We start from the raw sequence: 72089 nt of genomic DNA on the forward strand, positions 1-72089 counted from the left end.
ACTACTGCTTGAGCCACATCCCCAGGCCTGAACTTTACAAGGTTAACTGGACCCAGTTTTTTAAAATTTAATATCCTTATATAAAATGGTGAAATATTTCCATATGATTTAACACATTATCTCTAGATTAAATCATCTCTATATTACTTATAATATTACCATGTAAATGCTATGTAAAATGTTATATTTTATTATTTAGGGAGAGATGATAAGAAACCTTTTTCATGTTCAGTACAGTTGTAATTTTTTTCAAATATTTTCAAACCACAGTTGCTTGAATCAATGTATGACAAACCCATGAATATCATGGCTGGGTTGTAAATAGTTAAATGCCCCTCTATAGGATTGAATCTGATTCCTTCTAATATTATCTCATTACAGCATCATTTAGGTTAATTTTCAAGAGACTAGCATGTTGATGTGTCATAGAAAGATTTTACCATATAACTCATAGTATCCCAATAAAAATTTAACATAGCTGGGCACAGTGGAACATGCCTGTAGTCCCCAGCAGCTCAGGAGCTGAGGCAGGAAGATTGAGAGTTCAAAGCCAGCCTCAGAAAAAGTGATGCACTAAGCAACTCAGTGAAACCCTGTCTCTAAATAAAATACAAAATAGGGCTGGGGATGTGGCTCAGTGTCCCTGAGGTCAATTCTCAGTGCAAAAAAAAAAAAATTAACAACTTTTCTGTTGTATTGATTCTTTTTTGTTATACATAATATTAGGATACATATTAATATAGTCACAAAAGCTTGAAATATAATTTGCTCTAAGTCAGTCCCCAGCATTTTCCTCCTTCTCCCTTATACTTCTCCGTCCTCCTCTTTCTCTACTTTCTGAAATTTATTTATAGTTTCTTTTTCTTTTTCTTTTTTTTTTCTAACTTAGTGTCTTGTGGATATACTTGATTTTGAGATTCACAGTGGTATATTCATGTATATACAAAACTTCAGTCAGATTCATTTCACTGTTCTCCATCTCATCTCTCCTCTCCCCCAATACCCTTTGTCTAAGAGTTTGAGCATCTTTTAAATAGTTAATAGTCACTTGTACATCTTTTTCCATTTTTATGCAGAGCTGTTGGTTTTTTATTTTCTATTTTAGTGGCTCTTTATGTGCTAATATAACAATGCTTTTTTATATTTTTCATTAAAAATGAGGAAATTGTTTCTCAGAATGCTAATGTGGCAATGAACTCAAATGAAATCCATTAGTCTTGTGCTATGATGTAAACTCAGGCCTCCAGTCCTGAGATCCAACATTCTTTATATTACAGCAGAGGAATTTGATGTAGTTTCATCAAATAAATGTATTTTACTATATAAGTATAAGCTAAGAATAATGTAAATATTCAAATATTTCTTTTAAATAAAGAACTATTTAAACATGGTTAACATCTAAATTGTATTGTTATTATTCTGATTTTTGCATGGATATTAAAGATTTTATGATTGTTTAATATTATTCGTATAGTTAGAATTTGTAAGCCAGACTTTTTTCACTTTATTTTTCCCCTTAATTCGTAATAATCTAAGTGAAAATTACAAACTTTAAGTGTTAAACATTAACTCTATTAGTTACTGTATAAATTTGTATTCAAGTAGGGTGATACAGGCTTTATCTTCATCTGTTGAATGAACTGAGAGAGAAAGTTTGCAGCCTTGCAAGTCAAATACTAAATTCTTATCTAAATATCTAAATTCTTATGTCTTATCTTTGCTGTTGTCCAAGTGAAGATTATTTCTTATATCTTCCCTGCCTCACCATATCCACACCCTGCATATGAAGCACAAAAGAGCTATCACACATTCTGTAATCCATCTTCAACTCTGGACAAATTAAGCTGAATGTTTTAATAACTCCCACAGCAATTTAACCATTTATTCCCTAAGTAGCAGCTGGTCTTTTTCATGCCATTTATGTAATTCACTAAATCAATTCATATAAACACAGACATTATAAATGAAAAGGTTCTAAAGACTTTGATCCTCCTTTCCCAGATATTAGGCATAGGATTTATCTAAGTTCACTTTGAAGCTGTTATTACTGCTCTCAGGAATTAGTTGAGCATCAACACACTACAATTTGTGGAAAGGATACTACAATCAGCTACATCAACCCATCTAATTTACATATGAAGAATCAGAGGCACTGTTTGACTCACTAGGTTATCCAATTGCAGAATTTTAGGAAATTTGAATCCACTTTTTCTGAGTTCCAGGACATTGCTATTGCTATATCTGCTACACCAACTTATATAAGAGTTATGCTGAGACATCTATTTTAATAACAGGTAGGTGGTGCAGAAGACATCTGAAATATTCTGTAATGGGCAAGGCTAGAACAAATGCCCAGCTAAAGAGAGCATATCTAATTTCCAAACAAGAAGGTAGTTGCATGTATAAATATGTTGTCTTGGAATATTTTGTATAGAATGTATACTTTGAGTTTTGAAACGACAAAAGGAAAAGAAAAGCTTGCTTTAGTGGCAAGATGAGAGGGCTTTTTTTCATGAATTTTAGGTACGTATCATTTCAACTGGACAATTTGTAAAGTCTTCTCAGGTCTCAGAAAGTCTCTCTCATCAGTATAGCTGCACCCTTTGAAATATTTATGTTACATAACTTCTAGGTTCAGCATTACCATTTTCTGTCTCTATATAAATCTGTCTCATATTTGCTTCTTGAAAATTTTACAAACAGGAAGAATTTTCTGTTTCAAATTGTGTTTTGAAAGTCAATCAATTCCAGTAGTTAAAAAATATCTGGCTTCAGATGGTGTGATATTTACCACATTTTCTATTTAAATATGCTTGGAAATGTATAGTTCCTTCAGGTTTTAACCAGCACACATTCATCAGCCTGGATTAGAAAGTGCATGGAATTGGTGGCATAGAACCAAGGTTGTTCTTAATATCTACATAACTGAAATAAAAATCTAAGAATTAGAGGCTATTTCTTTTTTTATTTTGGACAAACTCCATTATAAAATTGAAATCAACTGTGTTTCTCTGTAGCCATTTTATCTCCCCCACCTTCTATTCCTTTTTCCTAGACAGTACAGGAGACCAGAGTCCACAAAGCTTTTCTACAGCATTTCCACTAAAGAGCAATCATGATTCTCAAGATTCCTCATACCATGATGTTGTGAGAAAAGTCATCACTCCCTTCTATTTTACCTATTAAAACCTGTTGGCAGTAAGTTGTGAAATTTTTTTCTTTGTTTAATGTTGTTTGGTTTGGTACTGGGAATTGAGCCCAGGGGTGTTTAACAACTAAGCCACATCCCCAGCCCTTTTTTTATTTTGTACTTTGAGACAGGGTCTCACTAAGTTGCTTAGGGCCCTGCTAAGTTACTGAGGCTGGCTTTGAACTTGTGATCTTCCTGTCTTAGCCTCTGAAGCCACTGGGATTACAGGTGTGAGCCACCAAGCCAGGAACTAGCTGTGAAATTTTAAAGTATTTCACAAACTAAGAAGAAAATATTTGAATACTTTTATTTTTGTTTCTTTTATGAATATTTGCATTTTTTCTTATAAAACAAATTTTTAGGTTATAAGAACAGATCTTTAATTGAATCTTTTAAAATATCTATAAAGGCCTTTGGGGAAAATATTCAACCACTGTGATTTGGGAAAAGGCACAAGAGAGAACTATCTGGAGCCAGTAAACTATTCTATGTAAAAATTCTCACTTGGAGTTTCAATGCTGTATTTTTTTCATAGTTCTCTTCCCATTTTGAAATGACAGAATTCTTCCAGAAATCAGAATGAATATGGCCTGGAGCAATCAGTCCATGGTGACAGAATTCATTCTTCGAGGTTTGTCTGGGTCTTCAGAGCTCCAGATGTTCTACTTCCTGTTTTTCTCTGTGGTCTATGCAGCCACTGTGCTGGGGAACCTCCTCATTGTGCTGACAATTGTATTAGAGCCCCGTCTTCACTCCCCCATGTACTTTCTGCTGGGCAATCTCTCCTTCATTGACATGTCCCTGGCCTCATTTGCCACCCCCAAAATGATTGCAGACTTCCTCAGTGAGCACAAAGTCATCTCTTTTGAAGGCTGCATAACGCAGATATTCTTTCTACACCTCTTAGGAGGTGCTGAGATTGTCCTGCTGATATCCATGTCCTTTGATAGGTACGTGGCTATATGTAAGCCTCTGCATTACTTGGTCATCATGAGCCGGAGAATGTGCATTGGGCTTGTGATACTTTCCTGGATTGTGGGCATCTTCCATGCTCTGAGTCAGTTAGCGTTTACTGTGAATCTGCCCTTCTGTGGACCCAATGAAGTAGACAGCTTCTTTTGTGACCTCCCTTTGGTAATCAAACTTGCCTGCGTAGACACATACATTCTGGGGGTGTTCATGATCTCTACCAGCGGCATGATTGCCCTGGTGTGCTTCATCCTGTTGGTGATCTCCTACACCATTATTCTGGTCACCGTTCGGCAGCGTTCCTCTGGCGGGTCCTCTAAAGCCCTGTCCACTTGCAGTGCCCACTTTACTGTTGTAACCCTTTTCTTTGGCCCATGCATTTTCATCTATGTGTGGCCTTTCACAAATTTCCCAATAGACAAAGTACTCTCAGTGTTTTATACTATATTCACTCCCCTCTTGAATCCAGTGATCTATACTCTTAGAAATAAAGATGTCAAGCAGTCCATGAGGAAACTAAGCAGCCATGTCTTCAAGTCTAGGAAAACTGATCAGATCCCTTAATTTTCTTCATATAAAAATTAAAGACTGTTCAGCTCTTATCCCTCTCAACATAAAGACACCATTGCAAGAAATCAAGTAGTTGGTGAGAGAACTGATTTAGTCATCAATCTCATCAGTCACTGAGTTCTCGTCTTCTTAATTGCCCACAAGCAGTACCCTGTGAACCAAAGGAGCAACAGGATTTCCCCATTGCGGGCAAAGTGCTGATGAATGGTTTTTAATGCAAAAGTCAGAAAGAAGTGGAGGGTTCTTGATAAGTAAAAGTATTTGCTATTTAATATTGTTTATAAAACATTTTTGAAGAATAAGAATGTGCCTTATAAATCTTCAGTTCCTACATCACCTAGAGTAGGCTCCATAGTTTTGAAACAGTATAGTAAACTCCAATAAAATTCTTATCGTTCATGTGTGTCTCTGTGTGTGTACGTGTGTGTGTGTGAGAGAGAGAGAGAGAGAGAGAGAGTGAGAGAGAGAGAGAGAGAAGATCCTAGAGTCATGTACAACAAATCCTATCCACAGTCCTATTCTATAAAAGTTGAAACTACACCTAAAGAAAACAGTGACTTTTCCAAGTCATGCTATTTAGAGGCAGCATCTGGTTTGTTCACTTACAAATATGAATACTTGTTTACTTTCTAAATAGTAATGAATTATTTTGGTACTTTCATGCTTACTATATCATTTTTGTATTCAAAACCACATTGTAAATAGTGAGGTCCTGAAGAATCTGAGCCATTTCCTTCCTGGCTAACTATAGTATTTAACTTACAGACCCCCATGAGAGAGTGGTCCTTCCACATTTTTTTTTAATGTGGGTAATAATTGGAGTTTTTAGAAAACAGAAATCATCTGGTCAAATCTATTAATTTTATAGAGAGCAATTTATAAATTGAGAGCAGGGAATATTACATTCCCAAATTGATACAGTTTTGATGACAGTTTAACCTAGAAAGTACCTTCGTTTACTTTTTTTCTTGTCCTCTTTCTATTGAACTAGAGTCAGTTTATCTTCATAAAACTGAACTACTATAACTACTAATAATTATCCAATTGCCTGGTACTGTCAGTTTTTGCATATTGTGTTGTGTAATATCGCCCTATTCTGAGTACATGTAAAGAGTCTGGAATATATAGGTTACTGGTAAATTTTAAGGAGACAAATAGATGAATCACTCAATAGATTAATACATGAGCAGATGGAATCTGAAATATATGAATGGGTGGATGCATGCTTGGCAATATAAGCAGGTAGGTAGGTAAATGGATAGAGCTATATTTACCTATATAAAGAAATTAATACACACCTTGCTACATTGACTCAAGAGTTTCTGTGTCTATATATTGAAAGTGTACCAACTACTATAAATTGCAAATGCATAATCTGTTTAAATTGATGAAAAAAGTTTTAGGATTTGGGAAAGTTAAAAATGTATACTTTTGTGTTTATTTCTTTTGCTAAAGTAGATCCAGTTCAATTTACGAATGTGTTTAATGATCACTGGTGAGATAAACTATTGGATTAATGTTAATTAAAATAAATAAATATTTTTATTCATCTGACTCTGAATATCATAAATCTGTTCTCCCACCTTCTCAATTCTGTTAGCAGGACTAAATTTCTAAGGTGGGTTGTTCATATTTCATTTTGATTAGTCATATATGGCTAGCTGATGAGGATAAAAATGCTATATATTATTTTCAAGATCAGGCTGGGAAATTTATGCACCTTTAGCATATTAATATACATGTTGCTAGAATTATAGCAAAATAAATGCCATGGTTAAATGAGAATATGCACATATTCTAAAAAGACCGTCAGTTCCAGAGTTAGGAAGCATTCAACATCAGAAGTTAAGCCCAAAGACTAGGTCTAGGCAGATGACACGAGCACCAAGCTAAGAAACTTTGAGTGACAAAGTATCCCAGTCCCTTTGGGAATCCTTCTATTAATGGAGTTCTTTCTCTTCCTGCCTCATGTTCTGTACTGAGAGCCAATCACCTTAGCATACTCTTGAATCGCTCATTTTCACTGCCATAGAAGCAGCCTAACACTGAGTGCCAACAATTCATTGTATAAGATGAACCTAACAGTTTACTAGAATACTGAACCTAATTTCATGGTGCCTTAATTTCATCTCCAAGATTTACTGACCTAATCAAAACTGGCTATAATGAGGTTATATAGAGTTATTTCTTTCTTTCTTCAATTCTTCTTCTTTTAATTAATTAGATTTTTCTCTTCTACATTTGCTTTTCCTGAATGTAACTATTTCACAAGATGATCTCTCATATGGTCTAATAAATGAAATCAGAAGTAAATGTAGAGGGATGTAAAAATGCCTAATTTTTTCAGAACATTTAATGTACACACATGCAAAACAACATCAAGATTTGTTTCCTTGGAAAGCTGGGAATGGAACCACCATTTGACCCAGCTATTCCCCTTCTTGGACTATTCCCTAAAGATCTTAAAAGAGCGTATTATAGGGATACTGCTACAACGATGTTCATAGCAGCACAATTCACAATAGCTAGACTGTGGAACCAACTTAGATGCCCTTCAATAGATGAATGGATTAAAAAAATGTGGCATTTATACACAATGGAGTACTACTCAGCACTAAAAAATGACAAAATCATGGAATTTGCAGGGAAATGGATGGCACTAGAGCAGATTATGCTAAGTGAAGCTAGCCAATCCCTAAAATACAAATGCCAAATGTCATCTTTGATATAAGGAGAGCAACTAAGAACTGAGCAGGGAGGAAGAGCATGAGAAGAAGATCACCATTAAACAAGGACGAGAGGGGAGAGGGAAAGGGAGAGAGAAGGGAAATTGCATGGTAAAGGAAGGAGACCCTCAGGGTTATACAAAATTACATATAAGAGGAAATGAGGGGAAAAGGGAAAAAAACAAGAGAGAGAAATGAATTACAGTAGATGGGGTAGAGAGAGAAGATGGGAGGGGAGGGGAGGGGAGGGGGGATAGTAGAGGATAGGAAAGGCAGCAGAATACAACATACACTAGTATGGCAATATGTAAAAAAGTGGATGTGTAATCGATGTGAATCTGCAATTTGTATACGGGGTAAAAATGGGAGTTCATAATCCGCGTGAATCAAATGTATGAAATATGATATGTCAAGAGCTTTGTAATGTTTTGAACAACTAATAATAATAATAATAATAAAAGATTTGTTTCACAGTGGATGAACTTCAAGGACTGAATTATCAACACCAAACTAGATCACTGGTCATCAAAGTACTTTTATTCCTATTTCTTTCCCTACAGCAAATCAATTGTACCTGCTTAAAGAACTAGTTTTCCAAAAAAGCCAAAAGTCAAATGTTTTGTCTCCTTTGTAGAAGCTAATTCACAATAAGGGGGAGGATTTTTAAAAAAAGACTATACAACAATGACACAGCCACATCAATGTTTATAGCAGCTCAACTCACAATTGCTAAACTATGGAACCAACCTAGATGTCCTTCAACAGATTAATGGATAAAGAAAATGTGTGTGTGTGTGTGTATATATATATATATATATATATATATATATATATATACATACACACACACACAATGGAATATTACTCAGCCTTAAAGAAGAATGAAATTATGGCATTTGTTGGTAAATGAATGGAGCTGGAGAATATCATGTTAAGCAAAATAAGTCAATCCCCAAAAAACCAATGTTTTCTCTGATATGCAAATGTAAATAATTCATAATAAGGGGGGCACCTAAGTAAGAATAGAGTTACCTTAGATTAGGCAGAGGTGGGTGAAGGGTGGGGAGGAAGTATAGGGACAGGAAGATTAGTAGAATGAATCAGACATTATTATCATATATATATATATATATATATATGACTACATGACCAGTGGGATTCTACATCATGTGCAACCAGAAGAATGAGAAATTATACTTCATTTGTGTATGATATAAAAAAGTGCATTCTACTGTCATGTGTAAATAATTAGAACAAATAAAAAAGACTAGAATTTCAGTAAAGAAAGGGGAATGAAGGGAAGGAAGGGATGATGGGAAAAGAAAAGACGGTGAAATAAATTGGACATAACTTTCCTATGTTCCCGTATGAATACACTACAGTGAATCTTACCATAGTGGACATCCATGAGAAATTAATTTTTAAAAATAACTATGTGTAAATGGCAGAAAGTTGGTATAGTGAAGGAAGAAGGAGGTGTGGGGAGGGAAGGGGAAGAGGATGCATTGGGGATTGAATTAGAACAAGGTATATTCCATCCTTTTATAATTATGTCAAAAAGGATTCTACTGTCATTTATAACTAAAAAGAACGAATGGGGGGGGACTATTTTCCCGTGCTCATCTCAAAGCTTAAAGGACAATCAACAAAGTGATATTCCACCTGAGATGTAGCTGGGGATTTGTGAAATTCATATATATATATATATATGGAAACTTGGTAAAGAATTTGTTCGACATGCCACTTTCTTTCTGGTCAGTTACTATTCCACTTTTCTTTGAGAAAAATCTACTTAAAATATAATTTTATAATATTTGTTTCAACAATTTTCAGTGGTTTTAGAATTAAGAAAGTATGGTTTGATTTGATCACTTTTTCAAAGTTTGATCTAAGCACTATCTTCTAAAGGAAGCTTCTTCAGTTTTTTATGGAATCTTCTTTACTTCTTTCAGAGATTAAAAACCATTCTTAACTGTTGAGAGCCACAGCCTAGTCGGAATGGCCCCTGGCATTTTGCCAGAAGTAATGGTTGAGAGTCGAGCCATTAAGATGGTGCTGGCTTGATTCAATTGTATATTAGACCTTTACACCAGTAATAGGGAGGCTCTTGCTGTCTTGGGCGCCCGCTACTTTGGAGTTCCCGTTGAGTTCTCTCGGGGTTCCGAGAGTGAATGCGTGTGCAGCCAGTGGAGGGAGTTCCTGTTGGTGTGTGGTGTGTTCCTGGAGGAGCCGCATGTTTGGCTTTCGGGAGAGTTCCCAGGGAGTGTTCGTGGAGTGCTGTTGGAGTTCAGGCAATAAAGTTTCCTGTTTGAAGATACAAGTGCTTTGTGGCGGCTCAGTGATTTGTGCCCAGCCAGACTGGGGCACTTAACTCTGTGTCTTTTTTTCTAACAATTGCTAAACACTTGGAAGGCAGACTTGGGCCCTGCTTTTTTCTTTCTCTCTCTCTTTCTTTCTTTCTTTCTCTCTCTTTCTTTCTTTCGTCATTTGTTACTGTTGTACATTTGTTTGTTAATTTGTTTTTAGTGTCTGCCATATTACTTGACTTAGAATACAATTAAAAGTAGTGACTTGTTACACTCTTTGAAGTAATTATCTTTTTCTAAATACAAGTCTTTTAAAATATTCTCCTTATCACTATATCACTATATTTCTAGAAGCTTGCTCTTCCTATTTAAACTTCACTAGATTCTCACCACACTGTTATGTTTATTAGCTTCCTTTTATCATATTATAATCAGCCAACCCCTTTTCTGAGTTCCAAAACTAACATGCAGATAATTCTGGCACCTCATTTAATCTTCCAAATTTATATACTGGAATTTTTTTTATAGTTGGTGTGATCATAGGAGAATTTTGGAGAAATTATATCAAGGTTAATCCTGAGGAATAGGTAGGATATGGATTTGGTGAGCAGCTGGGGTAGAACACTATTGTTAATCTAAGCAAGATAAAATAACTTGATGAAAAGGCCCCTACAGAGGTGAAGCTGGCACACTGAAGGGAAAGAAAACTTGTATTGGGGGGGGGGCAGGGAAGAATGTAAAATAGGGCTGAGAAGGTAAGGTAATCAGAATCCAACCATACATTGTTATAATTTGCTGTTGTATATTTTCCAACACTAGTACCATTGTTTCTGTGATCCAGGGAGTGATATCTGTCACATTATAAACTTTTGGTAACTAATACTTGAGAATGAATAAAATAAAACCCTTGTCAATAGTGGATGGAGAATATCATCAACGCAGAATACTTTGCCTTTGGAGAAACAAATGCTGAGCAATGCATTTCTCATTAGTAAAGGATGTGTAAACCTCTTCTGTAATCCTTCCTGTTCCTTTCCAGCTACTCCATCACCTTAATGCATGAAACTCCATTACCTGTCACCTCATCCCCCAAAATGAAATGCAGCCATCTGCCATGCACAACAGCAGGTGTATATAAAACAATAAGGTCATTTCAGAGTATGGGAAGAAAAGAGATTCTGGAAACAGCTTCAAAGTACAAGGTGATCAGGAGAGAAAAGAATACAGATTGAAGGAAGACCTGCTTCTGGAAACCACTGGGCTAAAGCCACAAGTCAGCTCTTCACGTAGCTCAATGCTCAGCACATTGGTTAAAAAGCAAATTCAAAGTTATACAGGAAAGAAGTTATATAGAAAGAAGACAAGAAGTGCATGGGCTCTCTCTCGTCCAGCGAGAAGGTCCACGGAACAGGGGAGAGGAGAGTGTGGCTGCAGGGTTCACTAATTAAGACCTCCGGAGACCAAGCAGGAAGCAGGTCTGATTTTATTGCACAGTTACCATGTATATATATTCAGGCAGTAGCTAAGCAGATTACAGGAAGCCCCCAATGCAATGTCTGCTAACTGTTCTTGCAGCAGCCAATCGAGGAGTGGGATGTGGAGTGGGACGTGGAGTGGGCCGTGGAGCCGGCCATAGAGTTGGCCAAGGGGGAAGCACAGGGACTGCAACACATGGCCTCATGCCCAGGGCTGTGCCTACAGGGTAAGTGGCCTGCTCATGCGATTAGCACAGGGGAGTGGCCTGCTACTCAGACACCTTTAATATATGCCATGTATGCAATACTCCATGCACTTATCCCCACAAAGAAGAGCACCCTCCTACCCATCATAGAGAAAAAAGAGACAAAGCTTTATCATCAAATAACCTGAGAAGTCTGTGTAATGTTCTCACATTAGGAACTGTGTAAAAGTTGCTTCTAATCTGTCCTCGTTTCCTCAATGTTTCACCATTACCAATACAGCATACCTACTTTCTTTATGGTAGTAGCATCCAAAGCTCTGACACTTCCTGTGAGCAGAGTCTCTACTTCCTCTACTGCTAAGTTAATATCTTGTGTAGAAGTAGTAAACCAGATGCAGCTCTGGAATTTACTGGGCATTTTCTCATTCTCTGCCTTTTCCTCTGTCATTACCCCCTGGCATATATTGCCTCAGCATGGCATTTCCTTCCCAGATTCAGCACTGCCTCTGAGAAGTTTCCTCTGACTTTTCCAGGAATATTTAAACATGTTTGTTTGTTTGTTTTCCTAGGTCTGTATCTCACCACATACAAACTTACATCCTAGCAGTGCTATGAGATTATTACCTTTCTTCTTAAAAGTTTATGACCTCTTTAAAGATACAGATGGTGTATTATTATTTTGGTTTCTCTAGGATAGTGTATAGTTCCTGATATGTAAAAATGTCTAAAAGTAATTTATTAAATTATCTTTATTGAAAGAAGACTAAAATGCCACCCACTTGACAAAAGCAGAAAATCCTGCAATGCTACATCCTCTGTTCTATTAGTTTTGAACTGCTTCATGAAGAAGCAAACCCTGTCCTCCTCCAGTTAGAAGTAGCCTTGGAAGAGCTGCATAGCTCTGCAACATGTGATGAAATGCCAGTGACTAAAAGCAGAAATTTAATTAGTGGGAATTCGATTAAAGTAAGAAAATCAGAGAGAAACACTTAAAAATAACAGGATATAATAGATTTTTACATATCAGCCTAGCTAATGTCTCATATAGGAATAATTTTAGGAATATTAATGTTCCCATGTGATTGAAAAAATGTTACATTTATTGAGAGTGTGTCATAAAAGGTTGGGGGCAAGAGAAGATCATGGCAAAGTCAGATTTAGAGATGAAAGAAAAGTTATAGGTATAATGGTAGGAAAGGCATATTATACATTTTATATTCATTATTAAGAATGATGACTAGGGTTTGGGTTGTACCTCAATGGGAGAGCGTTTGCCTAGCATGTGTGAGGCACTGGGTTCGAATCTCAGAACTACATATAAATAAATAAAAATTTAACCAAAAAAGATGAATATATATGTATATAATTATACATATATGTATATAATTTTACGAATATTAATGTCCCCATGTGATTGAACAAATGCTACATTTATTGTGTGTGTGTGTGTGTGTGTGTATATATATATATATATATATATATATATATATATATATGTACACACATACTGTAGGAATCTCAAACTACATGAACTTAAGTGTCCTGTTATCAAACTAAACAGGAAGATGAGATCTTTCTAGCTGCAATGTAAATGCTCAATAAATCTGTATGCACTTAACCGAAAATGCAGGAGTTCTTAGTCATGTGTGCATATGTCTGTCTGTGTGGTGCACGTACATCATAAACCCGGTGGAAGTCTAAACTCTTTCCCAAGCATAATATCATGATCACACAAGATAAAATATATAGAAGCACAAAGCAAATCAATTATATCATCAAAATATTTTTAAATTGTGATATAGTGATGTATGTGCTTTATGAACTCATTGAATAAGATATAGTGACAATTTTAAAATAATTTTTAAATAGTGATTATCATTAACAATATTTTGATATTTCTGTAAAACTATCTATGACATTATTCTATTATCATACAATCACTTATATTCATAATGCTTTCTGTATTCATACTTTTAAAGTATGTTATATTTCAATTAGAGATTATTATAGGATAAATTTTCAATTTTTCCCTCTGAGTTCACAGACATCTTGAATTCCATTAATAGACATCTTGAAAGTCTGACCCACAGGTTAAGAACCCAACCCGAGCTCCAGTACTCCTCACACTCCCATTTATTTTTTTATTTAAATTTTGTTTAATTAATACACATAAACATAAAACTTCACAGAGTCATGGGGTACCATGTGATATTGTGACACACATATATGTGTCATTTCTTTAAATGAAAACATTCAAATCTTTTCTTCTGGCTTTTTTAAATTCACAGTACATTGTTATTACCTACGATTTCCTATTAGCACTCAAGAACTTCTACTCCCATCTAACTATAGCTTAGTATCCATTAACCAGCTTTCATCTTCTCCTGCTCCCGGTACTCTGTTACCTGGAGAAGGAATTACAGGTGGGGAATCACGAGAAGCTCTTGAGGAAGGCCAATGATCAAGTTGGTGCAGAAGTATTGACTAGAGTGGTGGGCTGTGTGCTATTCTGTGACAGTGTAATAGTACACTGTGTAGAAAAAATTTAAGGTAAAAATGTACTTTTGCCTCACTCCCAATTTCTAGCCATTTATCATCTTTATTTTTAAATCGTAAGCCCTGCTCCTGAAATGTCAACCTTTAGTCTACTTTATTTTTTGAACCTGGTCTACACAGATGGCAGCAGAAATGGAGACATACATGATGTCAATATATATTTTAGGTAGGAGGACTCTTCATGGATTGTATGGGATAGAGAATGATAGAAAAGATGCAATCAAATTTTGAAGGTATTAATAGCTTTGTATAAGAATTACATGTATCATTCCACTATCTCCGTGTTCCCATTTTTTTTCTCTCTTCTTCTCTGCAGTCTTTTCTTCTCCTTGTACTTCGGATTTACCTTCCTCTAATGACAATGACTATATGGTGAATCACCTGCAGTGCAGCCTGAGGAAGAGTTCAGGGTAGTGTCGGACAGAGAGCTACCCTCAGAGGCTAGGAAATGTCACACAGTGAGGAATGGCTAAGCACATGTGTTCTATCAGTGCAGAATTCATCTGTATTTTTGTTGTTTCTGCAGTACTAGGGATTAAAACCATGGGTGCTCCACCACTAAAAAACTTCCCCAGCCTATTGTTTTGTTTTGTTGTGGGGACAGAGCCTCACCAAGTTGCCCAGGCTGGCCTTGAAGTTTTGATCCGGACTTCTGCCTCATCAATGCAGAAATCTTTACTAGGTTCAGAGAGTGGACTGAATGAAGGCAGCTCAGGGCTTAACTGATCCCCAGGAATGGGCTCTACTTCTAGAAATTTGCAGGTGGAGATTAGATAGATTTTCATTCTCCACCTACAGAGATTTATCAGCCAGAAAAAATATCTGACTTAATTCTATGGCTTTATAATTTTGATGTTAATAATTTCCTGAATAGTGCGTTCTACCAGGTCTCCAAACAATTCTTTTTTAAAAACTTTTATTAGTGCTTTATAGTCATACACACTAGCAGGGTCCATTTTGACATATTTATAAATGCATATAACAAATTTTTCTCCATTCCAATCCACAGTATTTTCCTCTTCCCTTCCCCTAACCCTTTACCCCTTTTTGTATTATATTCATCTTCCATTTATTTATCATTTTTTAAAACTGATACATTATAGTTATACATAAAAGTGGAACTTACTGAGTATGTATTCATGCATCCACAGAGCATAATTTAGTCAATTTCATTCAGCAGTTTCTTCCCTTTCCCATCCTTCCTCCCTTTCCCCATCTGTCCCCTTCCTTGTTATCTAAGAAGTTCAAGTATTTCCATTACTGCTTTTCAAGTGGGTAAAAGACAAAGACATAAATAATACTTCAGAACTTCTAACCTAGTTTATTCTAAAATATTATTGTGATAAAACAAAATACAGACCTATCAAACATCGTATATTTACTACTTGGCCTTTCATGCAATCTTGTAATATATTTCAATTTAAATAAGAAATCCCCCAAATATAATACTTCTTTTGAAAAAATACAGGCGTACAAAAGACAAGATTAACTACAGAAATGAATCAAAGACTAATAAATTGACACATTATTTTCTGACACAAATTCATGCCATTTAAGTTCAAGTAAGCATTTAACTTTCCATCCCAGTACCTGTAATTTTATGTCTATTTAATATACAATATTATTAGTGTTTACTAAACCTTTCATGAGTATTGAGCATTGCTAAATTTTACACATATTTTGTTCATATTCTCTCATGTTCAAAGTGGATTCAAATCTCAAACTCAACCCGCTGAATGAAGATTGTTCAACGCTATTCAAAAGAATTCATCCACGATATTGATTGTTTCCTTTGCTGAGAAGGAACTTTTCAGTTTGAATCCATCCCATTTATTGATTCTTGAATTCACTTCATGTGCTTTAGGAATCTTATTCAGGAAGTCAGTTCCTGTGCTGATATGTTGAAGTTATCAACAAATATATGAAAAAAAGTTCAACATTTCTAACAATTAAAGAAATTTAAATTAAAACTACACTGAGATTCCATCTTGCTCCAGTCCGAATGGCAATTATCAAGAACACAAGTAACAATAAATGTTGGCAAGAAGGTGGAGAAAGGGAACATTCATACATTGTTGGTAGGACAGCAAACTGGTGCAACCCTTCTGAAAAGAAGTATGAAGAGTCCTCAAAAAACTAGAAAAGGAACCACTTTTTGACCCAGCTATCCCATTCCTCAATATATCCAAAGGAGTTAAAATCAGTATACTACAGAGGCAGAGCCACATCAATGTTTATAGCATCTCAACTCACAGTAGCTAAACTGTGGAAGCAACCTAGATGCCCTACAATAAATTAATGGATAAAGAAACTCTGTGGTATATATACACAATGGAATATTACGCATACTTAATGAAGAATGAAATGATCCACAATATGAATTTTCACATGACAATATTTCTAATGCTGTGAAATATGCCCCAAAATCCTAATTAAAATTCTAAATTAAGGTAGACACCATCAGAGAACCCCACATTGAGCAGCCACTTAGGAATGTTCTTGGTTAGAAAACAATATTTTTATCTATATTCTCTAAGTAGTTATGTTTCAGGACTCATGGATCTATGAAGTTCTGAAATTATGTTCACAATTTTGATGATATAATGTTTATGAAAATAAACATTAGCTTTTAACAAATTATCAAAAGAATCCATAATCTCAACAGGCTTGCAAGTACTTCACCAGCCAAGATGTTGCACATATGTCAACCCTGGCTTCTTGTTTTCATGATTTTAGACAAAGTGACTTGAAAGTCAGATTCTAGGTTTAACTTTCTCTGGCTTTCTAAGCAAAATTGGATGATCTACATCTCAGCTAGGATAGCTCCATTCATTGCACTGAATATCTTGGAGTAGTTTTTCCAAAACTGAAATATTGATTACTTAGTTTCTTCTTTACTGCTGTCTTTACTTCTTGGTTTCTCAAAGTATAGATTAGTGGATTCAGAAAGGGAGTAAAGATGGTATAGAAAACAGACAAAATTTTGTCCACCAGGAAATTTGTGAAAGGCCACACATAAATGAAGATGCAAGGCCCAAAGAACATGAATACCACTATGAAATGTGCAGTGCAGGTAGAAAGAGCCTTAGATGAGCGTGTGGAGGAATGGTCCCTGATAGTGACAAGAACAATGATGTATGAAGTGAGCAAAAGCAGAAAACTTATAAGAGCAATAACACCACTGGTTGAGATCATGAAGATCCCAAGAACATATATGTCTATACAAGCCAGCTGGATGACCAAAGGAAGGTCACAGAAGAAACTATCTATCACATTGGGACCACAGAAGGGTAAATAGAGAGTAAAAGCCAGCTGGCTCATGGTATGCAGGAAGCCCACTGTCCAAGAAGTTATGACAAGCCCAACACATACTCTTGGGCTCATAATTGTTGAATAATGGAGAGGTTTACATATGGCAATGTACCTGTCAAAAGACATGGAGATCAGCAGCACAATCTCTGTCCCAGTGAAAAGATGCAAAAAAAAGATCTGAGAAATGCAACCCTCAAAGGATATGGTCTTGCGCTGAGCAAAGAAGTCCATAATCATCTTTGGCGTGGCAAAGGAGGACAGGCACATGTCAATGAGAGAGAGGTTGCTGAGCAGGAAGTACATGGGCAAGTGAAGGTTTGAGGTGGATAGGACAGTGAGCAAAATCAGGCAGTTGCCAAACATAGTCATTAAATAGAAGATGGAAAACACTACGAAGAAGAATATCTGAAGCTCAGAAGAATCAGTCAGTCCAAGTAACACGAATTCAGATACTCTGGAATGGTTAAAACCCTCCATTGTTCTGCAGATACAGCTCTGTAATCTTAAAAGGAACAAAATTAAGGCTAGAAAAACATGATATGTCTACAGCTACATGTGACAAACTTATGATGTCATTTGATTGTTCTCTAGATCACTGATTATCTAAAATCTATGTAAAAACCTCAGACATCATTACTCTAAGTACATGTATGAAGACACGAATGTTGTGAAAATACTTTGTGTACAACCAGTGACTTGAAAAATTGTGCTCTATATGTGTAATATGAAATGAATTGCATTCTGCCATCATATGTAACAAATTAGAATAAATAAATAATTTAATAAAGAAAAAAACTTTCAAAGTAAAGAGTTTCCTTCTTGGAAGCACTGATCAATTACTACTGGATAACACCTGAGAAGCACAAACTCTCACTTATAGCCAGCACTCGTATACATTGGGCTACATTCATACACGCCCACACACTAACACTTGTCTGAATACACCTAGGAAGCTGCATAAATCATATTTACAGATTATGTTAAGTTTTTAGACTGTACTGAGTAAGACACATAAGTAAAAATAAGGACTGAAACTCCAACGGTTTCTCTTACTCCACAAAAATTCAATTATATCAAGTCAAACATTGATGAACACTAGATTTAATTAACTTTTTAATATAACGATTAGAGAAGATCCACTTTATATCCTTATTAGGGTGACAAATTATTTACCTTTGATTTTTTTAAATCTATGAAACAACTGACCACCAAAGGGCATACCTGTAATATAAATAAATTATTTTTAGCTTTTGTTATTTTGTAACCTCAGAAACTTTTATTTTTTAAGAGACTATCCTTTGATTCTCTTCATGTTACTCAAATGAAGCTATTGTTTTAAAGTGAGGATGGTGAGCTACTATAAAAATTCAGAATAACTTTCCAAAATTACTTTTCTCATTTACAGTACTTCCCAAGTTCTATAATTTTATTTCAAAGATGATATCACTGTCTACCAAAGAGTCAAAAGTGTGGTACAATACAAATCAAAATTGGTCGTGGTAAATGAACACCAATTTTGTCACCAAAGAGGGTTTATCCTTCCAGCACCTAGTAAAATGTATGCCTTTGATTATGGAAAACTCAGATGAGTTTTCTGAAAGTTTTTGGGTCACTGGAAAATTTTGTCACATTAAAATTAATGGAAAAGAAATATCTAATATTGTTTCAGTTCAGGTCTTTATAAAAAATGTTTACCTTTAAAATCACTTTTTTTCAGTTAAATTGCTATTTTCACATGTAATACTGAGTTCCTTTGTTACATTAGATAATTTAAGAATTCTCACTGCACATATGAATATTTCATCTAGTTTGATAATAATTTCAATATTAATCAATGTCATTATATATAATTCTGTTATTAATTTTATCTTTTAAATTGTGATTTTAAAATTTATTTTATATTAATGTTTTCTAAGTTCATCAAAAAAGATTAAAATTTAAATATATCAGTGAAATAGGATGAAACAATGCCAACACATGTTAAATGTCGTATGCTCATATTCAAGTTACAATTGATATTAAATGAGAAGAAAAGAATGAAGTCATTGTCATAAATCTAAAGAATGAACAGATGGAAAAATAATCAATAAATGAGCTAATGACTTTCATTTCTTTCACTTCCCTTCCATTAATTTATCCCCAATGATCACTAAAAAACTGCTCAAAATAAATATTAAGTAAAAATTAAAACCCACATTAGAAAAATTTGGGACTACTGGCTGCTAAAATTTCCTAATATTTTAAACCAACTTTAACTGTTGTGACAGTATTAATGCATCAATTTGATGAAAGAATAAGTTTTATTATTAAGTCATCTCTTTTCTCTAAATTAATAGACTAGCTAATAAAATTTCCAGATCTGCTGGATACTTTCAGTTAAAAGAGGTCAGATGGTTTCTAGCTTAGAGTAAGTTTTAGTTGTTTTTTAGTAAAATCTGAAACAAATATTCCAAAACAATTTTGGCTTCTATTTACATGATTAACACAAAGTTTTCATTGGTTCCACATTCTAACATTAGAGTAGAAATGTCATAACTACTATTCTGTTGCAGAAAATTCCATGTCCTGTTAGAATTGGAAAAGGGATAACAACAACTTGGATTCACTTTTTAAATGTTGATGTGCAGAAGGAAACTTACTGGAAATGAATTATACTCTCCATAATATAATCTACCTCGCTACTCCATTCTATTCTATGTTCACTCAACACATGAAGTTTAGCTATTACCTTTAGTAATATTTTTTATTTAAGTGAATTCACGTTTTCCATGTGGAAGAAAATCTAGTTACATATTCATTTATTGTACATATTCAAAGTGCTTTTTCAATATTTAAAAAATACTTTCAAAATTTATCAGAGAGAATTATTCTGAAATTCTTAAAGTGGAACTATTGTCCAGTGGTGAAAAAATGCTTAAGGTACATATAGCCTCTTATGATAGTTAAATTAAATGGTCTATATAAAGTTATATGCATATTTTCTGAGCAATGTTCAAGAAACTTCCTAGGTTTCAAAATTTGAATTTAAGAATGTTGTTCAGAAATAATAAGCTCATTTTATTAAAAATAATACTATATGCAATAAAATATTCTAACCTAGTTTCGATTCATGAATTTAGAGAAAGATTGTGCTCCCCAAATAATTTCTTTTTTCAAAATACATTATTTCTTTTCATATGAAAATCATGTTTGTTTTATATTAACTGAAGTTCTCAGTTTTACACATTTGACTTATTTTCCTGTTTTGATGAAATAATTTAATTATTTATGGAAACTACTCTTACACCATTGTAAGTGAATAAGCAGTTTTAAGGTTTGTTTTCTTCTCCTTTTCTTCTCCATAAAGGCAGCTTTGATCACTATGTTACCAAACCATCCTTTTGTCTTCAAGTTATACGCATTTTTTCTTTACTACTCTACTATTATGGTTACTTTATATAATTATCAGATAAATGCTAATTTTTTGATACCTGAAGAAAAGAAGCCACAAGTGCTTCTCAGGATCCTTAGTATTATATCCAGCTTTTAACCTACCAGCTGTGCAGCCAGAATCAAAAACACCATATCCTCTAAGATAAACAAGTCTCTGGAAATCACCATGGTCTTTAGTAAGCATCAGAAGCCTGGACTATGGACATATGTCCTCTCCTGTCTTGACATAAAAGCCTTTGGAAGGCAGTGACATAGAGGAGATTAGGGATTAGATACTAGAATCTGCTTGCAGTGGGAGTTATTAAAATGTTGAAATAGCTTTTCATAGAGTCACAAAATGAACTCTGAATGTCTTTGCTATTTAAAGCAAAGGTCCATGCCCACATTGAAGCAGTATTCATTAGAGAAAAGAGGACAACTGGGACTAACCTAGAAGAAATGTAGGCAATCACTTTAAAAGCATTATTGGGGGCAAAATTTACACTCTCATATTTATACCCCAGTGTTAAAAATTATAGAATGCCACAATTGGGAATTATTCTTTTAGGCTATGGCAATTCGCTCCCGGCAAATACTGGCTTACTTGAAGTGTTATGTATTAAAGGAAGGATAATGCATTAAAGATTCTGACAAGGCATTTAAAAATTAGCACAAGGGAATAAGTATAATGATAGCTGTCTGTATGGACAGATGAGGTCTAGAAAAGGGGATATTGTAAAATACAAATATACTAGAAATGAAGGAAGGTGCTATGCAAGTACCTTAGAGGATATAAAAAATAAATGATAAAAATAAATGTGATACAGTCGGCATAATACCTAACACAGAGAAAGTATTCAGTAAAATATAGTAGGAGAAGGAATACTATAAATGATTATTATCTTAACCTTATTGTTTCAAGTGCCCATGATATATCATCCAGGAATATGCTTGATATGGACTCACAACCTAAAATCATAAACTGAAAGCCTGCCATGGTTACTTGCAGGCTAACCATTCATCTGTGACTTGCCCTCTAAACACGATCTTCTTTCTAAATAATCACCTGCCCAATATTTCTTACAGGGCTGGCAATATAGCCCAAGAAAATCTTCCCTAGCTAACCACCTTTCTAGCAGCAGTCTTTGAAATAAGAAAACAAGCAAATTGGGTTTTCAAGTTTTTCTTTGATAAAAAGGCTTTTAAAAATAAAAACCTAACAATAGATACAAAGATCCAGTAAACATGAAATGTTTGTCCTACTGTAAAATAAAAGGTAGTTGTGTATAATTGTCACTAAAGGAAAAGGTATATATAATTATTATTTGAGTAATTATGGGAAAAGTTAAGAGAATTAACAAAACAATAGCAATAAAAGATAAGATGAAGGACAAAATGGAACTATATCTTGGTTGTGGTAGGACTACATGAATCTACATAAGTGTTTAAATTAAAAGTCTGCATACCATAATAAAAAAAAGATCAAATTTCACTTTAAAATAGTTTATAAAGCAGATTTTTTAAAGCAGATAACTCAGTTCAGTGCTTAGTTACAAAATAAACACATAAAACCAATAGTTATACACCAGCAATTATCTGTTAAAAATTAAAGCAAAATATGTCTATTCATATGAGCAATAGGATACATAAATAGGAGTGATTTTTATTCTAATTATTCTAAAATGTTTTGGTTTTGTGTAACAAAACTATAGTATGCAATATAAAGAAAAAAATTACTTGAATTAAAATATATATTGAGTTACTGAAAGAAGAAACTCAATATTATTCAACACATAAATTTCCTCATATAAAAGAATTCAATGAATTCACTGTGAGACATTTTTGAGTTAACAAAATAACTTTCAAAGTTTGAGGACAAATCAGATGAAGATAGTCAGGAACTAGAAATGGAATTTCTATTATGGAAAATAAAGATGAAAAATTATGTGGGAGATGCATAGAAAATAAGTGACAATATAAGGGACTTGAAAATTAATAGTTAGATATAAACAATTGTACATAAGAACTTAAGACATTATAATGTTATTTCATCATTATATCAGATAATTATATTATCTGACCTGAATTGGCAAAGGGGTCTTTGTAGATGTAATTAAAGCTGCTAATCAGCTGACCATACAATGAAGAGATTAACTGGGATTTTTCAGGTGGGACCAATATAAGCGAAAGGGTCCTTAAATAGAAGGTGAATTTTGTGATTAGCAACAAACTAATTCTACAGTTTATATGATAAGGCAAAATGACCTAAAGTGGACAAAAAATGCTGAAGAAAAAGAACAAAGTAGAGAAATCACACTTCCTGCTTCAACAGTTCCCATAAGTCTACTGCAATTAAGAAATCAAGGTATTAGTGAAAGAATAAGTACAGGTCAGTGCAACCGAGGACAGAAGTAAGCCCAGGCATGTAAGTTCAATTGATCTTCTACCATTGTGCTGAGAATACAAAAGGGGAAAAACATGGTCTTTTCAATAAATGGTGCTAGAAAATTGAATATTTACTTGGAAAGGAATAAAATTGTACTCTTAAACCATCTTCAAAATCAACTCAAAATCTATTAAAGACTTAAATGTAAGAATCGAAACCACACAAGTTCTAAAAGAAAACAAGAAAAAAGTTTTGTAGTATTGGCCTTTGCAATAATTTCTTGGATACTATGCCCAAAGCACAGTGAACAAAACCAAAAACAAGTAAGTGGCTTTATATGTAAACTAAAATGCTTAACAAACGAAAAGGCTCCTTACAGAAGGGGCAAGCCAAGTGTAAATTGTTTATCTGATAAAGGGTTAATACACAAAATGTTTAAGGAACTCCTGAAACTCAAAGCAAAGGAACAAATAAATTGATTAAAAATGAATATATTTATCCAAAAGAACTAAAATCAGCATACTATGGTGATATACACATATCAATGTTTATAACTGCTCAATTCACAGTGGCCAAGTTGTAAAACCAGTCCAGGTGCCCAACAACAGAAAATAGATAAAGACAATGTTTTGTATATACACAATGAGATTTTATTCAGCTATACAAAAGAATAAAATTATATAATTTGCTGGTTAGTGGATGGAACTAGAGAACATTGTGCTAAATAAAAAAAAATCCAGACTCAGAAAATAAAGGGTTAAATGTTTTCTCTCATATGCAGAAGCTAGAGAAAAATAAGAAAAGAAAAGAAAGAAAAAATGGAACCTTGCATGGTGGTGAGGGCTTGTAAGCCCAATGGCTCAGGAGGCTGAGGCAGAAGGATTGCAAGTTCAAAGCCAACCTCAGCAACTTATTGAGGCTCTAAGCAAGTTAGTGAGACACTGTCTCAAAATAAAAAAATAAACAGGGCTGTAGATATGGCTCAGTGGTTAAACGACCATGTGTTCAATCCCTGGTACTTTCCAAAAAAAGGGAGGGTGGTGAGTTTCATGGAAATAGAAGGGAGAACAGTAGAGTAGAGGAAAGGGATTGAGGGGGAGGGAGGAGATGAGAAAGGGGAGAACTGCAGAATGAAATTGACCAAAAGATGCCATGTTCATGTATGAATATATAAGGATTAATTATATATATATATATATATATATATATATATATATATATATATAGTATCAATTTTTAAAAACAATAGGATGCAGACCAATAGAGTAGAGGAAAGAGATTGGGAGAGAGAGGAGGGAAAGCAAAGGGGAAATCTGGGGAATTGAAATGGAGCAAATTATATTACATGCGTGTATTAATATCAAAATGGACTCCACTCTTACATATACCTACAACACAATAATAAAAAATGAACAAAAAAAATTCCCTCGGAGAAGACATACAAATGACAATAAATATATGGAAAAGTGTAGTTACCTTGTTCAAAATAGTCCAAAAGGTGCCACTAGATCTGAGTGACAAGAAACCCATGTCAAGTATGAAGATACAAGGCCTAAATAAAAGGATTTAAAAAGCTATATTTATAAACACTATTAAGAGAAGTCTGAGGTGGCTATGTTGACATTGACAAAACACTTCAGTTTAGTAATATCATCAGAGACAAAGAGAAGAATCATGAGAGAGTGGTCAATAACTCAATAGAATAACAATACTGAATGTGTTTGCAACTAAGAGAGTATCTTTAAAATTTATAAACCTAAAACTGATAGGATTGAAAGGAGAAACAAAGAAGCTTTATTGTTTTAGATTTTAACACTTTTTCTCAGAAAATGATAGAAGAAGTAAATAAAATTAGTAAGACTTGAACCACATTATCAACAGAATTGTGTTAGTTGATATATAGAAGACACGGCAGCTAAAAACCATGAAAAAAAAAAACTTAAGAGTGTTTATGTAATAGTTACAAAGTTGTACCCTTCCCAGGGTCTTAACAGATGTGGAAGAATTTAAATCATGCAAAATTTTTCTCATCCAATGGAATTTTGGAAATCAGAAGAGAGACAATCTAAAAATTCCCCAACAAAAATTGCCAATTAAGCAATACATTTCAAAATAAAATGAGTCAAAGAAGAATTCACAGTAGAAATTAGAAGTATTTTTAATTTAATGAAAAAAGGAGCATGACATCAACATTCATGTGATGCATATACAACAGTGCTTAATGGAAAGTGCATGGCATTAAAGGTTCTTGCTAGAAAAGAACAGTCTTCTCTGTCACTCTGTCTTGCCAGCCCAGATGTACAGAGTGCCAAGTCACCTAGAAACTCTTATCCTTCTTCCTGTATTTGGCCTGGAAATCCTCTCAAGATAACAAGTTGGGCAACCATGGAGTTGAACTGACTTATTCTTACCACTTGTTGCCTAATGTTCAATGTCTTGATATCTATTGTGCCAGATTCTGTTCATTCCTTTTTTGTTGTTGATGCTGTTTCAGGCAGGAAGGCAAATTCAATTCCTGTTATTTCACCATTATCAGAAGCAAAACTACTAGTTTTAAGACTTGTTGAAAAACTTGCTGGGTGCTGGGACACCGTGGTTTGGGAGGCTAAAGCAGGAGGATCACAGGTTCAAAGTCAGCCTCAGCAACTTGGTGAGGCCCTAAGCAACTTAGTAAGACCATGTCTCAAAATAAAAATAAAAATGGGTTGAGGGTATGACTCAGAGGTTAAGCACCCCTGGGTTCAATCCCTGGTACTCAAAAAAATAAATAAATTAAATTAAATTAAATTCTTAAAAAAGAAGCCTGAATAGGAGAGTTAATTTTCTTCATACGTCTATAGGTATTACAAGTCAAATGGATAAAATGGACACAAATTTTTAAAAGTGAAAACTTGTATGAAAATTAAGTATATGAGTTTTGAAGTATAGTGTAATATTTCATTACACATATGTGACATGTACATGTATCATGTATACCATGTGTCTTGATCAAATCAGGGTGATTAATATTTCCATCTCCTACCATTACTTTGTTTCAAAACTTCAGACTCCTTTCTTCTAGTTATTAATAGATGTATAATAGGCTATTGTAAACTATAGTCACCTTGCTCTTCTATAAAAATTTTAATGTTAGATATTTCTAAGTGGTGGAATCAGAGAAATTTTTCATACTATTCTTTTATTCATTTATTTAACAAATACTGAGCACTTTGTGTCAAGCTGTAGAAAAAATAAACGAGTCTCTGCCTTTTATGAAGGTTACATACCGTGATGTAAAGGCAGACATTAAAATGAGTATGTGAAATATGTGCTATGCTAAATGATGATAAGTGCTGTGGACAAAGGGGGGCATGAAGTATGTGGGAGTACATAGCAAATGTCAATAAGGTGGTCAGGGAAGGTCTCACGTGGAAGGTGGTATGTTCAAAATATTATGAATCCTGGCTTTGGGACCAGAGACTGGAAAGACAGAATTGCAATGGAACAAGATTAGGTAGTATAATGGAGAATAGAGGGGGTGGAGGTCAGGGGTCAGCCTGGGATGCTACACTTGAGAGGATATGAAGACACCAAAGTGGATCCATAGCTGTGGCATACACTTCTGAGTACAGGAGCTGACAGTTCACAGGAAGGACTGAGTCTAGAGGCCATTCACATGTAGATGAAATTCAATCAAGGCAGCTGGGAAGCTAAGAAGAACTAAAAAGCTAAGAACTAAGAAGCTAAGAGGAACAAGGGGAAAGCAGGTCAGGTAAAAAAGAGTTTAGGAAAGTGGGGGTCCTGGGGAGAGAGTGATTTACCACCGTGTCAAACACTGCTCAGAGGTCAAAGATGGTAAGAACCGAGTAAGGACCACTGAGCATTATTCATAATCACAGGAACAGTTTAACTGGCATGATTGGGTGAATTGGAAGGGAAATAAATTGGAAGCAGAAGTGTGAACACCAGTCTGAAAAGTTACATTCTATATGATTCCCAACTACATGGCATTCTAGAAAATGCAAAACTACAGAGACAACCAAAAAATCAGTGATTGTCAAGGCTAAGTTGGAGACAGGGAGGGAACAGATAAATAGATGGCATACAAAGGATTTTTAGGTCAATCAAATTATTCTGTAGTATATTGTAATGATGAAAAACATTTGTCAAAATAGATAGCAAGTATTTATCAAAATCCATAAAACTCTATGAAACAAAGCATGAATCCTAAAATAAGTTATGGACTTTAATAATAATGTTCAATATTCATTAATTATAATAAACATACTGCACTAATGCAAGATGTTTACAATAAAAGAAATTAGTTTGAGGTGAGAGAAGAGGACATATAATAATGCTGTATTTTTTTCTGCTCAAATTTCTATACAGCTAAAACTAGTCTGAAAAAAAGTCTATTAACTTAAAAAGAAATGTAAACAACACTTGAGGAGCTTTATTGTAAAGGGAAGAAGAAAAAGGAAGTAACATATACAATACCATGACAAATAGTTCTTATGTAGGATGAAGTAAATATTGTTATATGAGGAGGGAGAAATTCCCTTTGGGGTATAGGAAAGAAAAAGGAGAGCTACCACAGTTACTGCCTTGCATAAGGAGGGGACAGAATCCAGTGCATAGGTACAGTTTGACCTTATAGGGCAGCATCAGGTCACCCAGTATCAGCAGTGACTAAAGGAAACTGATCACAGGCAAGTGTTCAGATAGCTGGTATGGTAGGACATTGAGGGATTCTCTTCCCCTTTTCACAGTGAGACAGGAGATAAACTAAAAGTGAGATTTAGCAGGTGTGGGGTTTACTTAAGAATTGAGGTAATTTCTTCTATGGTTTTGATATTTATATCATACATGTATTATTCACAAATATTGGATTCTTTGATTATTATTAAAATAAAATATTTTAAAAATTAGTCCTAGACTCCCTTGTATTGGGGATTCCAGAAATGTTTTAAATGCTGGAAGTTCAGCAGACTCATTCAAGATTTGAATTTGGATTAAGTTAACTAGAGAGGTGGTGGTGGAGAGGCTGCTGTTTGACTAGAGGAGATTTGACAGGTACACAGTGATTCTGGATCACCTTGATCCCAGATGAAGTCTTGATTATTTTTTCAAGCAGAAAATGGCTAAAATTGTAGGAAGGACCACTCCTGTGACAACACAGAATTGTTCCAAGAGTCGTCTCTGGATGCCCAGCCAATAGTCTGTTCTTCCAGACTTTCCACTATTTTGTCAGCACCTAATTCTCTACATTAAATGACATTTTGTTTAAAAATAACTGGCATGTTTTTTGCTACCTGAACTAGAATTCTGATTGGTCTACCAGGGAACTATCTCTATTATAGTCAAGGAAAGCAATTGGAGGTAAGTCAAACATATAGCTAGAAATCATAACAACATGCAAGGGGTAATCATGAAGCTCTAGGAAAAATAAAGAAAATTAAATATTTTTCTCTTAATAATATTTTTCAACTCTGTGCTAACTGTACAGAATCTTGAGTTTACAGACTCTAAGTTATTTATAAACCTGTGGTAGAGGAATCATTATGTTGCTTAAAGACTTAAAATGACTTCTTATTACAATTATAATAAAATGTTTCATGTTTACTTTGTGGACTATATGTTTTAGATACTACCAGTATCTCCAATTCCAATTCTAATCATTTTCACATTCACTTACTATATTCTAGACAACTTGGATTTTGCTGTGGTACTCAAATAGACCAGGTATATTATCATCTTTAGGCTTTTGTACCACCTGTAACCCTTGTCTGATTTCTATCCCAGATGTTGGCTTGATCAACTCTCAGTTTATCTAGATATCACTCAAAATGTCATTTCCTGAAGAAGTGTTTGTTTGGCAATAAAGAAAATAAATTGACTACCCACAATTCAGAGTCACAATCTATTACTTCACTTTTTCTTTTGGTTATTTTCAGAATGATATTGCCTCCTGAAACCATGGTGTTTATTTTTCACCTTAATAGCTATCTGTTCCCACTTGGGTATCTCCAATATAGCAATGACCATCTGTCTCATTAATAATTGTTTCTTCAGTGCCTAGAATAGGATCCTGACTAATTCAGGTTATGTAAATAATAAATAAATGCAATCTTTTAGAAATGAATACATAAATTTCAGATCCCATCCCACAGCCCTGAATTTCTAATTCCTTTTCCCCCTTTTTTAGGGTATGTGCTGATGAAACAGCTTCTTCATGGAAGACTTCACTTCCTGGTTACGAAGAGTATAAATTACAGGATTCAACAATGGAAAAATGACTGTATGAAAGAGGGAAACCACCTTGTCAGCCGGGAAAGCTCTGAACGGGCGAGTATAGATGAAGATGCCAGGCCCAAACATGAGGAATATAACAATGATGTGTGTGGTGCACGTGGACATGGCCTTGCTCTTCCCCTCAGAGGAAGACCCATGTACTCTGCAGAGGATGATGGCATAGGAGGCCAGAAGGCCCAGGAAGCACAACAGGGTCATTAGGCCACTGTTGAAGACCATCAGGAGCTCCACCACAAAGGTGTCAGTGCAGGCCAGCTTGATGACCTGTGGCACATCACAGAAGAAGTTATCCAGCTGATTTGGGCCACAGAAAGGCAGGCGGAGGATGAGGGCCACCTGGATAATGGAGTGGATAAAGCCTCCCAGCCACAGAGTCAGTAGCATCACATAGCAGGCTCTAGGGTTCATGACAGTTGAGTAGTGCAAAGGCCGGCAGATGGCAGTGTAGCGGTCAAAGGCCATGACAACCAGGAGCAGCCCCTCTCCACCTCCAAGGAAGTGCAAGAAGAACAGTTGGGTGATGCAGCCTCTGTAGGAGATCACCTTCTTCTCAGAGAGGAAGTCCACCAGCATCCTGGGAGCCACAATGAAGGAGTAGGAGGCATCCAGGAAGGCCAAGTTGCCCAGGAAGAAGTAGAGGGGGGCTGTGAGCCCAGGGTCTGACCTGATGGTGAAGATGATGAGGAAGTTTCCAGGGAGGATAATGAGGTAGAAAATTAGAACTAAGACAAAGACCAGAAGCTGAATCTCTCGAGACTGGGTCAGACCAAGGAGAATGAATTCAGTCACCACTGTGCCGTTCTTGTTCTCCATCCCCCTGGCCTACAGTGTATCAGGGAGCAAAGTTTGCTATTACTATATATTCCATCTAGATGCTAGCTTTTCTGCAGCTAAAAATTTTTTATCATATCCCTTCTTAAGGTAAAAACACTTCCCAGCTCTGTCCACTGTCCTGGCTAATTTTTATTCCCTTCTTTTCTCCGAGTTTAAAATGGAAAGCAGAAATAAAATACTGTTCCCAATGACACAGTCTTATTCCCATTCAAAAAGTGCTTCTACAGACTCTTCTCCACTTCAGAAGTCTGGCATTATCAGCTTTGGGATTTCTACCTTCCAAAGCGGGATGAAAAATTTCACAATTGAGACACAACATGACTTCCATTATCATGACCTGTGAGGTTTTGTAGATACATGTGCTTGAGGTTTAATTTGGGGTGGGGCAGGGGAATATTAGACCTTTCTTTTCTCATCCTCACAACCCCAAATTTTACTAGACATTTTCTTCCTTGAATTTCTGTGAAATTCCCACTTCCTAGCTGGTAACTCTCTTGCTTGCCCTCTGCATTCTCTTACTAATTGTATTTTCTTTTATCCCTTCTGGTCTGGTGGTGAACTCTGACTCCAAAGTGTTCATCATGATCCCAGACAATAATGACTCTACTTTTCACCTAACTCAGAGGGAGTCCCCCCACTATAAGTATGGTTGAACACCACTCCTGCAGCCACTCCACACCTTATTCATGCAGTTTAATTAGCACTATTTGATTCTCAAGTACTTATATGCCCATAACTCACTTCTTTATCTCTACTTAATGCTAATTTTATTAATAATTATATCATTTTCTCAAAACTGAAAATCATACTGTATAAAAACTAGAAATCATGATAAAGATACTGCAGTCCGCTCGAAAGATGAGAAAACAAAAGCTTCTCTGATTGTTACCAAATTTAGAATGAGTTTTGTTTTTTGCTGATTGACAAGCAGTAGAAGAATGCAAGTATATACTATTGAGTTTAAACAAAAAAAAAATTAATTACAGATTTAATCAGTAGATGCTCTATTGCACATACTTGAATAATTAAAAGTAATATTGCTAGTCTAAATTCACCCTTTTCTACTGGATTTATAATTGGAATTTGAAACTTGGATAAGTGAAAAGGATACTATGCATTGTGGGAGAAATTCAGGTTTAAAATAGACTATTTAGTGGGGTATACTTATTTCAGAATGTGTACATGATGATCCATTGAAGAATGGAAACAGAATAGTAATATTTATACATTTAATGCATGTACACCATTGTAAATTATAAAATATAGATGAATATACATACTACATATAACTATATAATTGCACTGAATAATTTTTAAAATTCTGTTTAACACATATATTAGTGCAATGGCATATATACTTTATAAATAAATATGCATACATTTAAGGTACTTGATCAAAAATATTTTATTATAATTTTTTTTCAATTTTGAAAATTGCTGACCTACCCCAAAATACGTCAAGTATAACAATATTCCTCATGCTACTTAACTAAAATAACACAAATGCTGCAGCACATAGGGTGCAAAAAGAAGAGGTAATCTTTGATAGAAAGTGCTATTGGGGCAGTACTTGAAAAGAAAGAAAGAAAGAAAGGGGGAAGGATAAGGGAAAGAAGGCTGAGGAAAGATATAGGAAAAAAGCAGCAACATCTATCTAGTGGCATCTCAGGTTTCATATTTTTAAAAACATTAAAATAATATTTTTTAGCCTGCTAGAGATGAAAGGGGCAACTCGAGCATTCTTGGTGCCCTCGCTACAGTAAAATCTATTTCTGTGTTCAGCGGGCTGAGAGACTTACTTCTCTCTGTTTTGAAACGTTTCCCTATGCCTTCTTTATGTTCCCTCTTTTCTTTCTCTCCCTCTTCATCATCAAGTTCCTTACTTTAGTTTTCTGAATTTGATTATGATTTTTTGCCCTTGTATTGCCTTTTCTCTGCTTCCCCCTCATTTTCTCTTTGATTCTCTTTGGTTCTTCTTTTTTACATGTTACAGTTTTACATGTTTTAATAAGTATAGATCAGGCTGAAAAACATGATCAAATATCTAATTCATACTAATGATGACACTAAAATTATGAACACTAACAAGTATATAAATATTCAGCAAAAATATCCCTCCAATAAAATGGAATGGTCAGAGTAAATGACCTCTAAATTTCTTTTGAATGCCAGCATTTTAATGCAATGAAATAAGGAAGAAAGATCCCTGGTTTTGTAAACATTTATCTGATTCTCATGTCTTGGCTCTGCAATTCACTTACTGTGTGATCCTAGGAAAGTCATTTAGCCTTCAGAAGCTCACGTTTTCTTCTGTAAAATATGATAATGTTTTGACTCTTGCAATCTGACGAGGGTAATAACGAAAATCAAATGAGACTATAATAATATTAGTATGTAACTCCTTGAAGTATCCTTGAACCTTAATCCTGAACACATTTAGATGTTAGGAGGTGGCTCTATGAAGTGGACACTATGCCACTAGGTTCTATGCCAATGCCTTTGGGTAAACCCTGGAATGATAGTCGCTATGTAAATCTGAGAAATTAATAGAAGTTTTGAAGGATCAGTACAATCTTTATGTGGAATCGCCAAGGCACCCAGTAGTTTGCATAAGCTTTTCTCAGCTCCATAACTGTCAAAGCCCTACAGTGAGTGATAGAACCACAGACATCAGAGGAAATTCTCATACCTACTAAGTGTAGATATAAAGAGATCAAGGGTCTATCTTCTGCAAAATCAGTTAAGATTTCTTCTGAAGCCCTCAGCCTACCCTTTGTGCATGTTCTTTTCCTTTCCTCTGTACATTATACAGAATGATTCTCAGTCATTTTTTTGATGATCCTTAACACTAGAGGTCAAGAGTATGAATAATTTGACTTAGTTATGTCAGGGCTAAATATTTTTATCCACCATTAAAGTAATTCTACGCATCAAAAACAATTGGAGATCTACTGGAGGAGAAGGTAGAAAGTGCCACACTACTGAATTTAGACCTGAGTCTTTTTCTATTTCTACTGAAAATCTGACCTCTAGACCATTGCATTTCAAAACAGCAAATTAACCAGTAAAATAGTTGCAATATTTTTCTATTGTCTCTTCTTTCTGCTTCTTGCAAATACAAAGATTGCCCAGAAATTTGGGCATGCAGGGATGTTAAGCTACTTTCAGAAAAATATCCAGCTTCCACCTCCTCATAAGAATGCACTGACCATTCTTGTCCTTATTCATACATCCTTGTCACATAGGGACCATTAGATTTTAAAATATTTTCTGTGTTGTATGTAAGAAAGTCCTTTTGGGATTTCAGACTATCTCAGCACACTGAATGCATCCAAAGGGAGTTGTTAGACTGTATTATTAAAGCATATATAAATTAAGCAAAGGAGAATACCAGAACTTTGAAAGGGCTAAACATTTTTAAAATGTTTACACTGAGTTAGTTGTGAATTCTAAAAACAGAATCCTATCATTGTTTGAGAAAGAATCCAATTGGAAGGTATATTTATTAGTTTAGAATAAAATAGGTTGAAAGCAATTAGTTTGCATGTCATAAAAAATTCAAAATGAGAAAATAAATAAATGATAGACTATTAATATATATGTAACTGAGGTGATTCTGCAATCTGTGTATGGGGTGAAGGTGGGAGTTCATAACCCACTTGAATCAAAGTGTGGAATATGATATGTCAAGAAATTTGTAATGTTTTGAACAACCAACAATAAAAAAAAAACAAGAAAGCAAACATGAGAGAAAAATAAGAATAGACTACCAAAATTTTCAATAAAAACAATCAGTATTATTAATTTTTCCCATTGCCTCAGTTTTCCAATATGGCTCAGCATGGCAGTAACTAATCCTGCCTTTGTTTGAAATTTACTATTTTGTTTATTACACCTTTAAAAAATAGTTTTGATTTTTCAAAGTATTGATTAAAATGCTGTATATCTCTATTATTTAGTCTTAAAGCATCTCTTTAAATTTTGTACCCAATATAAGTGCCTTTCTCAGGTTTAGTATATTGCTGGTGATAAGGAAATAGACAGCTATAAAAGCTTATGAAGTTTTCAAGGTATAGTTCTTCTTAGAGAAAACAACTTCTTGGTAAAATTGGCCAGTTCCTCAGGGGAAGGTCACCCCCTAAACAGGACATGTAAGATGTATCTTGATCTCCATAATGATAGTTTTTTTAACTTTTCTCTGCTTAACTAAAATAATAATTAAGGCCAATTACTTTTTCATTAAAAATTATTAATAAAAAATTAATTGAAGGTCATAAAAATTAAATATGGCTTAACTTTTTAAAAATATTTTCCAGTTCTATTATTTATTTATTTATTTATTTATGTATTTGTTACTGGATATTGAGCCCAAGGGGGGTGCTTAATCCCCGAGCCACATCACAGCCCTTTTTAAATTTTTTATGTTGAGACAGGGACTCACTAAGTTGCTTAGGGCCTAAGTTGCTGAGGCTGGCTTTGAACTTGCAATCCTCCTGCCTTAGCCTCCCAAGCTGCTGTGATTATAGGCATGTACCACTGTACATGGCTTTGGTTTTATTTTTATTTGCTCTGCTTTATTGGGAAAATTGAGTTTAGAATTACTTTATAATGAAGTAATAAACATACTTTTGTAAAATAAAAATAACACACAAACAGCATTCTAATTCATTTTCAGTTGAGAGACATAGGGCAAGAAGTAAAAAGAGAGATAAAGAAGAAAGGAAAAAAGTTATAAAGTTCAAAAAACAGACCATGAGAAAGAAGAAAAGTCAGATTAGCAGAGACATAAATGAAAATATAATCACACAATTATAAAAAAATTGATTTGGGCTTCTCTCTCTTTTTGTTAGTATGACTAGAGGGTTCATTAATATTGTTTTCTTTCAAAGAACCAATGTTGTGTGGCATTTATCCTTTGTATTTTTTTAATTCTCAATTTCATTAACTTTTGTGCTATATTAATTATTTTCTGTCTTCTACTGATTTTGTAATAATAAAATTGTTCTGTCTTTTGTAGAATCTTGAGGTGTAAGATCCGATTATTTATTTGGACTCTTTCAATTTTTTTAATGTAGGCATCCATAAACTTTCCTCTTATAACTGCACTTAAACTATCCCAGAGAATTTGATATACTTTATCTTTAGTCTCATTTGTTTCTAAGAAATTCTTTTTATTTCTTCTATGGCCTACTCCTCATTCAAAAGTGTATTTTTTAATCTCCAGGTGTTAAAGGTATTTCTGTTTTTTATTTAGTTACTGATTTCTAACTTCATTCTATTATGATCTAATAGGATACAAGGAATTATTCCTATATTTTGTATTTGTTAAGACTAGCTTTGTGTCCAAAAATATGGTCTATTTTAGAGAAGGTTTTATATTAAGTTAAGAAAAAAGTGAATTCAGTTGTTAATGAATGAAATATTCTATAGATGTCTTTAGGTTCATTTGACTAATTGCATTTAATTCTGAAGAGTCTGTACTTAGTTAATTTCTGAATGACCTCTCTAAATGTAAGAGAGGTATATTGAAATCACACTGTATTATCATATTGGTGTCTATTTGATTCTTTATATTGAGTATAGTTTGTGTATGTAGGTACACAAACTTTAAGAGTATAAATATTTATAACCATCATATCTTATTATTGGATGATACCCTTAACGAGTATAAAGTGACCTTCTTTGTCTCTTCTGTCTAATTTTGGCTCAAGGAATACTTTGTGAGCTATGAGAACAGCCACTCCTACTTGCTTTTTGTCTCCATTTCCATGGTGTATCTTTTCCATTCTTTTATCAGCCTGTAGATGACTTTGCCTATAAATTGAGTCTCTTGTAAACAACATATAGTTGAGTCTTGTTATTTAATCCATTTTGCCAATCTATGTCATTTGATTGGAGATTTAAAATCATTTACATTCAGTGTTATTACAGACAGATGGTTTTTATTTTGTGCCATTTGATTTATTTCCAACTGGCTATTCTTCTAGTAAAACTCACCCACTTGCTGGTTCTAATATCAAGAGATTTTCCACAATACTCCAATAACAAACCTGTTGAGAAAAAAAAAACAAGAAAACTATCCCACTTATAGTAACCTCAAAAAATAAAATAAAATAGAATATTTTAAAATATTTAAAATCTAACCAAGGAGGTAAAAGACCTCTACAATAAAAACTACAGAACCCTGAAGAAAGAAATTAAAAAAGACCTTAGAAGATGGAAAGATTTCCAATGTTCTTAGGTAGGCAGAATTAATATTGTCACAATGGCCATATCACAAAGGGTTATACATATGTAGTGCAGCCTCCATCAAAATACCAATGACATTCTTCACCAAACTATAGAAAACAGTCCTAAAATTCATTTGGAAGAATAAATACCCAGAACAGCCAAAAGCAATACTGAGTAGGAAGACCAATGTTGGAGGTATCACAAACCTTCCACCTGATCTTAAATTATGCTACAGGGCCATAGTAACAAAAACAATATGATTTTATCATTAAAATACACATGAAGAATAATGGAATAGACTAGAAGACATAAAGACAAACCCACATGGATACAGTTATCTAATACTTGACAAAGATACTAAAAACATCATATGCTGGAGAAAAAAAATCACCTTTTTAACAAATGATGCTTGGAAAACTGTATATTTATATGCAGAAGAATGAAACTAGATCCAGATCTCCCACTCTGCACAAAAGTCAAATCAAAGTAGATCAAAGACCTAGAAATTAGATCAGAAACTGCAACTTCTAGAAGAAAACAAGGCTCAATACTCCAATGTATTAGTACTGTCACCAAATTCCTTAGCAAGGCCCCTAATGCTCAAGAAATAAAACCAAGAATCAATAAGTGAAGTGGAATCAAATTGAAAAGTTCCAGTGCAGCAAAGGAAATTCTTAAGAGCATAAAGAGAGAGTTTACAGGGGATTAATATCCAGAATATATAAAGAACTGAACACTTAACACCAAAACAATACAGACACACACACAAACACACACACAAATACTTAAACCAATAAATGGGCAAGAGAACTAAACAGAGATTTCTCAAAAGAAGAAATAGAAATGATCAATAAATATATGAAAAAATTCAATCAGGAACCAAACAATGGAATATTCTCAGGCTTAAAGAAGAATAAAATTATGGCATTTGCTGGTAAATGGACAGAGCTGGAGAACATCATGCTAAGTGAAATAAGCCAATCCTAAAAACTCAAAAGCCAAATGTTTTCTCTGATATGTGGATGATAATTCACAATAAGGGAAGGGGCTAGGGAAAAATAAAGGTACTTTGCATTAGGCAGAGGTGAGTGAAGGGAGGGTAGGGGTATGAGGTAGGAAGAATAATAGAATGAATCAGACATTATGACATGACCACTGTGATTTTATATCATGTATAATCAGAAAAATGAGAAGTTATATTCCATTTATGTATGACATATCAAAATGCATTCTACTGTCATGTATAACTAATTAGAACAAATTTTTAAAAATACTATTTTGATTCACCCAACTCTGGTTAGAATGGCAATTATCAAGAATACTAGTAGTAATAAATGCTGGCAAGGATGAGGAGGAAAATGTACACTCATATATTTTTGTTGGTGGGATTTCAAATTAGTAAAACCAACTTGAAAAGCTATTTGGAGAATCCATAAAATGCTAGGAGTAAAATTACGCTATGACCCAGCTCTCTTACTCCTCAATATTTACCGGAATAACCAAAATCATCATACCACAGGTGTGTAGCCACATCATTGTTAATAGCTGCACAATTTACAATAGTTAAGTTATGAAATCAGACCAGATGCCCATAAATGGATGAACAGATTAAAGAAATATGATACATACCCACAATGAAGTTTTACTCAGCCATAAAGAAGAATAAAATTATGGCATTTGCTAGTAAATGGATGGAACTGGAGAACATCATGCTAAGTAAAATTAGGCAGACTCAGAAAGTCAAGGGTCAAATGTTCTTTCTTATATGCAGAAACTATTGCAAAATAAAGGGGAAAATAGAGGAGTCCATGAAAATAGAAGGGAGATCAGTGGAGAGGAGTAAGGTGAATAAGGGGAAGGAGTGGGGAGAGTACAAAGGAGGAACTATGGAATAAATTAAATTATGCTATGTGCATATATGAATATACTACAGTAAATTCAACCTTTATATATATTTACAAAATACCAATTAAGAAACAATAAATAAATAGAAGGAAGACCTGTAGAGTGGAGGATTGGGAACAGGAGGAAAGAGAAGTGGAAGAAAAAAGGAAATAGTGAGAAATGAAATGGAACTAATTACATTCCATGCATGGATGGTTATGTCAAAATGAACCCCATCATTATGTATAATATGTTAATAAAAACATTAAAAAATTGACACAGTGGAGAGATACTCTTCCACAGAAATGCATAGTCCACCTATCCATATAGTCATAAAAAGAAATCTATGATAAAGAATGCTACTTTAGAAAAACAGAAAAAGAAGGCAACATGTAAGATCATATGAGTACTTTGGTGAATAGACTGCCCGATCTTTGAGTAGATTGCATTCTTGTCACCAAAGGCTTTTAAAAATGTGATATTCTCTTCATAATTATAAGCCATTCATAACCTCTCTCATTTTTTAATGTTCACCTGAAAATGGAAGCTATTAACCTGGAAATCTGAACTTCTCCTTAGAATAGAGACTTGTGACCCATCTTAGAAAGATGCATTTAGATAGATTCTAAAGATAGATTTAGATAGTTCTAAAGATACATTTAGAACTTGAAGGAAAAAAAAATGAGCAATCACTATAATCACCCTAAGATACACCAAAAAGGAAAAATGATCATCTAAAGATATGCACACAAAAAAGACTCAGCAAAATACAACATTCCTTGGTGATTAAAACAAAACAAAATAGCTCTGTAAAAACCGAGAACAAAAGGAAGTTTCTGCAGACTTATAAATGGTATTTAGAAAAAATTTGCAGCAAATGTGCATATAAATCGTGAACAATTAAATACTTTCCCTCTTAAATTGGGAACAAGGGAAGAGTGTCTGCTCTTATTACTTTTATTGAATGTCATACAGAAGAAATGAAGGAAATACAGTTTGGAAAGGAAGGAACAAAGACTACTATTGACGTAGTTGTCTGCAGAAATATGATTTAAAAAAAAATAACTGGAAAGGCCCAAATGTTCCCAAAACGTGACCAGTGTTTGAGGTGATGGGAATGCTGATTATCCTAATTTGATCATTACTCATTGTCATTGTATCCATGTGTTGAATTACCCTACTGTACTGCATAAATCATACGAATATTGTCAACTACATTTTTAACAAAATAAAAAAATGAAATATAAGAATAGATGAGTTTATTCAAGATACACACAAGTCAGCATATAAAATCTATATTTCTACATACCAATAATACAGATAAAAGATTTAAAGTTTAAAATGATATTTATAATAACATCAAAAGCAACCTGTGACTGATTGAGGTATATAGTTTACGTACAGTAATCGCATACTTAAGGACAGGGAGATAAACTTTTAAAATTCTTAAATATTTACTTGACAAATGCTTTGTATGTTGAAGGTGTAAAAAGTAATTATTTACTATACAAACACATTGTGTAATGGTTACAATAATCACATTAATTAACACTTCCATCATTTCTCATAGTCACTATTGTGTGTGGGTAAGGGTGGAGGGTAAGAACACTTAAATATATTCTTCATCAAATTTCAAATAAGTACACACTGTTATTTACAATAGTCACTATGTTGTGCATTATATTCTCAGAAGTTGCTCATAACTGAAAGTTCCTGCCCTTAGGCTAACTTCACTGCATTTCCCTTTGACCCTAGAAACTACTCTCTGCCTCTGTGAGTTCCATATTTTTGGATTCCACATATAAGTGATGTTTGTTATACAGTATTTTTTCTTTCTGTCTGTGACTGACTTATTTCACTTCACGTAATGTCTTCTAGGTTCACTTGTGTTGTCACAAATGACAAGATTCTCTTCTTTTTAGTGTATGAATAACATTCCATGTGTATCCAAAGCATGTTTTTATTAGTCATTCATCTGTCAGTGGATGTTTATATTGTTTTCATATCTTGGCTATTGTGGATAAAAATGTTGTAATAAACACAATAATGCAGATATATTTTAAAATACTGATTTTATTTTCTTATATACCTAGAAGTGAAATCACTGGATCTTTTAGTAGTTCTATTTTTCATTTTTTGTATACCTTTTATAGTTTTCTATAAAATCTGCACCAATTTACATTCCCTCTAAAATTGGAGAGGGATTCCTTTTTGCCTACATCCTCACCAAAACCTGGTAGACTTTTAACAAATGTGTATAATTAAAACCTGACCCACTATATGGAGAAGGTTTTCAGCATTCAAAATTTTTCTACATGCCCATTTTCCATGAATACACTCCAAGAGATGTACCCAATGCTCTGTTACACATCACCACAGATTAGTGTTGCATGATCTTTTTAAAATTTTTTTTAGTTGTAGATAAACAAAATACCTTTATTTTATTTATTTACTTTTATGTGGTGTGAGGATCAAACCCAGTGCCTCACACGAGTTGTCAAGTGCTCTACCACTGAGCTACAACCCCAGTCTACATGACCTTAACTTCATATAAGTCAGAATAATATTCTTTTATTTCAGGATTTTTAAATTAGCATAACACTTAGTTTTGTTTTGCCTTTAATAGACCATTTACAGCATTTTATTCAGGTTCATCCATTCCATTCAATAATATGCCATATTTTTCTCAGCACCACTAATACTATTGACATTATTATTTCTCTTTGGAGAGATCCATGCTTCCAAAAAAAAACTAGTATATTTTCATAATGTTTACGTTCATGAATAAAATTATTTTTTCTTTACCAAAAATCAACATTTTGATCCAAGAAACAAATATTAAGATATACAGAAATTTATCTTCACTAGAAATAGTTCATAGCCATAATCTTTCAGGGGTATGCTCTTACTTTGGGTTAATTTTTGGAGAGGAAAGTGGATATTTTTTATCATAAATATTTGTTTACTATGAATACCAGCTCTGCTGTACCATAAAAGAGAAATGAGGTCTTGTTCCTGAACAAAAAGCAGGTGTTTTTTCCAGAAATGGACCCTAATAGATTATAGAGGTGACAAAATAAGGGGACAGAGTCAATGAAACCTTCCGCCCAGCCAGTCAGCAGTAATAAAGTATAGCCAAGTGAATGGGAGAGGTAGTAACCAGCTGGACAAATGTTGGTTTAGAATATTTAAAGAAAAAAAATGTTTGTGTTCTTGCATAAGCCAGAGTTGGGGAAGACACTTAGATATTACTGAAAATGTGACAGAATAGAAAACTGTGTGACAGATACAAATTTCCTAGCAGAAGATACATATAGAAAGGTGGTACAACAAGTCATTGGCAGTCAGGTGTCTGTTTGAGATGAGGAATTATTGAATGTGCTCTGCAGTTTTTACATGGAAATTGAAGTGGTACTGCACAAGTGAAAAGTCAAATTCTGATTTCTTTTCTTTTTTCAATAAATACTGGTAGAGCACCTATGGACAAGGCAATAAGACGGGTTCTAAGATGTGTTCCTGACTTGGAGGAGTCTATAGTGACCATCAGACCACGAGCACACTACATACAGAGCACTGCTTCCTAGGGGCCATGCAACCACATGAAGAGAAGGATAAGTTCTGTTTGGCAAGATTGAGGAAGGACTTCTCCAAATATCCTCAGTTCTCAGTATGGTCTTCGTGCCTCACACATGAGACCCTAATTGTTCAGCTTATCCCATTATAAGAATTTGTTTGTCCTTCTTATCTTTCTAGGTAGTTTTAGAAGTGGAAGAATGAGAGGATAAGATCACATTTCATAGGTGCCTAGGTGGAGTTGATGGGTTGTAGAAATGTCACTTAATCTTGGTCCAGAAAGGTAGAAAAAGTCTTGGAAAAGGGAAACTAAGGTGATGGAGATGTGAGTAAAATGTGTTCATCAGAGGGAAAAGCAAGGTATGCCAACAAGCAAATATATTATGTATCTGGGGACAACAGGAGCCTAGATTAGTTGCAAAGAAGAACTTTGCTTAGACAGCAGTGGTGGTGATTAAATTGAAAACTAATAATAGATAATAATGTCACTTAAGTACCAGGGTAGGTGTCTGGCTTTTATATTACATCAAGGAGGAAAATCTGCAGGTTCGAGAGCAGGGGAGTGACTTATTTTAACAATGACTAAGAAAAGATTCATTTTTTGGTAAAATGAAATGCAAAAATAATCTGAAATTAAGAGACTTCTGTCATGGTCTAAATGGAGAGAAGGGCATCAGACTAGAGTAAAATCAATGAGACTAGGAAAGGTATTATAAAGAAGTAAAATAACTTGGATATCACATCCAGTAATGGACAGAAGAGAAAAAAAAGTCCAAAATAATTCCTAGATTTTTAGCCCAGATGATGTGAAGAGCACCAACAACCATGAACTTTGAAAAGATGGATCCCTCTGATATCAAGCTCCTGATAGTACATACATTACAATGTATTAACCTCTTCCTATATGCTTGATGATATTTTTCTAATTGATAGAGGAAACTTTTGTAGATTTTCTTGCTTGAAATGTTAAAATGGACTCATACAATTAAAATATTAGAAATCTTTTATCTCAGCTAAGAGATTTCAGTGAGTTGACCCTTAAAGTCACATGAAATGCACCTATATTTCTCACACTTACTCTTTGCACTTTAATGCCCCAGGGATTTATTTTATATCCTTTAAATATTTCAAGTTTATTCCATCATTATGCATAACTCTGAGCCCCATTGCCTACAATAGTATCTGAGAAATGAGAGGTACCCAATGAAAAACAATATTTGTTAAATAAACATGAATTCTGGCCAGAATTCCCCAGCTTGATTTCTTATTAAAAAATCTATTAACAAATTACATGTCGAATCAATAATTTTTTCATGGAAATTTTTACTTCCTGGTTTCGAAGGGTATAAATCATGGGATTCATCACTGGAAAGATGACTGTGTGGAAGAAAGAAACCACTTTGTCCGCAGGTAAGACTCTGAACGGCCGAGTGTAGATGAAGATTGCAGGCCCAAACATAAGAAGTATAATAATGACATGAGTGGTGCACGTGGACATGGCCTTGCTCTTCCCCTCAGAAGCTGATCTATGAATGTGACAGAGGATGACGGCATAGGAGGCCAGAAGGCCCAGGAAGCACAACAGGGTCATTAGGCCACTGTTGAAGACCATCAGGAGCTCCACCACAAAGGTGTCAGTGCAGGCCAGCTTGATGACCTGTGGCACATCACAGAAGAAGTTGTCCAGCTGATTTGGGCCACAGAAGGGCAGGCGGAGGATGAGGGCCACCTGGATAATGGAGTGGATAAAGCCTCCCAGCCACAGAGCCAGCAGCATCACATAGCAGGCTCTAGGGCTCATGACTGTTGAGTAGTGCAAAGGCCGGCAGATGGCGATGTAGCGGTCAAAGGCCATGACAACCAGGAGCAGCCCCTCTCCACCTCCAAGGAAGTGCAAGAAGAAGAGCTGGGTGATACAGCCTCTGTAGGAGATCACCTTCTTCTCAGAGAGGAAGTCCACCAGCATCCTGGGAGCCACAATGAAGGAGTAGGAGGCATCCAGGAAGGCCAAGTTGCCCAGGAAGAAGTAGAGGGGGGCTGAGAGCCCAGGGTCTGACCTGATGGTGAAGATGATGAGGAAGTTTCCAGGGAGGATGATGAGGTAGAAAATTAAGATCAGTACAAAGACCAAAAGCTGAATCTCTTGAGACTGAGTCAGACCAAGGAGGATGAATTCAGTCACCACTGTTCCATTTTCTATCTCCATCTTCTCTCCCTGTAGAACATCAGGGAATAGAGAGATACTCTCCATATCTTCCATCCAGATTATAACTCTTTCTCAACTAAAAGCAGGATTATTCCACATCTATATAAACCACCTCTCTGCATAACCTAAGACATCTCTTCTACCCTTAATGCAGCCATATTTCATAATGACAACACCTTGGCCCTGAAGCCACACCCTATCATCTGCTTCAGTCCTGTGCTTCTCTTCAATGGATCTCTCCTAGGAGACTCCAGGATACCACTGGTTTGGGTTTGTTACTGATTTCCATGAGCATATGAAAATATTTATGATTGAAAAAACACTTAGCCCCAATTATTAAGGTCTTCAGGTTTTCATTTGAATAGGGAATGGGATAGGGAGTGACATCAATGAGGAATGATAACACTTTTTATATGACAAAAGATGTTCTATATCTCAAATACATTATATAAGAATGGTTTCACATATCAATTTAATTTGCTATAACTCTTGAACTAGATAGCAGTTGGTGCACCTTTATTCCATGTAAACTATACCTAAGGAATGTTAACTAAAAGGTTAAAGAAAACTCTACTTACTGGAAATACTTTCTTTTCCTCTACAGAATGTCAAGCCATCAACCTAGTCTAAATAAAAAGGCTCTTAGTCACTCTGGAGAAAAACAATATCTGAGGTTTATCCATACATTGGTGTCCAAATTAGGAATGTTTTCACTACAGGGCATAAGCATAGTAGTCTATTGATATGAAAACAATAAAGAAGAATTTCCATACATATAAATGTGGTTTTTTAAAAAACAATATTTTACATGCCTTTAGTTACCTAGCACATTTGTTTTTAAAAATGTTGTTGAGCATGGAGTATAGAGTGGAGGAAAAGAAGGGTATGTTAACTTTAACTGAAAGGAGAGAGAGTGAAAAGGGAGAAGAAGAAAGGAAAATTTATTTTACAAAAAACAGTGAAGTCCCAAATTAAGAAATTAAGGGAAATACTTACAATGGTACATCTATTCAAAACATCAAAGATCTTCTCTTTTAATATATAATTCTAATAAATTTCCATATATGGTCAAAATTGAGAATCATAAAACTACTTTATATCACATAGGCACACATATATCCATGTAAAAACATGCACACCACCCCCAATGCTAAAGACACAACATATCCTAAAGAAAAACAAAGCACAAAGATTTACATATTGAACCATCAAAAGAAATTTTTGCTTTTCCTTTTTTCTCTTCTTTTTTTCTACTATGGCCATTTATTGACCATATATATCTCAAAAGTACTTTTGTGCATAAAACCCACTATTAGAAAAGTAAATTTGAAATCCCTTTCTACTTAATCTTAAAGTTGAGTTCATCTTCAACATTATTATGAACTTGGTTATTTCAAACTCTTTCAAAAATTAAGGGTATGTTTAGATCATAGGAGAAACTTTCAAGTATCTCTGAGTTTATGTGCTGCAGATTCTCTCGCTGTGTCTTGCTTTATTCCCTGCCATCCACCTCTATTCTCCTATTGAGTCCTTGACATATGTGACTCATTCCCATTAACATTTTGGTTCCCTGTGTTCCCTCTGTATTTTCTATGCTCCTTTGTGGTACCTGCCATTCTCACTGCATGCTCATCACAGATTCAGAGACTGAAGATGCATGTTCATAAGGTGGACTTTCCTCTAGGGAAAATGAAGCAAGTCCCTGAAAGATAAAAGCACAGAAATCCCTGCAAAGACAAGGTTTTCTGCTCTAACTATATTAAGAGAGGAACCACTTTCAGTGAAATTTGAACTAGAAACCTGAATGCTTGCTGTTATCTCTACACCATAATTGTCATTCCAGCTGAAACAAAAATTCATAGACCCCGGTAACGCAGGAGCAGTGCAAGGGCACAGTGAGAGATGGAGCAGGACCATCTAAAGGCTTTGCTAGGCACTGATCATGCCTGGAATCCAGGATGTTGGTAGAAAGTTCATGCAGCAGGCATTTGAGGCCTTGATCCCCACCACAGGACAGACACTAATTCTCCCATTTTTCTTCTTTATATGTCCTCATTGCATCTTAAAAAAAAATGTTTCTGTTATTATATTTAACTCCTTTCTCACCAAATATTTCTTCACTTTCTTCAGTTATATTTTTATCTTTGAGTTGACTTCTTTTTCTCTCTTATCTGTTCTCTGTTCCCCTTGCTGTTTCTCCCTGCTCTATCTCACTTATATTCATTCTCCTTATTTTCTTTTGATTTCTCCATATTCCATTAGTTTGCAATATTCTTCAATCTTTCCTTTTCTCTACTCATCTCTCCTTCATTAGGTCCTATGCTTCCTTTACCATCAATGCTGAGAAACCTCACTATTGTTTTGAAGCAAGTTCTTTCACTTGCTTTAAACATTAAGTTCTTTTACTCTATGAACTAAGCATTTAATTCCTGTTTCAGTACTAGATCATTTTACTTGGACAGAATCCTTTAAATGTACTGTAACCACTGTTCAATTTTTCCCCTTCTCACAGATATTTTGTAATTAATTTTAATTAAAATGAGCTTACTTACCTTTATGCTTTAAAGAAATTTCTCATTAAACCACATACCAGCAAAAATATGTTTAGAAAACTTTCCAAAATAAGAGTATGACAGCTATTAATATGTGCTATGTAGTTTGTAACTCATTGGCAGATAAAATTACTGGTTTCAGTATGTTCTGAGAAATGCAGATATAGTTAAAGAACATCATCAATATTTGACTGATAACAATGTTGCTGATGGCTCTAAAATCACTACAAAATTATATGGAATTATTAGTTCCTACAGTTCTTTAATGTCATTTTTTCTAAGCAAAGAAATGCACATCATAGAAAAAAACCTGGTTTGGACATCTGTCTCGGTTTAAGTTCTTAGTCCTGCAACTTTTTAAACATAAGATATTGGAATGGTGCTCATCTTCCTTAGCCAGAGCTTTTTCACATCTTACTGTGTTGATTTGCAAATTTAATCAGATGGGGATGATGTTAATAAGTAGGATATGCATGTCTGATTCAACCAAAATTAAACCAGGAAAAAATATACATTTTAAGTTTCTAAGAAACAAATGTGTGATACTGGCTATCTGTCCCTATCTTTGGAGAGAATCCATGGAGTAATGGTAACTGCATGAATCTAAGAGATTACAAAATAAAATTTCACAGATATTTCACATCATCCAATAGTCAAAACCCAGATTAGTGTATGCTAGATCCATTTGTAAAAAAACAACTTCTTATTCCAGCTGAGTATGAGGACCAGCTCAGAGCTAGTCTTCTGCAAAATCATGAAGTTGATGAAGATATTTTTGGCAACTCTCAGCCCAGCTTTTCTTCACTAATTACAATTCCCATCCCCTCACTAGTTTCAGTTAGTAAATGCAAATTTATGAGTATGTGTTAACAATAACAAGGCAAGTGATATTTTAATAAAGCCTATGTAACCCCAATAAAATAATTCTAAATATCATGAGGAACTAGAGCTATATTGTCAAGAATAGGTAAAAGATGCTGCTATATTATTAAATTCAAATTGCATATGGTCTATTTCTGCTATAATTTTTATCTATGTGTTCCAAGCAGAAGATGTCCCACCTGAAGAGTCGCAATGTCTGTTTACATTTATTCCCTTTTTATTCCTTATAAATATGAAGAGTGACAAGAACATTTGCCTCTAACAATCCAATTGTACTCTCTACAGAAGACATCACCCACTTCTGAGGGAAGGGATGATAACTGATTGTTCCTACCTTTGTTCTTACATCTCTCTTTTCAAAGAGCCTTGTACTCTTTGAAACACCCTACTAATTTGTGGTAGAGAATGCACCTTGGGAATTTCAAGGTTAATAAACCTGCAGAGGACTTTCAAAGGGAATTGTTAGAATGCCAACAAGATATAGTCAAAGAATGAGACAAGAGAGATATTAGACTTAAGTACTCAAATATACATGAGCTAAGGATCTACTCTGTCACTTAGTTCTAAATTCAACATCCCATCAGTGACAGAAATTACAGAATGGCAAGAATTTTTGTTAGGTCTCTGTGTGTAGAAAGTCAACACAGATGATTTAATTTCTTACATTACAATTAAAAAGAGTGAAAAATTACACAATTGTTAGGAACTTGTTAATATTTTAAAAAAGGAAGTTATGTGGCCCAGTAAGTAGTAAGTATGCTTGATTCAACATATTCCTGGTGACAAGAGAGAGACAGAAAATAAACCTTGTTCACAGAGACTCCTTCAGCATAATCCTTCTTAGAGAACAGAATTAGATTTTGTAAGACTAATCCCTTCAGGGAAAGTGCTCTCTTAAATAGACCCTATTGTGGGTCTATTTGCTGTTTTCATTTTACGAATGAGTGTTTCACGTGCTTTGCAAAAGCAATGATTAGGAATGATTACTTTTTAAATTAAATGTTATTAAACATAAGAAGCATCAAGAACCATGTAATAAAAGCACATAATTTAAGTTTTAGTAGATTTGTTTTTATCTTAAAGACACTTTTAATTTCAAAAATTAAAATAGTAAACATCATTTTTAAATAAATACAATAAATAGTCAAACATTTTGTTTTAACTTGTCCAATTCGACTGGAAAACAGAAAAAAGAGAAGAAGAGAGGAAGAAAAAGGTTCACAAAGTTATAAAAATATAAAGAAAAAGAGGAAATTAAAGAACAGGAACAAATGAAAGTTAATAATAGGAAATAATAGAAAGTGAACAAGATAAAACAGAGATACAGAAAAGTATATCTTGAAAAATATAAAGTAAATTTTCCCCCTTTCCCTTCAGCTCCTCTTATATATAATTTTGTATAACGATGAGGGTCTCCTTCCATTTCCATGCAATTTCCCTTCTCTCTCCCTTTCCCTCCCACCTCTCGTCCCTGTTTAATATTAATCTTCTTCTCATGCTCTTCCTCCTTGCTCTGTTCTTAGTTGCTCTCCTTATATCAAAGATGACATTTGGCATTTGTTTTTTAGGGATTGGCTACCTTCACTTAGCATAATCAGTTCTAGTGCCATCCATTTCCCTGCAAATGCCATGATTTTGTCATTTTTTAGTGCTGAGTAATACTCCACTGTGTATAAATGCCACATATTTTTTATCCATTCATCTATTGAAGGCCATCTAGGTTGGTTCCACAGTCTTGCTATTGTGAATTGTGCTGCTATGAACATTGATGTAGCAGTATCCCTATAGTACGCTCTTTTAAGGTCTTTAGGGAATAGTCCAAGAAGGGGAATAGCTGGGTCAAATGGTGGTTCCATTCCAGCTTTCCAAGGAATCTCCATAGGGAGAGAAATGAAGTACAGTATATGGAGTAGAGAGAGAAGATGGGAGGGGAGGGGAGGGGAGGGGAGGGGAGGGGGGATAATAGAGGATAGGAAAGACAACAGAATACAACAGACACTAGTATGTAAAAACTTGGATGTGTAACCGATGTGATTCTGCAATCTGTATATGGGGGAAAAATGGGATTTCATAACCCACTTGAATCAAATGTATGAAATATGATATGTCAAGAGCTATGTAATGTTTTAAACAACTAATAAAAAACACCCTACAAGTTAATAGGGTAATATATATATATATATATATATATATATATATATATATATAAAATAAACTCCAAAATGAAAGAACATTGTGTATTTACGGAAAAAACAGAAAAAAATTAAGATGTAATGAAGAAATATTTCATCTTGGAGTACATTAGAGTCTTTCTTGGCACCAAAGACTTTTTAAAATGTGATTTTTCTTCATAATTCTAAATATAATCAGAAACCGTACTATTTAATAGCAAATTCTTCCCCACACCCGTACAGAAGATTGAACCCAGGCCCACTTAATCACTAAGCCACATCCCCAGCCCTTTTTATTTTATTTTATTTTTTTTTTTTTTTAAAGATAGAGTGAGGGGGGGGGAGAGAGAGAGAGAGAATTTTTTTTAATATTTATTTTTTAGTTTTCGGCGGACACAACATCTTTGTTTTGTATGTGGTGCTGAGGATCGAACCCGGGCCGCACGCATGCCAGGAGAGCGCGCTACCGCTTGAGCCACATCCCCAGCCCCTTTATTTTATTTTTTTGAGACAAGATCTCACTGAGTTTCTTAGACCTCACTAAATTGCTGAGGCTGGCTTTGAACTTGTAATCCTCCCCATTGGAAAGTTTCTCAAGTCTCTGTGATCACAAGCAGGAGCCACTGTACCCAGCCTAATACCATATTCCTTAAAATGAAATTAGTCTCATAATCTACATCAATCTACAGTATTGAGGCTTGTTATTTCTGTTGGGAAAGATTTATCAGATTATTTTAGAAACTAAAACTATGAATCAGGCTGTATGATAGTGTCAACACTGCAACATTGAACAAGACAAGAATGGTCCTTGTTCCTGGTGGGAAGGGTTACAGACATAAGCAAACACCAGAGAGAACACATGCAATTGCAGTGATAAAATTTAAGAGCAATAGTGCTAGAAAGATATTGCAAAGTGACTGCTCTTTTAGGTGAGCTGGCCAGGCCTGGGCATTTCTGAGGAGGTAACATTTATGGAGCGCTAAATGACTGGAACAAGCCAACTTTGTGAAGATACAAAGGATGTTTTACTATGGCTGGTAAAAGGCCATGAAGCAGAAAGTGACAGTGCATTAAAAGCAGAAAGGAGGCCAGTGTGTTAAGACAGGAGTGGACAAATGGTTTTAAAGTATAAAGCAAGATATAGAAGGAGGGCCACATATAGACCAGAAGGCAGTTTGTCATTATTCTTTGTGAGATGTGATAAGCAAAGGCATTCCTTTAGCTAATTCACATGTTTAAAATATTATTCTGGTAACCATGTGAAGAATGGGTTTTAGAAGCCAAAGAATAGAGTTAAGGAGCTGGTTTTTGAATACCACAAACAAAGAGATCATGATGATAGGTTAGGTTAAGGGGTACAAGAAGAAAGAGAGAAAAAATCAGGGCAAGAATAAATTTTGGAGACAGTCAGTGAGTCATATTGATGGAGTAGATATGAAAGGTTTAGAAACGGGAAGAACTCAGGATATTTTTTACGGGCACATTATAGTTATACATAATATTGGGATTTGTTTTGGCATAATTATACTAGCATGCAATATAAGTTGCTTTAATTCAGTTCCCAGTACTTCCCCTTTCTCTCCCCTCCACCCTCCCCTGTTCCCTTTGCTCTACTTTACTGGTCTTTCTTCTATTTATTTATAGTATTTTTTAAATCAGTATAATATATATATATATATATATATTACCTTTTCCCGTGTGTGTGTGTGTGTGTGTGTGTGTGTGTGTGTGAATGAGGGTAAAATTTACTGTGGTATATTCATATGTGTACAGAGGATAGTTTGGTCAGTTTTATTCCATCATTCTCCCTTTTCACATCTTTCTTTTTACATCCCTTCTACCATCTCCTCAGTCTCTTTCCTTTATTCCACTGAGTTCTCCTCTTGTTTTCATCAGATCCCCCCACTTTCCCTTATTTTGGTCTAGCTTCTGCTTATAAGAGAAAAGGTTCAGCCCTTGCGTTTCTGGGTCTGGCTTGTTTCACCTAGCATGACGTTCTCCATTTTCCTCCATTTACCAGCAAATGCCATAAGTTCATTCTTCTTTACCACTGAGTGAAACTCCATTATGTATATACACCACATTTTCTTTATCCATTCATCTGTTGATAGGTATCTGGGCTAGTTTCAAAACTTGAGTATTGTGAATTGCACTGCTATCCATGAAGTGCTTAGTTCTTTTGGATAAATAGCAAAAGTAGAATAGCTGGGTCATATGGTGGTTCCATTCCTACTATTTTGAGGGATCTCCACTGGAGACATCTGTTTGGTCAATTTGATTAATGTTCTTTTAAATTCTGAAGAGTCTTTACTTAGTTTATGTCTAGATGACCTATGTCATGGTGAGAGGTATGTTGAAATCACCTGGTATTATTGTATTAGGGTTTGTTTGATTCTTTATATTAAAAAGGGTTTTGCTGTGTTGCTTTTTCTTTATTTGTTCTTTGTTTTTATGTATGTGTACTTATTTTGGGGGCATAAATATTTACAATAATTATATCTTCTTGTTGGTTGATTCCTTTAACCAATATGATATAACCTTTTCTCTTTTGATTATTTTTGGCTTGAAGTCCACTTCAGCTCATATTACAGTAGCTAACTCTGCTTACTTTTGTTCTTTATTTGCATGGCATACCTTTTCCCATCCTTTCACCTCAGCTTGCAACTGTCTTTGCCTATAAAGCGAGTCTTGCAAACAACATGTGGTTGATTTTTAATGCAATTGGCCAGCCTATGTCTTTTGATTGGAGAATTTAGACCATTTACATTCAGTGTTACTATAAAGAGATTTTTTTTATTTTTAGTTTTTAAGTTTTATTCATACATTTGAAGTATAAAACCTAATGGTCTTTGGTGTATTCATGGAGTTCTATATCCATCACTTCACTCAATTTGAGAATATTATCATTGTCCCAAAAAGAAAACTCACACTCTTAACCATTCCTCCCAAATAGTCTCAACTCAATCAATGAATTAATCACCCAATGTGATTAACTGAGGGGTAACTGAAGGCTGGTGGGGTGTGGCTGGAAGAGGTTGGACATTGGGGGTGTGGCTTTGGGTATATATTTTTATCTGGCAAGTGGAGTCTCTCTCTCTCTGCTATCTGATCTTCATATGAGCTGCTTCCCTCCACGACACTCTTCCACCATGATGTTCAGCCTCACCTCTAGCCCTGAGGAATGGAGCCAACTCTCTATGGACTGAGACCTCTGAAACTGTGAGCCCTCAAATAAACTTTCCTCCTCCACAATTGTTCTGGTTTGGTCTTTAAGTCACAACATTGAAGAAGCTGACTAAAACAGACTGTGGGCATTTTTTATATACTTACTGAACATGTGCATATCTCCCTTGGAGAAATGTCTGTTTAGATCCTTAGGTAAATCAACTTACAGAAAGATGATTTTTATTTTCTGTCATTTTGATTTTTTTCCTAATATTTAATTCAGATTTGATTTTTATTTAATTTACTAATAGTATAGTGAGATTAATCCCTATAGGTTCTCTACTTTTTTTTTCATTTCTCTGCATGAAATATTTCATTGGGTATGTTTGTGATGCAGGCTTAGTGGTTAAAAATTCTTTTAACTTCATTTATCACAGAGGGTCTTTATTTCATCTTCAATTCTGAAGGATTGTTTTGCTGGATATAGCAATCTTTGTTGGCACCCATTTTCTTACAGGGCTTGGTACATATTATTTCAAGTTCTGACTTTTATGGTCTGGCTTGAGAAATCAGTTTAAATGAGAATTGACTTACCGCTAAAAGTGGCTCATTGTTTTGCTTTTGTTACCTTTTAAAATTCTATTCTCATTCAGCATATTAGGCATTTTATTTTCATTTTAATGTGTCTTAGAGGAATCTTTATTGATCTTGCCTATTTGGTGTTCTAAATGTGTCTTGTACTTGGATATCCATGTCATTCCTAAGTTTTGGAAATTTTTCGGTGCTTTCATCTGTGCCCATGATTCTTATATTTGGTCTCAGTGTTATTCCAGTTTTGTTTTATTTTTAATATCCTGGTCATGGTCTTTTAACAACTTTTCTTTATTGTTAACTTTATTTTCAAAACTATATACTTTGTCTTCTAGGCCTGAGAATCTGTCTTCAAAATTATCTAATCTATTGGTGATGCTTTTCTCTGATGTTTTATTTGACTTATTGTATCTTTCATTTCCAGGATTTCTGTTCAGTTCTTTTTTCAGAATCTCTCATTATTGAAATGATCTTTTACATCCTGTATTTTCTTTCTAAGTTTATTCCTTAAATCTTCTCTGAGTTCCTTAGTTATTTTAAGTATGAATTTTCTAAATTCTTTCTCCAACATGTCCTCCACTGTGGGGTCAATGGGATCAGTTGTTGAAGTGTTATGAGCTGATTGGGTATTTTTTATCTAGCTTTTTCATTCTGTTTCTGTGTCTTGCTAGGATTAGTATTGCTTCTTCTTTTAATCAAGGGAGTATTTAGTGAGCTTCTTTCCCTGAAGAGCCCTGGGGTAAGCAAATATCCAGGTACCTGATACTTTCACTAAATGTGTGTCCTCTGGTGTTCCCAGTATCATCATCACTTGAAAGAGAAGACAGACACTGAGCCCTATTAATACAATCATTTTAGAGCAAAGCTACATACTAATAAAATAAAAATTGTTGAAAATGTTTGCCACACTTCTTCTAATCCAGGTATAAAATTTTAGTAATGTCCTGGAATAGGTTGAGAAGTTATTAAAGGTAGTAAAATTACTTTTACATTAAATAGGAACTAAAAAGTGGAAGACAAAAAAAATGGCCAAGAAAAGAAAATAGAAAAGAATAATACAAACCAAGATAAAAAGAAGAAAACAAAGGTGAAAATAGAGATTTGAGGCAGTAGCAGATAATGCACGAGGGAAAAGGGAGGCTAAGAGGATCAAGTGTAAACCTAAGCTAGGAAAGCAGAGATAGAATGATTTCAGTTAATGCTTTAAAATATTAGAATCAGATGGTTTGAGGATACAATATCAAATACTAAGGGGAACAACTACCAATTCAAAAATTTATATCATTTATAAAAGTTCATTAATGATATTAGAGCTATTTATAATAATCCATGACAAGGTGGAAATTTTTCATATTGAATCTTCTTGATTAGGTTCTCAAAAGAACTTGGGACCTTTAGAACTTGCCCTCCACTCTACCGTTTTGGATCCTCCAAGGATAACTGGGCTACAGGAGATACATTCCTGATTGCTATGGATTTCTCACCAGCCAGTTCTTGCTCATCAGCTGAGAGGCTTGAGCCTTCATATTTAGAGGGTGCTATAGTACATCTGCTGACTCCTTTATATGAATACAGGGCTTAAAGCTGTCAAACTGCTGCAGGATACTGTGTAGCTGCATACCTCTGCAGAACCTTTTTTAAAATGGAATAGAGCCTGGTGACTACCTGCACGTGCAGAACTTGTGATTGTGGACTCTGTGTGTGTAGTCTGTGGTGCAGAAGTCTCCCCTAAGGCTGATATAAATCACTAAGGTACTATCTCTTTGGGATTTACAGTCAGTGGCTCTCTTGCATCAGAGATCCTACTACCTGTGATTGTGAATCACTGGTGCCACTTCCCTCTGTTGGGTATTGTTTTAGAGCACTGCTATCTAAGCCCTTGGTGGCTGCTGGAAACTGTGGGTCCTGAAGTTGGAGACTCTCCATGGACTGTCTGTGGCACAGAAGCTTCTGTCCTGGCTGGTGCAGCTCACCGTGATTTTACAAATCGCCATGATGGGGGTAAGATGTCAGTTGACCTGTCTTTGCCTGGGTTCCTGCAAAGATTGCATGAGAAACTTGGCTGTGGTTAGCACCCCCTAGAAGTGATAAGCTCTCCAATAAACTCCACACCACTCTCCTTATCCATGTTGGCGGGGCAGGGGGCAGGGGTTGTTCAGTGACTTGCAAAAAGCAGTGATCCCCCTGCAAGTTTCTTCTAGACAGATTACTAAAACAACCCATATCAGAGGTATTCCCCTCTGGTTTTATTTGTGGCTATCTGAATGTAGGGAGAAACTGTGTATATTTAATTTCTTCCAGGGAAGTTGGCTAGCTGTGGACTCTACAAAATGGCTGCCATAATCAGTGCAATGTTCAGTCCACAATTTGGGTTAATCGGCTTAATTTACCTCACTGTCTTTGCTGTTCCTGTCCCCTTTGAACTTGGTCTGTTTTTCTTTCCAGCTATTGTTAAGTAAGTTAAGTTTATGAGCTTTTCCTCTCCCTCTTTCTCTCTTTGTTACCTCTTCCCCCTAACTCCACCCTGGTGAGGGTTTGCAATCAAGTCATTCTGTCCTTATTTTCTGCTCTGGTAACCAAACTATTAATATTAAGTTTTAGAGCATTTAATCTGTTGCCTGCTTCTCTGGTCAGCTTTCTTCCACTGCTTCATTTCTGGGCTATAGAAGTGTTGAATGTTGCCACCTAAATCTCTCTGCTCCTCCGCTCCTCTGTCTTCAGTTCCAGTTATTACATTTTATGCTGAATAAAGTTCCATTGCATGTATATAGCCCAAATTTTGTGGGGGAGGAGGGTTCTTGGGATTGAACTGAGTGCCCCCCAACCACTGAGCCATATCCCCAGCCCTACTTTGTATTTTATTTAGAGACAGGGTCTCACTGAGTTGCTTAGTGTCTTGCTGTTGCTGGGGCTGGCTTTGAACTTGCGATCCTCCTGCCTCAACCTCCAGAGCCATTGGGATTACAGGCATGTGCCACCACACTATGCTCCAAATTTGTTTTTTAAAATGTTTTTTTTTTTATCAGTTTATGGACATTTGGGCTATTTCAAATCTCAGGCTATAAATAAGGTCTTTGTGAGCATGCTCATATAAGTCATTTTGTAGATGTGTTTTCACTTGTCTTTACTAAATACTTACAAGATTTGGGTCATAAAACAGGAATATCCTTATGTCTGCCTGAAATTACTTGAAACTTCCACTTGGTTTTCCAAAGTGATTAACCATTTAAAGTTCTGAATAGCAATATATGTGTGTTCAGATTATTCTATTACCTCACCAACATATAATGTTTTGCATTAATCATGACTTTTTATTTTCTGCATTTCTGATACTTCAAAATTTTGGACCTCCTTAACACTGGAGAAACTGCCCTTCTGCCCTTCCATGCAAGGCAATTCTTAAAGATAGTGGAGGCCTCATCTGCAATTAATCCAAAACCCATTTTCCAATCACTTATTTTATCAAGCACTCAAAGGGCTAATACATCCCATATCACTATCCCCCTGCTGTGATCACCCCAGGGCCATGTATCAAGCAGCTAGGGATAGCCCTATGCTTCAGAGCTCTCTGAATTTATTAAAGCTTACTAATCTTAAACATATTTACCCTGCCTCATCCATTTTTTCCCATGGAAACTATGACAAAGGCTCTTGTCCAATTTTTTCTCCTCTCACATTGTCACCAACCCAGCCCTGGTGCTTCCCCACATGTCTCCCAGTGTGATGTGCCATACCCTCTGTTTCTAGGATTTGTGAATATAAAAACTTCTCTTATGACAGTCAGTTCCATAACTGTGTGTCTTACCATACTTGATTAAAATAAATCCTGTATACTTTTTTTAAATTGGTGAAGCAAAAAAGGCCTGCACCTTAGAGTACAAACTTTCACACTCCTGAATTATGCCAATTTTGTCAGTAATTGATTTTGTCAGATGTTGCCACAGATTCCAGATCTAAAATTGTGGAGCTTGAAAACCTGAGGCTTTTCATACTTTCCATGTAGTCTAGAGTGTCAAGTGCCTGGAAGTGAGTACCTGGAGCTTATATAGCCTGCAAGGTCAGGGACAGAGCACCTGAAAATGTTCAAATCTCAGTAATTTGAAGCATCAATTTCCAGGAAGTCCAGAAGAGATGAGAATGTAGAGGAATGAGTCTGATCCATTAACCATGCAAGACTGATAAGCAATGAGGCATTTAAGTCATCTATATGAAAGCATCTAGACTTCAGAATGGGCTCATCTACAGAGGCTCTTGATAAACCACTTCCTTTTCTACTCCCAGGATTGCTGAAGCAAACTTCAGCCTGTTGTGCAGACTAGTGAAAAAGTGCTAAGCCTGAAGCCCAATCATGTGTTGTGGAACATTTCTCTGATGATTAATCTTACTTTCATGAGCTTACCAATCATTTATATGCCGTCTTTTCTGAAGTGTCTGTCAATTCCAAACTTTTGCCTATTTTTTTTTAAACTTGGAAGAGAGACAGAGCCAGAGGTTTAGAAAGTTCAGGGGATAGGGGGTGCAGCTTAGTGGCAGAACATTTGCCTAACCTGTGTGAGGTCCTGGCTTCAATCCCTCACATCACCAAAAATAAATAAATAAATAAAAAGGAAAAGAAAAGAAAGTCCAGATTTCCCTTCTAGTGTGTTGAATTGCTTATTAATTTCATAAGTGACTCTTAATGTCAGTAATTTTTAATTTTTGAGGTTTATTTTATTACTTTTTATGATCATAGCTGTTTTCATGATGTTAAAGAAATCGTTAATTATACCAATTTTGTAAGCAAACATATTCTTCGGTTTTCTTCTAGGAACTTTGTATTTCTGGCTATTACATTTGGGTGTATGATCCAACTCAAATCAATTTTTTGCATAGGCATTGAAGTAGTGGTTCAAGTTCATTATTTTCCAAATAAATATCCAGTGTTCTGGCATCCTTTTAAAAACATCCCTTTGTCACATAATACCATGGTTGTGTTTATCAAAAATAAATTTATCACTTGGTGAATCTGAGTCTGCACATTTTATTTGGTTCCACCTTTTTATATATTCATCTTTACATCAATCCCATGTTCTCTTGGTTACTGTAGCTTTTTAATTAGCCTTGAATTCTGGCAGGAGACGTTCTCTAATTTTTTCTTCTTCTTTTCTTTCTGTTAATCTATATCAGATAAAAGCAGTCTTATAGTTATAAAAGAAAATATTTAAAACTATTACATTTCCTGAAATAAAGTGAATATATAAGAAAAATTAGTCTAAAATAATCAACTCTGATATCTAATGTGGTAAAACTATAACATTTTAGGGCTGGGGTTGTGGCTTAGTAGTAGAGTGCTTGCCTAGCACATGGGAGGCATTGAGTTTGATTCTCAGCACCATATTAAAATTAATTAATTAATTAAAGGTATTGTATCCATCTACAACTAAAACTATATATACATTAAAAAATATTTAAAAAAATAATATTTAAACTATATAAAGTAGAAATTCTATGAATATCTAGATAGTTCATAAAATCTTTTTTCTCTTCTGTAGCTCTTGGGTTTGTAAGGAACTATTGGCTTTTTAAAGAACTATTTTACTACTAGCCTGAAAATATATCTTTGGAGACCTCTGCTAGTTGTGGAATATATCACTGGGTGAGTCCTGGGCTTTGTCTCCCACACATCTCCACCCCCACCACCTACACTTCTGGCCTTGAAGAAAAGAATGCAAATCTTTAGAGAAATAAACTACTGAACAGCTATTTCTATTCATTTCTCTGAATTCCCAATTTTATTTGATTTTTAGACTCTAAATATTCTATGTAATTTGGGTGATTCAGTTAATTTTGATAACTTATCAAGATATTTCCAAAGATACTTCACCAATATATGTATTTGTTTATAATGAGAGGTTCAGTAACTGTGACATGCCACTGGGTGTAAACGGCATACAGTTTTCTGGTTTCCACATTGTCACAGTGTTCTCTTTCTCTCTGCCTTGCAAATCGCTACATTAATTTCAGTCTTAGGCTTGTAGTTTAATGTAGCTTCATAGACCTAACATTGTACTTAATATAATATATTTAATATTCAATACCCAGCCTTTTAGCCTAGTTTGATAGTCTTCCCATTGTTAGCCAAAATTTCTTCCCTGGTAATCTCTTCAAGAGACTTCTTTGAAACAGCATTCCCAGATTTTTGTTGCATATATAAAACTATTTTAGACATTTTTATTTAAACAACAATTTTTCTGGATATAAAAACTGAAGATTACACTTACTTGTCTAGAGAAGTTTGTAGCTTTTGTTTCACCCCCACTTTCATTTACTTAATGATATTAATTAGCTTATGGAGAAAAGCATGATAGGCTAACTGGCCTGCTTCCAGTGGAGCTGGGTGAGTGAAACTTTGTAAACCTTGTCAAGGGAAAACCCCAAATCTCTAAAATGGAAATACAAAGACTGCCAGTGATATTCGTGCTTTTCTTTATATGATCATACATTTTGAACTTTTAATTAATATATATTAGTTTGGTAGTTTTAAACAAAATGGAACTATAGTTTATTTGGATACTAAAGCTTTTATATTGAACGTAATAGTAAAATCTATCTCCTTAAAATTAAGATTTCCAAAATTAAAACATGAGATGAATGGGAACTTGGGTTCCAAAATTCAAACAAGTCGGTATAATTGAAAGGAAAATAACAATCTTGAGCTAAAGATTATTAGTTGACTCGGTCTAGATATTGATAATTTAGAAATAGAAACTCAAAGCACTTTTGGAAGAAAGTGACTGAAAGACAAAAGAAGAAGAAGAAGAAGATTTAAAAACATTTAAAACAAATCTAGAGGAAAAAAAGAAAGAGTTATGTGGGGGAAAGATGTCAACTGACAAATTTGTCATTTCATGGCTAAGATTACTGGGTTATTTGGAGACAGCATTATATATAAGATTGTATGTAAAATTGTTTGATAACTATTCTGCTACAGTGTCCTACCTTATCCCTGCTAATTTTTTAAGTAGGACTTTCCCACTCTTGGTACTATTGACATTTGGAGCCAAATACTTCTTTGAGTGGGAGGGTCTGTCCTGTGCCTTGTAAAATATTTAGCAGTACAAGGTTTCAATGGCTGTTCCTAATTGTGACCACCAAAAATGTTTCTAACTTGGCCAAATGACCCTGACATGATAGCAAAAAGGCTCCTTTGCCAATCATGTCTTCCACGTCTACTAGCTCACTGCTGAGTAGTTTGCAAAAGTTTCCCCCATCCCTGTCAAGACTAGTTTCTAATTTCAGATAGTATTTCTAAGTAAGCAATTATTCACCATACTATTGTCCTTTCCTGTTTATTACTATAAACCTTTAATAACTTCAACAAGTATCTTCTAGCAGTAACATTATATCGATGTTTGAAAAGCATAGTAAGTCAGTAGTCTCTTTCTCAGGAATATTAAACCTAGTAAGATGAAGCATAAGTTTCAAGATGAATAGAAGTTCTGGCTGTTTTAGATACAAAGAAATAACAATAACTTATTGTGAAATTCTAGAAACATTCACAACTCATCCTTTTATTGCATATATGTATATCTTTTGTATTTTGTATTTTGCATTTTTAATGTTCTATTGCATAGCATTAAAGAAGTTTACTTTTATTCATTTCCAGGTGATGAGAAGCCAAATCAAAATTCAAGAATTATAACTCCAATCTGTGCCTTTGGATTCCTAGAAAAGCCATCATGTAGCACTGAAGATAAAAGGTCACAATAAGGAAAAACTCCCTAAGCAAACGTTATGTACCAGCATTCCATTTTGTGTACCTGTGTCACACTGCGTCTGATTACCTCCTCAATTAAGAAGATGATCTCTGTAGATAAACAGCAATTCTGGGATATCATTCATATTTATTTATTTGTGACATCGGCAGAAATCTATTTCCTCAAAGCCTAGTCATATTACATCATCATATAAAGTAAAAGACTTTAGTTCACTTCATACAAAGTGCTCCTGTCATTTTATAAAAAGACTCTAGCTTTGAATTTGAAAACTTCAGTTTAAGGAATTAAGCATATTTATGAACTCAAATGCTCTAATCTATCTTTTATCTTCTGAAGCATGGTCAGTAACTGAGTTCTTAGTGTCAGGGAATAGGAAATCAATCCCCAGTAAATAATTCACTAGTAGAGCATGGGACTCAATACATCAGGTAGGTATGTTCCATGTGCAATAAAAAAAATGGCTTATAGAGCTGACAAATAAACATGGGAGACAGAATTAGCAAATACAGAAAACAAACAGAAGTGTCAAAGAATATTACTTTTTTTATTTTAAATCACACAGATGTCTATTGAGCTCAATCAACAAAGAACCTGTGTTCACTCTGAAGAATGTAAGGTAGAGACTTGCTATAAAAACTGCCATTTGACTGGAGGCTCCAGGTGAAAGGAGAGGAGACTTACACAATAACCAAATGGTATTCTGTTCTGAATGCATAAATTTTTTTCCATAATGTGGTAGAATCTTGTGTTTGTCACAAACATTTAATGGCTACCACCTGAAAGTTGAGACAGTTTGTATAAATGAATCCTCAGTTTCTGTTAACTCTGGGAAGAGCAAGAGATAACGGACAAAGTAGAAAATCTGCTTTCCATACCCAGGAGGATGGTTTACGAAATACTCCTACTAGGCCAAGATTAAAATATGACAATATTAATTTGGTAACATGAAGTTAGTCATATTCATGTGCTGGCCACTTCTTCATATTCATGGTTGATGTGCCTCCAAGGTCTTATTTGTTTCATTATTTCTCAACCCACATTCTCCTCACAGCCTGAATCTCTCTAGGGTAGTTGGTCAATGAACAATTAGTGAAAACATGTGTTTGGGCAGACCATTATTGTATCTCAAATTCTAATAATGATCTGCCAGATACTTCAGGGTGCATGTAAGTAAACTTGTTTCCACTCTAATGCCTTTTTTTTTTCCCATCGTCATAAAGAAAAACAGAAGAAAATAATAATGAGAGAAACTCAGGTAAAATGAGGAAGTAAAGCAGCATTATTACCACTGCAAATGCCTCCTACTTTAGCTCAATGATCCTCAGAAGGATTGGAAAATATGTCATTTATATTTCACTTCTCTTTACATAAAATATATCTGTTGACCAACTTCCTCATGGCTGTCTTTACTTCTTTGTTTCGCAATGTGTATATGATGGGATTAAGTAAAGGGAATATTACAGTATGGAACACAGACACTACTTTATCTAGGGAAAACGAGTCAAAGGGACGAGCATAAATGTAGATGCTTGGTCCAAACATTAGCACCACGATGGTGATGTGGGAATAGCAGGTGGACACGGCCCTGTTGGTACTCTCACCTGAGCCTGAGTGCTTCTTGAGCATAACTAGAAGGAAAGCATAGGACATTAACAGAGCAATGAAACACACCACGGAGATCAGACCGCTGCTGAAGATCATCACCAACTCTTCTGGGAAGGTGTTGGCACAGGCAATCCGGACAACCTGTGTGATGTCACAGAAGTAGCTGTCCAACTCATTGGGCCCACAGAAGGGAAGTCGAACAAGGAGAGCCACCTGTATTATAGAATGGACAAAGCCCCCCATCCAGGAGACAGCCACCAGGATACAGCAGAGACGTCTATTCATGATGGTAGCATAGTGAAGAGGGCGGCAGATAGCTGCATAGCGGTCAAAGGCCATCACTGTGAGCAGGAACATCTCTGAGGCTCCAACAAAGTGCAAGAAGAAGAGCTGAGTAATGCACCCACCAAAGGAAATTGTCTTTCTTTCCACAAAGAAGTCCACAAGCATTTTAGGGGCTGTGACAGAGGAATACCAAATATCAAGGAAGGCCAGGTTAGCCAACAAGAAATACATAGGAGAAGTCAGATGGGGATCAAGTCTGATGGTGCAAATGATAAGAATATTCCCTGGAAGGATGAATAAATAGAAGGATAGAAATATAAAAAAGAGGATTAGTTGTACCTCCCGAGTCTGGGATAGGCCAGTGAGAACAAATTCTGTCACCCTGGTGTAATTTGCAATTTCCATTTCTTCAATTAGGTTTTTTTTCCCCATAATATGGCTATGAAAAATAAAGAAATGATAATTACTCCAAATAACATTTAACTAGAATTATATCACTGTTTCCAAAGATTTTCCTCTACTTGCTGTTGTTGAGATTGCATTAGGATACAAATAGATTTGCTTACCCTGTTTTGTATTTGAAAAACCAAGATAGGGAGAAGTAAATGACAACCTTATACATTAGAAACATTGAACCATATGTAATGTATCAAATGTCTGAAAGCCAATCAGCTCTTCCATTCTATAAAATCCATTTTTTTGAAAGTCAGAAGTAATCCTTCCTCCAAATATTTACATTGATAGGTAATATGTGCAATTTTTATGAGTTTAGCCAAATTTCAGACTGGTAATTAGAATGCAGCCTATTCTTTCTAGATCCTTTTTGTTGGGAAAACTTGCCAATTTGAAAACTTAACCTTGTGTTATAACATCACCTACACTGATCTATCCATATTTAATAACAGTGACCCCAGGGCTTCATGTGTATTGAATAACAAAAACTTTCAGTTTAATTCTTGCCAATAGGTAAACAGCCACCACCGACAGTAATCCAGGTTGTCTGTATGAAAATCTTTCTGACTGTGACCAGATCTTCAGTACCCACTAATACACTGATCTTGAAGTTTATCCACTGTCTTAGAAAGGCAGGAGGATGGTATAGTCATCTGAAAAATAACTATGCTCATCAACAAAGCATATTTTATTATAATGATCCACTTTGCCATTTTAAGGAAAAAGTGGGGAAAAGATTACATTTAGATTTCTGCGTAAGGTCCAATATTGAATTCGACTCTTTATGTAGAAGAAACCCCATCAAATAAAAATGAGATAATCATTTTCTATCCAAATACATTTTCTCTTTTAAATAATGTTCAAAACTGCCACTCCAAAGCAAATATTTCTTGCAATCAACAGTCAATACTAGAACATTGCTTCTGTTTTCCTGATGTGATGACTTATAATACTGTCTCAGTGTTTCTTAAAACAAAAACAAAAACAAAAAACAAACAGAAAATATGAAAAAGATAAGGTTTTATAAAAACAAATATATATATATATATATATATATATATATATATATATATATATATATAACAAGTATTTACAGACACTATGCATACTATCAACTAAAAAAGCCCAGTGTTTCTCCCTTGGAACCTACTGATTCAATTTGCACATAATTTTAATGAACATAAATATATCACTTTCAATATGCTGTATAAGAACTGTGTTATGATGATGAGAGACTTAATAAAAGTAGACATACCAAGAAAACACCAGTATTTTCCAGGAATCTGATAGCAAGAAATGAGAGACGAAAATGAAAGCACTCTGAAAGCCCAGTATTGTGAGACTATTTAGCAAAGAAGCAAGTGTTCCCATGCTAGTGAATTGCCCATTATGGACCTCAGAGAGACAATCATGTTGAATGAGATAAGGACATTTAAAATTCAGTTTAGAAGGAAAATAATTTTTAAAAAGAAAAATAACGCCTCCGGTTTTCAGCCCTTCACCTTCTTAAAAACTTGGCTGTCTGCAATGACATAGTTTCTAGATTCCAGAAAACATTACTTTAACTTTACTATCTGGAGAAAGCTGTCCATAGCCTTTGTAAGTAACAACAGGGCAAAGATATAGTTGCAAATTCACGGGATACTCATTTACATACATTGATGAGTAAATTAAGAGTTTCATATCATTAAGAAAATATCCACATGGAGCATTTGGCACATTATGATTATTTGGTTCATTTGGATATTTTGATTTTAAGCAAACAGATGAAATGATTAGGTTATTTGCTCTTTTGTTTTGTTTTCATTTTTGTTTCTTGTGGTGCTGCGGATTAAACCCCTGGTGCTCCACATTCTAGGCAAGTGCTGTACCACTGAGCTATACCCCAAACTTTTTAATTTTATTTTGGGACAAGATCTGGCTAAGTGACCTAGGCTGACCTCAAATTTGCCATTCTCATGCCTCAGCCTCCTGAGTAGCTGTGCTCACAAGAGTGCACCACCACACCTGGTTAGTTTTGTTTTGTTTTGTTTTTTTTTTTTGCTTAATTAAATAATAAATTTCTTATTATTAAAAGGAGAAGAATATTTTGAAGCAGTAAATGCTATTACAAGACCCTAAGCATTTTTTTTTTCATTTTCACAGGGACATCAATAGCATTCCAATCTTTGTTAGAAAGTCACCTTTTTCTCCTCTGTCCTATTCTGTACAATCCCATCAAAAAAGAAGTGGAAACTGTCACTAACCTACACAGAAATAATTTAGGTGAATGAGTGTTGATGTCTTGGAAAGACAGATGCACCTCAGGTATATTGAACAGAAAGGATCATTTTACCTTAAAAGGTATCAAAGAGATTTCCTTTTCACATTTCAATGCTCAGGATACAAGTGTCAAATTAGAAAGTAAAGATACATACTTTGCATCAACAACCAAAACTAACCTGATTTATTCCTTAGTGAAAAAATATAAAGCATTCATATCTCCCTCTCTCCTCATAATTATCAAGTTGAAAAGAAACATTTAACTGCAGCATCTCAATCCAACAGTCAGGCAGCCAATGAAGCCCTCTATTCCCGAAGAGGTGTGTGTGCATGTGTCTGTTATGTCACTACACATAACAGACACATGCACACACACACACAATTATAACATACCACTTCAGTAAATATGAACATGAATTTATAAAACATTCAAAAATTGTGACCCTGGCCATCATCTGTCATTTAACACATGTCAAAACAAATCTTTACACTTGATATCAAAAGCTCTATCCCAGAATATAGAGTTCTGTGTCACTGTGAATTATAAATTTGTTTGTTCAGCAAATGTTTATTGAGGAACTACGGTGTGCTAACTGCTAACAATACATCAACGAGCAAGGAAGATGCAGCTCATACCTCATTGAACTTCTATTCTAGAAACAGGGACAATAGATCAGTGAACAAATGAGTATATAAGTACAGTAAATCATTACCGCTAGTGACAAGGGACAAGAATATAAGATAAGGGAATTACAATGGACAGTAAATGGTTGTGGTTTATGGTGGTATCTGGTAGTGTAGTGATGGAGTGTTTTGAAAAGCTTCTCTGATTTGACAACATTTCAACCAACTCTGAAGGTCAAGAGAAACACATTTTAGAAATGGAGAACAGTAAGTGTAAAGGATCTGCAGGAGGGGAAAGTTTCTGAGAACTGTGAAAGACTTGAAGCTGATAGAGGTACAAGAGCAGACTAAAGAGCCAAATTTTGAGTAATGGAACTCACGATAAGAAAATCCGATTTTAATAGCTTCCAGTATGGTTTAGAATAAAATCCAGGACGTTTATGAATAAGATTTATAATTTAGGAATATCACCCTGGCTGCTATATGAATAAAATTATAGTGAGATATGATTGCAGAAAACCTGAAGCTCAACTAAAGAGATAGCAACAGTTATTTACAAAAATGAATAGTTTGTTTAGAAAAATACAACTGGTAGGATTTAGTAGTGACTCTGCATATTTCTATTTTCAAACTACCAAAGTCAGCTGAAATTTGAACCCAAATCCCTATTTTAGGGGAAGGCCTTTCTTTTCCTCTGTGTCTAAAATGAGGCAGCTCAGGTACTATGAACAATGATTGGATTTACTACACATATTTAGGTATGCTCTGTCACATTCTAAGAAAGACTGGGAATTGTGCCAATAAAATCCAGAGTGAGAAATTGCATTTGTGGGGAATTCTTGGGGGAGATGAGCCATCCATGGAGACTGAGTTAGGGCGTTTCTTTCTGAAGCTGCCATTCAAGAGGATATCTATTCCAAACCACCGCTTACTTTAAAGCACCTGGGTAGGTTGGTTAAGGAAATTTTATTTCATCCTGCCATCCACCCTGTACGCCTTCCCAATTTCTGGATATAAGCTGCTGTTCTTCAAACACCACCCAGTGAATTCCCGTTCTTCACTTAGTCTACAGGGATGTAGTATCTAGAGGATGACAGTAACACCTAGGAGTACAGGTTCTTCCCTGTGGTGAGTGAACTATGAACTCTACTCAAGGGAAGCAGTGGTTTGGGGAAAACTAGGAATCTGTGCAGAAATTCTTCCTTACTCACAATACAATATTCATCCATGAATCTAGCCAGCCTCTGAGCAACCACACAGAGAATTCTTATCCCATCAATTTGAGGAATCTAAGAAGGCTATCACATAGATCCTGAAATAGTGAAAAATTAACTGAATCAGGAAATACTGGCTTACTGTCATACAAGACAGTTTTTTTTTTTTAATCATTGCCCATTCATTTTCCTCAGATGGATATGTGAGTGAATCAGTCCGCATCTCCCAGAGTAAGTCAGTCACCCTGGCCACTCTAGGTAACTGCAAAGTTCACAGCCAGAAGGAATGCTTTCAGTATCTACTTCAACAACATAGGAAGAAGGATTAAGCTGAAACTGAGAGACAAGGAAAACAGGGGCAGAGAGGTGGGTAATATTAATGAAGGAAACAAGCTATAAAAGGAAAAGATAGCAGTACTATTTTTTTCTAAGGATGGCACCATTACATTGTTATGGGTTACACAACTACCAACAGGTAGACTTTTAAAAATATTATATAATAGAGAAAACAGTCCCTAAATAGATTCCTTCAAGTGATATTTTATTGAAAAACCTTCCCCAGAGAAGGAAGGGACATTAACCTCGGTAGTATAGGAGCTGTCTATCAAAGTAAAGGAAACACTGAGGGATGGGTGGTGAGATTGGGGTGGGAGTGCAGGGGAGAATGCAAATGAGTGCAGCAGGAAGGTACTAGATCTTTAGAAAATATATAGATATGAGAAATTATTTCCAGACACTCTCCTACACCATTTTTGAGGATAACCTGGTACTGAGGTATTTCTCTTATAACAGATACAGAGCATTAGTGCCTTGTTCTAACACAGCTGAACTACTTACTAGAGCATAAAGTTACAAAAAAAATATCTTTGAAATAGTGGAGTAAGGAATTAAATAAACAAGGTCATTATTTAAGGCTTTATTGTACCTTTACAACTTATAAATGTTCCATGCATGGAAACACGCATGCACACACATCTGTATTTTTTAAAATATTTCCAAATCTTCTCAAAGAATTCATATTTTTAATAGAGTGAAGTACTGACTTATACCCCAGTCTGAGATGCACTGAGAAATAATTAAAGCTTTCATTCACATCATAGATCAGCCACACAAATCTCTGTGATGTTGAGAAAGTCATTCAACATTATTCTAAAGCAGTTTCTACATAAAAATATGAAGAATTTTAACTAGAATTTTAAGAAATATTCTAGGTCTAAAAGGTTCTATGAAAATAAAATTAGATTGAGAGAAAAATCCACAAAGGTAAAGTAAAAATTATGTGAGAACCATGTGGAGGAGTCACAGTGTCACCATTGTAGATGTGTACAATACCTAAATAACGTGAAGCAGTTTTCCTACTCAAGAGAAATGGAGCTCGCCTGTCTTATTGTGTAACACAGTGAGGAGGGAGTAACAAAAGCATCTTCATTATCTAGATGGGTATGGGAGAAGCTGGGGACCTTGAATTTCATCAATAAGCTAGTAACAGAAAATACCAAGATGCATAAATTACCTTCATTTCCTGTACACATTGTTGCCTATGCATAGTAAATTAGTCAAGAAGAACTTATTTAGATTAGAGAAGGGTGGTTTTTAACATGACCATTTTTGAGAATAACCTGGTGCTGGGGTATTTCTCTTATAATAAATATGAATCATTAGTGCCTTGGTTCTAACACAGCTGAACTACTTACCAGCTGTGTAATCCTGGGAACTCATCTCTCTCTGCCTCAATGTGCCCCATCAGGGCAATGGGATTACAATAGCACCTACTTTACAGGTATTATTGTAAGGATTAATGAGTGAATCCATTTTGGAAAGCTTAGAAAAATATCTGGGACATAGATCAACCATAATAAATGATGATTATTGTTATCATTTCTCCTTTCAATATGGAAACCATCATTCTAGCATACGCTTCCAAAATATTGCCCCTTAATATTTGCTTATTATTCTTGTATCTGGAAAACAAGGAACAAGACTAAGAAATAACTTAGAAAGAACAACAGGAGCACCTGACTTCTAAACATCCCATCTTCTCCCATTTTTCCCAAACCAACAAACCTATGACTATTCATAAATCATTATTATTCAATCTCTTAGTCACTCTCAGAAAGTCTCCTTTCCAAAATACCTGAAATTTTGTCTGAGTCTGCCCTTCAACTGGTACTGGGGATTGAACCCAGAAGCCCTCTACCCTTAGCTACACCCCAACCCTTTTTATTTCATCTTTAGAGAAGGTCTCACTAGATTTCCAAACTTGCAATCCTCCTGCCTTAACTTCAAGTCACTAGGACTACAGTTGTGTGCCACCACATCCTGTTGTCTCTGTCATTTCTAACAAACTCCATAGAGTTGTCATTTGGGCTCCCATGAACTACTACTTTGTTCACACTTCCAATAGAAATTTTCACTCATTGCATTGTAATTTTCAGCGTATATTTTGACCAAAATATTCCAGAGACTCTGAACCCTTTCAGGTTATGGAGCAGGTATACATCTGTCTAGTGCCTAAGTCTTGGCACACTAGGTACTCAATTTATATGTTGTATGGATAGATGGATAATTACATGGATTTTTTTTTTGCTGGGGGTGGGTACAGGGGATTGAACTCAGGGGGACTCAACCACTGAGCCACATTCCCAGCCTTATTTTGTATTTTATTCAGAGACAGGGTCTCACTGAGTTGCTTAGTGCCTCACTTTTGCTGAGGTTGGCTTTGAACTTACGATCCTCCTGCCTCAGCATCCTGAGCCACTGAGATTACAGGCATGCACCATCATGCCTGGTGATTACATGGATTTTTAGGTGAATAAATAAATTAACAAATTATTTCAAAGGGAAAAAATTTAAATACTTTCAAACATAATTGTTTTGCTAATTCATTTAGCAAATTTTTTTCTAGTTCTCCTTTATAAGACCCCATCTTGTTTCCTGGATTTTTTAAAAATACCTATTTCACCCTCTACTTTTAAGAGGGTTTTTTAATTTTAAGTTTTTCTCTTGTTTTTAATTTCCTATTCAATTTCAACATTGTTATTACTACCAGTTCCAGTCCCTTCAAAATGAAATATCAAAGACCTCCCCTCCCTCACCCCCTTCACAGTGCTCACTTGAAAAGCAATCACAAGAAGTAACTAAAAGTCTCTGGGTATCTCCTGACTGTTTTCCAAGAGTGACAGTATTCAAATTTTTGGAAGATCCTCTTTGAGGACCCATAAATCAGAATAGTGTTCTATGTTTGAGCTTATTCAAGAATGGCTCATGTTCTAAGTATGAAATGATCCAGATGTTTTCTCCATGTACTGTTCAGATACCAGTCTAAGCTGATTTATTTGGTGGGATCGAGCCAATGAAGAATCCATTTGTTCACCACTTCCAAGGATAAGCCCTGCTCTACCATTTCACTGCTTTCCCCTAAGACACTTCTTTACTTGAGACTTACTGCTTCTTATCTCTAACTTCTGAGCATTTACATCATTATTCCAATCATTTTTACTATCTTGTTGTCTCAAAGATAAAGTGATTTAAGGAAACATTGAACAATATTCTTCCACCTACCAATTACTTTGCCAGTCTTGGTGTAGTCAGAGGCTATTAATGGTGGGAGGTAGAAGATGCCTCTTCCCACATCCATAATAGAGGGCTTTGTCACCAGTGTTTTGGTATATATCAGTTCCTGTCCTGATGTAACAATGGGATAACTAGCACCATGGGTTTTCACTATGAAAATCAAGTCTCTAGAGGCCAGAGACAGCCAAGTAAAAATAAGACCCAGAGGGAATAATTTTAAAGTTTATGTGTGCTTCATCCAATGAGCATAGAAACACAACTTTTGTGTTACACAGAACAAGACAAGAATTTCCCAGGCTTCAAGGCGGAAAATGTGATGACAAATAATAGACCCTCTAGCATAAAATGTGCATTTCTAATCCACTGTCCAAGACTGTATTGTTTAGAGATGCTTGATCCTTGGGGAAATGGAGATATGTTCAAATGCAATATTAATACTGTATAAATTGTTTGAATATTTTGCCCATGTTTGCAAGAAAGGAATTACATATTAACTCCTAAGCCAAAGTATATTTCTAACTTTATTCAGAGTTTTCTACATGTGCTTAATAATTACCTACATGTCACTGAGCATTCAATGAATAAAAAGGGAAAAATAATATCTACAAATCAACTTATAATTGACTGCCCTATATATAAAACCAAAAATAGTTGTTTGCCTCTATAATCAAGAAATAACAGCTTTCACAGCAATTATCCTTCCACTTATGAATGTTGTGAGTTATAAACTATATAATCAGTTACAGGAGAGCAAGAATTTTGTTGCACCAATTCCTGCCCAACAAAATTGACCATAGTAAGTAGTATACTGTAAATATTAAGTGAATGT

The 72089-nt window shown here is 35.0% G+C and overlaps 5 protein-coding genes across 5 annotated transcripts; 1 reads left to right on the plus strand and 4 right to left on the minus strand.

Moving 5' to 3' along the window:
* Positions 1-3769: 3769 nt before the first annotated feature.
* On the plus strand, positions 3770-4723 carry LOC124104573 (olfactory receptor 4K3). Its single transcript, XM_046461591.1, has one exon. The coding sequence runs from the start codon at positions 3770-3772 to the stop codon at positions 4721-4723; it is 954 nt and encodes a 317-aa protein (XP_046317547.1).
* A 12104-nt stretch (positions 4724-16827) lies between these two features.
* LOC124104746 (olfactory receptor 4K2-like) lies at positions 16828-17805 on the minus strand. The gene has a single exon (XM_046461838.1). It carries the CDS (start codon positions 17785-17787, stop codon positions 16828-16830), a length of 960 nt encoding a protein of 319 aa, XP_046317794.1. The 5' UTR covers positions 17788-17805.
* An 11482-nt stretch (positions 17806-29287) lies between these two features.
* On the minus strand, positions 29288-30211 carry LOC124104748 (olfactory receptor 4N2). Its single transcript, XM_046461840.1, has one exon. It carries the CDS (start codon positions 30209-30211, stop codon positions 29288-29290), a length of 924 nt encoding a protein of 307 aa, XP_046317796.1.
* Positions 30212-43199: 12988 nt separating this feature from the next.
* LOC124104749 (olfactory receptor 4N4C) lies at positions 43200-44126 on the minus strand. The gene has a single exon (XM_046461842.1). It carries the CDS (start codon positions 44124-44126, stop codon positions 43200-43202), a length of 927 nt encoding a protein of 308 aa, XP_046317798.1.
* Positions 44127-62597: 18471 nt separating this feature from the next.
* On the minus strand, positions 62598-63539 carry LOC124104607 (olfactory receptor 4M1). The gene has a single exon (XM_046461634.1). The coding sequence runs from the start codon at positions 63537-63539 to the stop codon at positions 62598-62600; it is 942 nt and encodes a 313-aa protein (XP_046317590.1).
* Positions 63540-72089: the final 8550 nt, after the last annotated feature.

Source organism: Marmota monax, unplaced genomic scaffold (assembly GCF_021218885.2).
Source record: "Marmota monax isolate L192 unplaced genomic scaffold, Marmota_monax_Labrador192_F-V1.1 WCK01_AAM20220418_F8-fsc00001, whole genome shotgun sequence".
Taxonomy (NCBI): domain Eukaryota; kingdom Metazoa; phylum Chordata; class Mammalia; order Rodentia; family Sciuridae; genus Marmota; species Marmota monax.

What these genes read in the sequence shown, in the direction of transcription:
- LOC124104748 (XM_046461840.1), bottom strand. Translation starts at nt 30,211, where the DNA reads ATGGAGAACAAGAACGGCACAGTGGTGACTGAATTCATTCTCCTTGGT.
- LOC124104573 (XM_046461591.1), top strand. Translation starts at nt 3,770, where the DNA reads ATGAATATGGCCTGGAGCAATCAGTCCATGGTGACAGAATTCATTCTT.
- LOC124104746 (XM_046461838.1), bottom strand. Translation starts at nt 17,787, where the DNA reads ATGGAGGGTTTTAACCATTCCAGAGTATCTGAATTCGTGTTACTTGGA.
- LOC124104749 (XM_046461842.1), bottom strand. Translation starts at nt 44,126, where the DNA reads ATGGAGATAGAAAATGGAACAGTGGTGACTGAATTCATCCTCCTTGGT.
- LOC124104607 (XM_046461634.1), bottom strand. Translation starts at nt 63,539, where the DNA reads ATGGAAATTGCAAATTACACCAGGGTGACAGAATTTGTTCTCACTGGC.